General features: G+C 38.3%; 1 long non-coding RNA gene across 1 annotated transcript; it reads left to right on the top strand.

Annotated features, from left to right (window-relative positions):
* Window positions 1–35732: 35732 nt before the first annotated feature.
* Window positions 35733–56763, top strand: LOC133275217 (uncharacterized). The gene is made up of 5 exons (XR_009745444.1): window positions 35733–36777; window positions 38539–39915; window positions 49474–49618; window positions 53993–54101; window positions 56557–56763. It is a non-coding gene; the product is annotated as an uncharacterized LOC133275217 (long non-coding RNA).
* Window positions 56764–72089: the final 15326 nt, after the last annotated feature.

Below are 72089 nucleotides of genomic sequence, written 5' to 3'. Positions count from 1 at the left end.
TCAGTATTTTTTAATATTAAGTATTGGAAAAGTTTTTTAAAAGTAATATGCATATTTGACTTTGACAATGCCTGTTTTGTAGCAGTAAATACCTTGATATATTTAGTTTATCAGAAGAAAGGAGGATTGGTCCTCATTAAGCATGCAGTAGAATGTTGGGAGAAAATACATGATGGTTCATGCTGTAAGCACCCATTAGAGAAATACATTACAAGATTCAGAGGCTAGAAGCAAAAGCAAGATAAATGAAAATGAGCAGCATGATCCAGTGTTTAACAAGTCAAGTAATGAATTCAGTATCAGTCACTTTTCCAATCAAAATGTTTATTTTTCTTGCTGTATATCCTGTAGCTCAAACAGGAACCATAATTGTCTTCTAGCTCAGAAAGTCAGCCACAGTATTTAGAATTAATCCTTCAAAATATGAATGTAAATATATGGAACTAGCGGAATATGTATATACTCTATAATAGATTAATTACCCATCTAAGTCAGGAGACTGGTGGAAACAGCAGTGAATCTGCAAGAATGCCTGACTCTTGGGAATGTGTAATTGTACTCCTCAAATATGTAATTTTTCACTTTTCTACACTGTATTTAGACACAATATTACTTCTTTAGTATTTAACATTTATCCAGGTTAATACAAAAGTTATTTCTGTTACAATCATAGCAGAAGTTCTATTGTGCTGAGAGCGCTGTTTTTGCCACAGTGTAAATACCATTAGTTAGGATGGCCTGATATCCTTTACCTTTCAGATATAGGAAGCCGTAACAGTTTGAAATTATTCCTGGTTGGAGTCTGCTTTGAGGCTAACATTTTTTTAAACAGCAGAAAAACTAATAAAATTCAGCTGTTTTCTTGAAAAAAAAAAAAGGAAAAATATGTTTTTTTCACTGCATATTTGTTTGCTTAACTGCTGCTTTGCTGAGAAATCCTGTTGCCTTAATGTTTTCAAACAGCACTTTGCAATTTTCAGAGGTTTTACTCTATGTGAATCTGTTCAGGATTGGTGACATTTCACTTGGTGCATGGGAATGTAGAATTTAAACAAATATGTCTTTGATTGAGTCTTATGATCAGGTCCGAAGGGAGTGGTCTGAGACTAAAGTATATGCACACCTAAAAAAGCAGATTGAAACAGCTGCATCATTCAGTTGTGGGTTTTTTTGTCCTGACCTGTAGTTTGAATATCTGTGTAGTAACTTTGTTTTTCATTTATTCTGATAATGCAGAATAGAAAACCTGTTTCTTTATAAGCAGAACCAAATGGTAGTATTTTGAGGCAAGTGACTTGTAAATAGTTATTTTGGTTTTCCTTTTCATCTTTGAACAGCAGATAGATTCCTCTACTAGTCTACATGTTGTAACTAGTAACACTGACAGATACCATGTCAGAACTGCTGTATGTTCCTCAGGACAAACCCAAAACAAGTATAAACTTCATTACGTATTGCACTCTGTACACAGTTTTACATAGTTTTTCCACAGGGTAGATAGACATTTCCAAATGAGTTTTTTGAGATGGTTCACCCTTGAATTGCATGACGCCAACCTCGAAAATCGACAGGAAGCAATTATTCAGATTCTTCTAAATTTTTAATTTTTAAAGCACATTATTATGTATTTTTCCACTAGGTAGGGTAAAACGTCTTCCTGGCAATACTGGAATGCCCTGAGGATCCCCAAAAGCCTTTTAAAGAATATTTTATTTACTGTGAGGACTTGAGATAACCCTTTTAGGTATCTGCAAGGTTTATAATGTATTGTAAGAACAGATTGGCAGTGGATGCTTTCATCTCAGACTTTACTGCAAAAGGTTTACTGTGTATGGTTTCAGGCTACTTGCAATACTTTGAGCACTAAGAGTGCCATTGTAACATCAGTGTTGATGACAGGGGAGCTAGTGAGCATGGCTGAGGCTGAGTCCTGTGGATGCTGATCCACACAAACCTCAGAAGTAAGTTCCTTCCTTCCTTCCTTCCTTCCTTCCTTCCTTCCTTCCTTCCTTCCTTCCTTCCTTCCTTCCTTCCTTCCTTCCTTCCTTCCTTCCTTCCTTCCTTCCTTCCTTCCTTCCTTCCTTCCTTCCTTCCTTCCTTCCTTCCTTCCTTCCTTCCTCCCTTCCTTCCTTCCTTCCTTCCGCCCTCCCTTCCTTCTCTATGGTTCCCAACAATTGTGCTTTTCATACGAAGTCCAAAGAAAGATGTACTGTGCTGCTACTGGTTTGAAGAGGTGCCATTGATATAGTTTGTTTTCATCTTTTTGATATTTCATGGGACAAACAGAGCTTGTGGCAAAGCACTTTTTGTTCATTTGCAAACAAAGGTAAACTTGCTCTCATTTTATATCAAGAAGGAAATTTTCTTATGAGCATCCAACCCTTTGTAGCAGGTAGATCTCTCCGAGGAAGAGCATGTCAAAAGAGCTACCTGAGATTGCACAAGAAATGGGATTGAATCTGGGTGTGCATACCACTGGAAATGAAAAGGTTTTTAAGAGGAGTGAGTTCTGGAGCAACCTCTGTAAAATATTAATGGAGAGAGCAAACTGGGTTGGTTTAAAGAAGACATTTCACAGTTCGTGAACAGAACAGGAATACAGGCCTCAGCTGCCTCCAGCAGCAGGAGTCTGACATGAGTTGTGAGTGACGTAGGAAGACACTTTTGAGATTCCTATGTTAACAGTTATTATAGTTCTAATTCTGCCTTAAATGTTTTATTCCAAATCTTCTGTTTTGGGGACCCCAGTTCAGCTGAGCTAACTAAATGGTTCACTCACAACATTTGTGATCCCTACTAAATACATTTTCACAAATGAACAAGTTCTGCACAGCAGGATCAAAGCAATTTCCTCAGGTCTGTCAGCACTGAGCAGGTTTCTTTCTCTGCTTAATATGAAAACTCATAATAAAGGTGGTAGGCTGCAGTTTAAGAATTATTTGGCCAGGCAACAAAAACATAGTAATTTTGTTTAAATGGTATTCAGAACCATCAGTGATGCTTTTGCTTCTGGAATTTGAAGAAAGGTTTTATAAAAATTATGGGGTTTAAGTAACAATTTAACACTGATCTCCAGAATGAGTTATGAAGTCAGAAGTTGATTCTGCCTAATTGAAGTATGGATTCATTCAGTTTAATCACAGGATGATATAAATGCTCTTTGAAAGGAACCTATGGAGGTCGCCTAGTCCAGCCTCCTGGTTCAAGTGGGATGATTTTCAATGCTACAGCAGGTCAGCTGTACTGTTGTGAAGTCTTAAAAACATCCAGGGACTCAGATGTGCAGCTTCTTTCAGTAACCTGTTCCAGAGCTACACTGCTCTGCTAGTAAAGTCTTTCCTAAGATCTGTCGTTAGCATTTTAAATAACACATGCATAAGTACAAGTTAAGACTGAGAAAATATCCTCTTAGGCTTTTTGTTTCTATCTGATTGCTTTAAAAAGTAAGAAGGAGTAATTTCCTTTGTGAAAATAGTCACTTGGCCTTAAAACATAAATTGTCACTAACAGGTAAGTTACCTACCAATGAAAAGGAGAAAATTTAAATTGCTTTGTATTCAACATATTTAATCTATGCAACATAATGCTAAATGAAATTTAATGGTGCAATGTAACTGATTAGATTTTAAAAAACTTAGTTGCATCCATTTATGCTTATTCTGTCAGGATATAAATTAACTTCACCCATATTATGTTCTTCTCAGTACACAAGGAGGAGATATAAATCCCTTCTATAAATCTCTTACTTTGCTCTCAGCCTAAGCAAAAATCAGGTTGTTTTTTTTTAATTATAACTTTTAAATAAGCTTTAGGGAATAGCAATAGCCAGCTGAATAAAGCATTCCTCTTTAGCTGCAGCATTTTCTCTCAGCTGGCTTACATGTACCATATGAGTCAGATTTAACAGAAAAAAATGGATGTGCAAGTTCTTTGACTCAGGCTGTACAGCATATGATTGAAGTAAAGAACATCATCTGCTTTGTTCACCAGGGGTTTTTATTATTATTATTTCTTTCTGGTCTTCTACTTTTCTGCTCCTCAAATAAGGCTAATTACAAAGGAAAAAAGTTGAAACTGGTGGAGAGAGATCCTTTAAAGCCATTCCTTTTGCAGAATGGAACAAAAGAAAGTACCAAGGGCATGGATAGGCCTTGATAAAAAGAAAAGAGAAAAACCATCTAATGAGGATGTTGAGATAAGTGCTTGTGAAGAAAACTGGCAAAAAAGGGCTTTTAGTCTAAAATCCATAAATAAGTGGGCATTAGGTGGGTACTAGAACATTTTTAACAAGAGAGGCCACCAAACCATCCTATGCAAGAGCTACAACCCTAAAAACTGTTCATCTTAACAAGATAAGGGTTTTTCTCTTTGAAATATTAATTTGAAAAAGAAATACTTGAAATTTAAGGAGTATTATTCATGTCTGTGAATCCATTATAGAGGAAGACACCATCAGAGCTGCTTTAGATATAATTATGAACGCTGTAGACTTTCTAAAGGTCAAAGATCTTAAACAGTATGAAGAAATTGTTCGCAATATGTGATGGTTCAGACAGGATTTGACCTCCAATCTCTCTTTGGGTCTTCTAGGCTGTGCTAAAGAAGCAGCATGTACAGCGTCAACTAGAGTTTAAGAAGCAGATCATTTGCCCATCCTCCAAACCTATTTCTTAATACTCCTGAGTAATTGGACACTCAGACGTGCTTGGTATCCATAGATGTGCAGGTCAGGTGTTTGAGACTCAATCTAATTACCAGAGAATGACTGCCAGCTAAGCATTGTCCATTTCAGCTCCCGGTACTGCTCTTGTAACACACAAAGGAGAAAAACAAATCTGAAAGGGAGAGAAGATAAAAGGACAGAGAAAAATAAACTATAGGACCTGCTCCAAAGACTGTAGAAGTTAATGGAAAGTTCCATTAGCTTCAGTGAAGTTTAGACTAATCTCTCTTTTTAACAAGGCTGGCAGTTCTTCATCCCATCATGCATTAGATCTCCTTTTACCCAGGTGTACCAGGAAGTTTGCATTTAGTACCAGTGATCTGATTTTTTTAACATGTTCTGACAGTTTTATGAATCTGGTAATTATTTATTTTGGGTTTTTTTTCAGAAGGTTTTTGTCATGAGAAATTTTACGGGCTTGGAGAAAAGATTGCAGTACAGCAGCAGTAGTTGCCAATATATAATAATAATTTCCTGTAAACTCCTCAGGCCATAACTGAAGATGTGATGCTTTCGTTGCCCATTTTTGGGGAAATTTGCATTTTGATTGTGAATAATAAAACACAGTCCCGATTTATGAACTGTTTCCTAAACATACGATACACTTTACACTGCTTCTTTCTTACTTGCTTTTAGTGAAACTTCTGGCACATGTTCTGTGCCACAGATGGGCTAGCAAAATACACATGTATCTAGTGATCAGGTGTTTGAACTTGATTGCCAGCTAGCAGCTTTTGGTGCCATAGAGGATTCACCCACAGTGTCCTACACACAGGAGAGTAATCTTTTGGCACTAACTTTTCCCAGCAGGCTACCTGTGTGGCTGATAGGCATTGGCCCTTTTACGTCACTTGGCGCAGCATTCCCCAGATTCTGTGTCAATGCTAAACAAATATAGCAGGATAACGCCAAATAGTTTGATATCTCTCCTGCAATGATGCAGGTTTATTTATTATAGTTTACACTTTGATTTACTGAATAGCGAAGCTGAATTAATAAGAATGTTGAGTGGGTTTCTTTTCATCTATGATTTCCTTGTATCAGGTTTTGTCCTGAACCATCACTCATAAAACTGACGGATTTTGAGTTTTTCATAGCACAGATATTATGATAGTATCTTCTGCATAAAGATTAACAAACTGTTACAACTGCAGAAGAGACAGTATGAGTAGTTTTGTGCTAGATTCAAGCTAGAGAGATTAATAATCTTTACTTGTGAGACAGTCTTTTATTTTACTTTATATGGCACTCTCAGTATCAGTAAAACATCAGAAGTAATTCCATAATTAAATTCTGCTGATACTTGCTTAGAAAGCAAAATTATAATCCTTTTGTTTCACACATGAAAGATTGAGTTCAGTTCCTGAATAATGCAGTAACTCTTCAGAGGACACTTGAATTTTCTTTGTCACATTATAAGACAAATATTTACTGACTGTAGCAGAGGAAATTTGTGTAAATGCTCTCTTTGCACATTTTTCTCATTTATCATTGAGTTCATTTACCTAAATAACCACAATTCCTACAAATCACAAACTTCATAGACTCAAATAGTCTCTTAAACTTATTTTCTGTATGCTCAGGTGAGATGGTCTTTCAGTCTCTAGTTGAGGAAAACCAGTGCCAAATCGCCTCAGACTCTAAAATTAGTAGAAGCAATTTCAGCAGAAAATACTGTCAAGCTTATTCACGTTTGATGACTTTTTCCTAAAGGCCAGCTCAGTAAAATATATCACTTATCCGGAAACTGAATATGGCAGATATGTACACAGTGAATGCACTGGATATCACAATATAGTGAGCTAAAGGGTGCATAAGGGAGATCTGAAGAAAAAATAGCCACTAACATAGTCTGTTCTGTAACTAACATTCAAATATTAAAATAATTATTCTCAGCTCTGAACTTTTCGAAGTGAAAAGATCTGCTTGTGTTTCCAGTTGGATTACTGGAATACATCTTAGTGACAGCATGATCCTACCCATTGCACATGATGTTTAGAAAACAGATTTTGCTGGTTAGTGTACCCAAAGTCCAGTATTTTGCCATAATATGCACTTTGCTGTATCTTCCTGCTTGCTGAAGACAAACATTCCTGCAATGATTGCAAAGCTCTCTATTAATTCTTGTTTTCACACATTTAGTATTGAAAAGGTGAAGACCAGAAAGCCTAATAAAAAGATACATTGAATTGGCTTTAAAGAAATATTTGGCTAGATGCAGTAATAAATATATAGATAGAACATGGTGGCAGCAATGAGTGCATCTGTATGCTTGTCACACAGAGAAATTTCAAGCTTGTGAAACAGACCTCTATTCTCCCCTATATCTAAATGGCAGCTGGAGTTGGTGCAGAATGCTAGTGCCTAGCATACACAGCCTTTTGTTCAGGTTTCCACCAGGAGGAAAAGCAAGGTCTGTAAAAGCTCCTGCTCCATAAAAGAGCCCGGTTCCTGTGCTGCCTTATTATCACACCTGCCCCTGTCAGGAGTGCTGGACCCTCTCTGATATCTTTCTCTACTTACACTAAATATGGGGCAGCCGGTTCAGGAGGCACCAGGGGATGTTCCCTACCACAGAGGGAATTTTGTGCTTTATACTGATTATGTGGCACAAAGTGGCCTTCTGTTATTAGGCAATCCAGACAGAAGATGTATTAGAGAGTAAAAAATCTTATTATGAGATGGGAAGGAAAATTTTCATTTTTATTAACCATTCATATAAGCAAACTGAAATTTTGTATCATCATCTTTACCCAGGTCAAAACCAGAACGAGTTTATCAATTTAAAAGCAGAAAAATGGCTTTCTTTTTTAATTAAAATGCCAAGTAATTTGTTCTATAATTGGAAATGGACTCCTAAACACACAGAAAAACTTGTCAGATGTGTGTATGCAGTGAAGACATTGGTCAAAGGAAATGAATAACTTCCAAAAATACTTCACTTCTGGAAACTGGTACATCATCATCTCTGTCACATTGTTTGTGCAGGGGATTCAGTCCTGACTGAGCCAATCGAGAACTGACAGCCAGAGAGATGCTCACAGGGTGTTCTAGGAGACCATAAGGCATGTGAGTGCACAAGAATCACTGCTGGAAAGGCCTCTCATTGCAGGGTGCAAAAGCAGATGAACCCAAGAAGCCTGTTAAAGTGAGTTGAATGCAACAGTTATCAGTTGTGAATGAATGTGAGATGACATCGTGGACACAACTGGCTTTGGGAGCTTGAACCTAGCAACCAAGAGCACATGGGCATGCCCATAAAATGCTCCAAAAAGTGTGAGATTAGTAGCCACCTTTTTCCTTCTGGTGATTTACAATGGTACACTGGAACAGAGTAATTTTATCCAGCCATAAGGAATATCTAAGTATATTGTGTGTTACAATAAAATTGTATTCAGAGATTAATCTGCTTCATTCCACTTTTTCTTACTAAAATGATATAAATTTTACAGACACCTGCAGGTTTATTGACCATCCTTATCTAACATAAGCAGAATTTTTAGACATGAGTTTTGCATTTTAGTTGGTGTTGAAGGAATTCAATAAATACTGCTTCAAATTATACCTTCAGCATAAACCTGCGTTCCGATTGATGGCTAAAATAGAAATAGGAATGCAAAAATGAAGGAGCAAAACTAAAACTGAGAATGGCAAAGTGAAACAAAGAGGAAATCTGTGCAGCTTTCTTTCCACTGCTACTGCAGGGTTTTAATCATCATTGTGGTTCTGTGCCTCTGGAAAAAGTTGATTGTGATGAGGTACTCAGACCTGGGACTGCTTTAATTCTTTTAAATGACTGTGCTGCTAAATCAGCAAATAATTATGTGAGTAAACATCATTTGTGGAAACAAACTGTATCCATGTACACATGCTGTTGGAACAAAGCTATTGCAGAGATAGCTATCCAGCATTTGTGGTAAGTGAAACAGAAAAACAAGGGGCACAAAAACTGTTTTCTGAATGGCATTTGGCTTGAAGATTCCAGGAGACATAGATATTATGTATAGCACTACATAATGAAAATGAATCTTTTAAGTACATAATGGTGTATTTGACTACAGATACGAAAGATATTTACAAAATATATGGGCTATTTTTATTGCTTAGTGCACAAGTTTACACACATTATAGGGACAAAATACGTGTACATTTATATACTATATGTTGCATTTGCAGTCAGTGAATCACCACGTAAACTAGGCCACCATATTTAGCTGAACTTTAATGGTTTTGTTTGCACAACCAGAGGTTTGAGAATTTCATCCTCTTAGCATAGGAGATTTTCACTGGCCATCCAAATATGGCTACTTTGAATACAGAATGATTTGCATCAGTTATGCAATATTGTAGCACAGAAAGTGAAAGAAATGGCCTGTTCAGTGGGTCTGAAGGACTTTCTCTTTTAAAATTTACCATGTATTAATTATGTATGACATTTCAGGGAGTGAGAGTTGTCTGTAGCCTGTGGCAATGAGTTAGTGAAATGAGACATCCCTGAAACAGGAAATACAAATATGTCAGCATATCAAATTACATAGATATTGGTATCCTAGGTGTATTTGCTGGTTTGGAAAGCTATGTTTGATATTGTGAAATTAAATCTCTGCATGCTGGTTTTAGATAGCAGTACCACATCTCTTAAAAAAATAACAATACTGAACTAGTTAGGTGAAAAAAATACGGAATTCTCATCTTGCAGCATCACTACAAAGAGAAACAATAAATAAAGTATCTTCTTTTAACCTATTCTGCAGCTAATAAAGATGATGATAGAACTACTGAAGTGCATTTCAAAAGTAGAAAAAGCTTAACAACTTCCTTCTCATTCAACAAAATAAGGAAAAACTTATTGAGGATTTATATGCTGTCTATAAATATTTGTTTTTTCCCCTTCTTTGAGAGAATACCTTTCTCTAGTAGTGCATCTAGATACAAAATTCAAAAGAAAATTCATCCTTCACATAGGGGAAGGAAAGATTCCCAACTTTCTTGGGAGTAGTTACTGTTTTAACTTAACAATGCTTCATTTTACAGTTCGTTGTTACGTACTGCATTAGCTATATTTTTACAGTATGTTTGGCTGTTCTTTTTTATATCTTTTGATCTCGTTGAAAGTGAAGCTGTCTTGCTCACAGCCAAAGACAGGCTGTTGAAATGGCTGCCAGCAGAACTGTGGTGTTAAAAAAACCCACCCAAACACACGCACACAACTCCCTCCCCCAAATAAAAACCAAACCCAAAATAAACCCAAACCAACAACCATCTTGCAAGCTGGAAATAGTATAGCCAGTGGGAAGTCCTTTAACATGCCTCTTACCCTTCCCACTTGGGTGCCTGCCTCCCTCCCCCTCAAGTGTGAGCTTTGTGAGTGTTGAAGCAGACACTTTACCAATAGTATCTGAAGACGATTTCCTTCTAGCACCTCTGACATTTTCAGGACATAATATTTCCCGTCCTTTATTTGCTATGATCTCCATTGTTTTCTTTAGTGTAGGGGTATTTGGACAGGAATTTCTCAGTCTCAGGACTTACTGCTGCACAGTATCCTGGTCTGCATCAAAAGGAGCATAACCAGCAGGTCAAAGGAGGTGATCCTGCCCCTCTACTCTGCTCTCATGAGACCTCACCTGGAGTATTGTGTGCAGTTCTGGTGTCCTTAACATAAAAAGGACATGGAACTGTTGGAACAAGTCCAGAGGAGGGCTATGAGGGTGATCGGGGGCTGGAGCACCTCCCGTACAAAGACAGGCTGAGGAAGTTGGGGCTGTTCAGCCTGGAGAAGAGAAGGCTGCATGGAGACCTCATAGCAGCCTTCCAGTATCCGAAGGGGGCCTATAGGGATGCTGGGGAGGGACTCTTCATTAGAGACTGTAGTGACAGGACAAGGGGTAATGGGTTAAAACTTAAACAGGGGAAGTTTAGATTGGATATAAGAAAGAAATTCTTTACTGTAAGGGTGGTGAGGCACTGGAATGGGTTGCCCAGGGAAGTTGTGAATGCTCCATTGCTGGCAGTTCAAGTCCAGGTTGGACAGAGCCTTGGGTGACATGGTTTAGTGTGAGGTATCCCTGCCCATGGCAGGGGGGCTGGAACTAGATGATCTTAAGGTCCTTTCCACCCTAAATATTCTATGATTCTATGATTCTATGACCCATCCTAAGCCTGTGTAAACCTCCACATCTGTGCTGATATGCATTGTTGCTAAGGGTTTGTAGTCCTGCAGCCCATCTCAAGATTAAATCACTTAGTACATGTGATGCTCAGTGGACTTAACATTCCAGTTTATCAAAATTTAAAAGAAACAACCTTAACAGGCAAAAATGTAAAGTGGGAATAGCAGTTCCTACAGTATGTGCAAACTGTGGCTATCAGCTAGAACATCAGTGTCCATCTGCTTTCCTTACAGTGCTGCCCCTGTTCAAGTTCTCTGGTTTCTGCTATCCATATTTAGTACTGCCAGAGCTTCCATATTGACTGTTTTACAGGAGGCTTTGAAACGTGTAGGAAGACACTAACAAATTGTGTCCTTACTGACTTCTTATTTTTTTAGATTTTGTACCATATTCTAGCTCATAGTTCTCTTTTTTTTTTAATGTAACTTAAAAGAAAAAAAAAAAAGAGTGTTTGCTGCAATTTTTAATTATTTTAACAGTTTCCAAAGTAATTTACATTTGTTTTGCAAAAGTAGGGTATATTGTACTGTGGTATTTATAATGATTTGCTACTGAGACCACATGCTTTACATAAACAATGAGTGCTTTTAATATCAATGACCAATAGTACTTTACACACAGCTAACCTTTGCAGAGAGAGCTTTCTCTGTTCTTTCTCTTTTCTCTCCTTCATAGCTTTTACCATTGATTCCATGTGCCTTCCACCACTGTGTAAAGCAGTGTACAGATGACTGACGTCTGTCATGTTTGTTCTTGGACTTTAGAGATGCAACACTGTTTGGTAAATAGGCTTTATTTTGAAAAGGTTGTATCAGGAAGCTCTGAAGTATTTACTCTTAACTTGAATAGGCAGACATGAGGTTTCTGATGATCTGTAGTTTCTCAATAAGTGGCGAACTGAACAAATACTCCAAAATCTGCAACTTGCTTGCAGACAAGATTTTCCTGATTGTTGAAAGCTTTACTGAGCCAAGCATTATATTGTTGTCAATCATCATCTTATCTGTGTGTATTAGGCCGTCTTTCATATTGATACTCTGTGTCAGCAGCTGAGGGCCTCAAATTTTGATATTCAATGGCAAATCAGAACAAGAGGTGGCAGACAGGTTTGATGCACCTGGGATGCAGTTCCTAAGAGTATGCATGGCAGTGTTTTGTATCAGTTATGTCATGGTTTATAGTATTACTGTAGCAATCAAACAACCACATGACAGTGGTTGCAGAGGTGCAGTTTTGGAGGGCAGATCATGGTTTAGTGGGATGGAGAAGTTATCTAGCCAACTGAAGATATTGCTCAAAACACTGCTGTGAGGAAAGTCAGTGTTAGCTTGCGAAACTTCATACCAAGTTTGTCAACTGTAGAATGCAAGTCATGAATTATATGGTGGTACAGATAGTGGTTTCTTTATGATAGAAATACTTACAAAATATGTCTCTAAAAAATCAATGTACTACAGATGTATTCCACTTCATCCTTAACTGAATGCCCCAGCTGAATGAGAGGACCTGTGGTAATGGAGAAAGTACTAGTAAGACCAGCAAATGCTGTAAAGGCCATAAAACCTTAATAAAAGGATATTTTTTTTGAGATAATTTAGGCACATGCTGAAATTAACTGACAGCAAGTGGAATTTAGTAAAGTTATTTTTCTTAAAAGTGAAAATCGTGGTAAAACATGCTGGTGATTCTTTAAAACAACAGCAAAAATCTCTCTCCCATCTTTAGCCAATATAAAACAAAAGCACATTTGAATAAAATGTGGACGGAAAAGTAATTATACTTCAGGTATTTATACTGCATTCATCTCTATCACATAGAACTGTGACTGTGTTCTCTATTACATGTAATAAAAAAATGGATCCTGGTTTTGACAAAAACTAGAAAACTATCTGTGCAGATTGTTTCTTGACAGTGAAAAAGGTCAAATGGCTCTTGCTTACCTAATCTTCCTAGTCCTTTATGTCTATAAGGACGTGCATTATTTCACTCTTGTCATCTTCCTCTTCAGTCCCTGTTAATGTCTTCTTCTGGTCTTATCCTGCTGTGACTGAGCATTGCAAAGTTTTTCACGCCTCCATGCGCAAGTCCATCAACCAATTAGTTCTCAGAGCATGATACATACAGATGGCATGGCAATGGGTTCAGACCTAGGTCAGCATACTCCAAGCTTTCAGTCAATATGAAAAACGTATAGGTCTACATTATCAGTTGTATCAATTTAGTGAGCTTTTCATTGTTGTTTCTTTTTCAAAGTTATTTCCAACTGTGATTACTGTTGTTACTCTGATTTTTGCCTTGATATTCGGCAAAGAATATCTCACCATCACAAACATAGATTTTAAACAAGCACCTGAAGTGTATCAAAGTATAGGTCTCATATTGACTCTTTATGTTTTCACTGCATATCTTGCATACCTATCTTTTAGAACATTTTTACATTTAATCAGCTTCTGTTTTCTCGTGAAAAAGTTTGAAGGACTTGTTGGTGAGGACTTCTGTCATAAGTCTGACACAAAAATACATCTTTCATGTAAGCTAATATAGAACACAATGGGTAATGTATATTAATTAAAGTGTCAGGATGTCAAAGCCAAAATTGAAATAATCACGGATTAATTATTATTGATAGCATTTAATGAAGATGCAAACAAAGGTAACTAAAACAGTGAGACATCCTAAATTAGAATGAACCCACCTTGGCATTTTGATGAAAGCAATGAATAATTGTACAAATATACTGAAGATTTGGGATCAAGCATCTCTCTGCAGAAAAAAAGGGAAAAGGCTTTTCTGAAAAATATGGTGTGTATTTTTTCCTCCATTGCTATCTGCAACTTTAAGAGTTAAGAAAAAACTCTTCAGTTGGTTGCTTTGTCTTTGATTTTATAGGAAAGAAAGAGATTGTACCTCCATAATCTCTTTAATTTTATTTAGTATGTTGACACATAAATCTGTTTGGTTGTGATCTACCTCATCTTGTATTAACTTGATATTTCTTTCTTGTATAATTTCTGGTTTGTCATTGTAACTAAAATGAGAAGTAGACCTAGTAGTTCAAAGCAAATACAGCTTTATATTACTGTAAAGTTTGAGGCTGGAAAATGAGATGGTACTAACTATTGTTAAAGGAACACAAAACTGGAAGCAGCTCCAGCTGCAGTCTGAATGGACATGAAGAGGTTTGTCTGCAATTAGAATGTACTACTTAGCTGGGAACTACTGTTGCTTTGTTCTCTTTCCTTTCAATTCTCCTTTCTCCATTCTTCTGCTCTGAGGTAAATGAGATTACAAGCTCCCCTGTAACTGGAATATACTGGTATCAAAGCTACCCAAAACATTTATATTGTTGCTCTATTTTTATCCATATAATAATGAGTCTCTAATGGTGAAATCCATGCCCTACCATCATTCATTAATTTTAGTGGGGTCAGAAGTTTATCTTAGATATAGAAACTTTTTGAAAATCTTCTTCCTATTCTCAATTGCATGTCTTTTTGTACAATCAATCTTTGGAATTATGTATGATGAGTATTCTTGTGCTGTGACACACTTCCTCTGAAGTTAAATCAAAGACTACAAGGATCTCCTTGCAGATGCTACATAGCTGAATGGGTTATATATGTATGTTTAAAGGGTTACATCTTTTGTTGTTGTTTTTCATAAGAAAAATGGTAGCAAAAATGCGAAGCTCACTGCGACATGTAACTTTGAGTTCAGATTACGATATATATGAAATCATCAGAGCCTTTCCTTATTCAGAGGATTTAAAAAATAACTGTCTAGTCCACACATAGATTTGATCCAAGAAGGAAGGTGAAGGTGCTGCTATGGTTCATGAGATTCTCTTGATAAATCTGAATTTTAAACAAATGAAAGATAATTAGGCTCCTACAGATCATTTCAAAATATCCTCAAGCCTCCAATGCATCCATATTTCTACAACAGCTGTGCTAAAGATGTCTGTACTGGAAGAAGCAAAACAAAACCCACAGCCCTTCTACCTCTAGGTGTGGAGAGTGACATATCATAACAAAGACTGCTTGCCCACATGAAACTAAAAGTGAGCATCCACAATCAGATGCACAGCCAGCAACTCAAAATACTTCTGGAAAGCCTTTTCAACTTTAATCACATTACCTTTATTACATATTGAACTGCTACTCTATGAGAGCTTCAGGTCAAAGAGATAAAAGCTTGAAAACAATTTAAACTCTAAATGAATAATTAGTTCATACCAGGTTCAAACCTCAGTTCATGCCAGGTACACACCATGAGTTAAAAGAGGAGGCTTACCAGGAATAATGAAAAAAAATCATCCCAAAAATTTTCACATCTCAAAAATCAAACTGTCAAGATCAGCAGATTTCCATCTTTTCTAGACAAAAAGCCTCTGCTGCTTCTACTTTCTTTGATGGAGGTTGAGCTACTATAACTCCCTATAATACACTCAACAAGTTCATTGTGTACAAAACACTTTTAAAAATAGTTCTGATACTATTAAAAATAATGTTTTAGATATATTTTTCTACAGGAATGTTGGTTATCAATGACTGCAATAGAATGAGGTTGGTAAAATACATGGGTTTTTTTCTGCAAATTAAAAAACAGAAGGCTACCCAAGGTAAAATTCTCAATCATATTTAGGCATCCATAAATTATTTGGCATTGTAGAAGTAATGATTACTTTGTTCAAGGTGTATGGAAGCTGCTGGGTAATGAGCAGTATTGATTATGAGCCTGCCAGACTGAGTAGTTCAGTATAAAATACAGGTCTATAACTTTAGACATGAATCAAACCTAAAAATAAAAGGTTTTGCATTTCTTCCTTCATTGTCAACTGTGTCCTGCTTTGCCATATTTCCCAAATTCACCTAACTGGATAGCTGTTACCAGTCATCTCAAATCTGTGTAAATACAGACAATTCTTTTTTTGACAAAAAGACCTGAATTTTGCCCAGGTATCTACAAAAGAAAGTACGGAATCCTGAGCTAGATAAGGTACCATTGTGGGAAAGATTGTCTAGAGCCAATTGCTAAAGCCTTATTTCTTTTCCTGTTTACTTTCTTTGAACTATTGATCTTGCAAAAATACTCAGCTTTCTGTGAGTTTTGGGTTTTTTTTGGAGTGGCTTTTGGTGCCTGAGCCTTGAAACATGTATGACCAGCCCCAGTTTATGCTGGGTTTTCTAACTCACTGTGCTGGAAAACACACCAACTTTGGGAAATCAAGCTAATGTTTCTCAGCTGTGCAGAAAAAGTGTGAACAGCTCTGTCAAATAAGCTACCCCCATCTCCTTTTTTTCAGGCAGCATCTTATACTCGAGCAGTCACTTCACATTTGCCATTTGAGCAGTTGTGATATAACTGCTGTTTTATTGCCTATAGGAGACTTTCTGTGAGGAATCAGAAGCTGGTCTTTCAGCAACCCTGGCCAAAATAGGTTTTTGTCACAGGACTGTATTACTGGTGAATGAGTAAGGAGTCCTGACAGGATTACAAGTGAATATGAACACATAGCTCTGGCCTAAAGGTTGCTAATTGACCAAGCAGTAATACGAGGGGAAGTATTTTCCAGCCTTGGACCTCTTTACCCCCAGATAAGTATATTAAATGCTATCAGTTAACCCCTTGAGTGCAATGACCCAGTGCTGCCAGGGACATGCCTGGTATGACAGACCCTCAGGCTTCCTAATCAGTGGTGATATATAATGTACAGCCATAGGTCCAGATGAGTTAAAGGTCTGTTCCTTTGTTGGATGAAAAGATGTCTCCGGGGATTTAATGTTAAACACCAAATTTTAAGTGCACAGCTATGGTGGCTTAAAAACACATGCAAAGTGAAAATAAAACCCCTCAGGAATTTTGCTTTGGAATTTAGTTGGTGCTTATTCTTTGTTTGGTTTTGCTTTGGTTTGGTTTTGGTTTATTGGATTTTTACTGTTTTCTCCAGATAGTTTTCTGAAGAGTAAATGTGCTGAGTTATCCCTAGGTTAATTCCTTCCCATACTTATTCTCACATCATGTATATTGCTAAATTTCACTGAAAAATATCAAAGCTATTATGTGAAGTGGGGATAAATTTATTAATAATAAGCTAGAATTAATAAAAAAGCTTAGTTCTGTAAGAAATATTCTCTATTTTTCTGTGGCATCTTTAATTTAATTTCCAGGCAGAGGCAGAATATTTCTCTCACCAAGATATTGTCTTCCAAATCAATGTTTTTCTGTGGTAAAAAGATATAAAGATCTGTATCAAGTTATGTGTGCAGAAGAAATCATTTAAGACTTCACTCTTGTTGTCTTAAAAGTTTAAAGTCAAAATTGTCTGTTCTGGGAGGTAAGTTAAGACTGGAATCTTCTTTGTTCTTACATTGCACAGGATTTCACCTCTTGTCTAATTTCACTGAAATTACTGGGGTTGGTTACTCATGTATTATGGTACCAGTCAGAAGATATATAAGTGGCAGACTCAGCCATGTGGAAGCTGTAGTTATTTAACAAAGGTTTTGTCTTCACTGTCATAGAGGTATTTATGTATATTTTACAGTGTAATGGCTACTACTGTTGTTTTTGATGGGTATCCTACAAATAACATCTATTTGTCCACCAGAAACTATCTCAGTTGCCTTGAGGCACCTCACATTGTTGCTTTAATGGATGAAAAATTACATCTGCCATTTCATAATTTGCTTCAGGTTTTTTCTTAGTTTGGCATCAAGTCTGATAAACTTAGAAAGCGGTAACTCATCAGCTATGCTGTTGGCTCTTGGATATGAGATGTGTCACACAGGCTTAATCAAAACCAACAGTCCCCATTGGAACTATTAACAGAGCCAAGTGGTTCTTCAGGCCAGTCCAGAAAGCAGAGCTAGAAGGGGAAAGTTCTCCTTAGGTATGCAGTCATTAGATACTGTAGGCTTTGCATGTGGCCTTTAAGCATGAGCTGGTATAATAATAGATGTAAATTGGCATTCAAAGAGGAGCAGTGAAAACTGTAGGGAAGAAAAGAGAGATACTCAAGCTGTGTGTTATACAGCAGTGCACACCAGCAGTTCTATAGTATGGGAGTTTTTTTAACTTCTCGTTTAAAAAATCCTTCTTTCAAAGCACAATTCAGTTCTCATTTGACCACACGGCGCTGTATTAACCAAGGTTAGAACAGCCTGCTTCTCAGCCTGATTCTGTGCACCCACATTGTTTCCAGCATCCACTCTGTAAACTGCAACCTGAGCTGAAGCTTCCTACAAATACTAGCTGCCAATCTGGCAGGTGATATTCTAGAAGAGGTCTCTCTGTCATGTGCCACCTGTATACACTTCAGACTTATATATGCTTGGACACAAACTAAACAGTAGCATGAACTTGAAATTTTCTCTGTGTGGCCAATTGAAAAATTTGCACTTACCCAAACCCTGGAGGAGCTATCCTGCCCAGTTTCCTGCCTGTGATGTCTCTGGTTTCTTATAGCTCCATAAGAAGTTTTAGCCTGCCTAGAAACAACTGAGGAATCCACACTTGAGTACTTGCCAGCTGCAGGTCAGTTGCCACACTGTGTAGATGTGTGCCCATCAAAATGCAGCACAAGTACCAAATAAAAACTGGGTATCCCAGTATCCCACCTACAGGTGAATAATTGTGGTTGTGTTTCACTGTCTGTTTTGCTTATAAGATCCTGCTTTACAAGTGCAAGTTGATGAGATACATGGTTCCCTGCCATATGTCTGTTTGAAGTCATTGGCTTGGAGACATACTGACAATGCAACTGAATGATACCATAATATTAATATCCATATTAAACATAACCTCAAACATGTGCATCTTGTCTTCAGACTGATAACAATATGCGTATTAGTGCTGCATTTAAATTTATTTTTTTTTTATTAGGAAGAAGTCACCATTTTAAATGTAATTGGTAGTGTGGGTATTTTCTGGGAGGAATGAAAATATTCTCCTTTTGAAATCTCAGACTCTAAGCAGAAGCAGTCCTAGGTTTGCCTCCCATACTCTGAGCTCCAGCGCTGCATTCTGCCTTCTCCAGTGTACATGTACGCGCAAGGTCCCTTTCTTCTATAAGGCATCAGAGCAGGCCAGTCGGAAGTCATACTTTTTATACTGGTTTTAATTTGTTTTGGTTTCTGCATTATAATAAATTTAATCAGATTGTGGCCACTTGACCCCCAGGGCTCAACTCTAATTTGCTCCTAATGCCTGATCATTGGTTACTAGATCTAGACATGAACCATTCCTGGCAGGGTTCTCTACACATTAGTTTAAGAAGCTATCATTTTTGTGTTCATCACCTTTGCCTTCATTCAATCACACCTTTAAAGTTTCCCAGTTATACAAGAGGTAGATATTCCCTACGTCAAATTGCCCTTTGCTGTGTATGCCATCTTTATCCCATCACGTAATACACATCATTCTGAACTCCCTCATTTCTCCTGCTGGTAGTGAGGTTTGTGCCATTCCATGGGCCAGCAGAATTTGTGTCCGTGTACTGTACCTTGCTCTGACTATAGAGGAATTTGTCCATCACTCCTATGAAATTTATTAAAACAAATTCACAACTGTACATCAAGAAATGCAATAAACATAAAATTGATAAATATTCAGATCTGAATTTTACATAAGTTTTAGTTTCATTTTCTGAGGAAACAAGACTTCCACAATTTCCCATGGAATATGTATATATATACACATATATACAGGAACCCTGAACCTATTGAACAGCTTCAACCAAATCTGACAGAGATGTCTCAAACTGTAAAGTTCATCAAGTTGCCTGAAACAAAGCATGAGAGCAGTGTGATAGAGCATGATCCACAAGACAAAAATTGCAGCGTAAATTCAACAAAGATTAGATCCTAGAGAATACACACAGGGGAAGCTATTTAGTAAGACCTGTCACAGAAGGAGCTTTAGTTACTGATAAAATACAAACCCAAGACAAACCAAGAGACATCAGTTCTACTTTCCATGAATTACCCATTACTTTTTTTGTATAAGTAACATACCTTACTATTCTAAATAAAGCTGTGTGGGTGATCAGTAAAGTGTTATCCCCAGCTCTACTGTAGACTTCATTATAAAAAGTAGCTTAAAAGATGACCTAAAATGTGAAAGAGTATTTTATTTCATCTTCTTTTTTATCTTTCCTTGTCAAGAACATTGTATTAGAAGAAAATATTTGACTACTGGGTCCAGACCCTGCTAACCATGGAGATCACACTATGTTATCCTTTTAAGCAACTGGCCAATCTCCACATACAAAATAACTGTTTCTTGTCATGCATCTTGCTTTACTCTGGGCACACTTGATGAATTACAAGGTCTAGCTGATGCAGTGAAAAAAACACCATTTAGGAAGGCATGAAACTGGTTCATATTTACTGCTAATACCTGCCTTACCCAAACAATTAAAAGGGAAGTTTGCTGTGTAATGCTTTCCACATTTCATCTCTTCGTTTCAGGGCTAAAACTCAGCCACAGGAAATTATTAGCAAAGCTGGAGTTACAGGAATACTTCCACAGCAAAAAAAAATAAGAACTGTATATATAAAGGTAATGTGGAAAAATGGAAAATACAGCGGAGATTGCAAGAAGAAGGGGGGGAGAAAAATATTCACAGTTGCTGAAAACATAATATGATCAATCTACATTGTTCACTTGTTCCTAAATCCCTATATACATTATCAGAAGCCCAAATTTTTTCAACTATTTCTTACTTCCATCTATTGTATGCTTGTGTCTCACAAGACACGTTTAATTTTTCTGGTATATTTATTGCTTCCCACACCAAATGTAATTAGCAAGCATGAAGTGCTTCCTTCTTTTGTTTTCTCATTGAGTTGAAGAAAAAAAATCCTGTTTCTCCTAGAACAGGCTGAGTTTGTTGACTTAGTGTTATTACTAATTTATGAGTGTTAATGTGTTTATTTTCTGATATAGTTTATAATAGGCCTTAACTCAGTAATTTCCACCCACTGTAATTAATATGTCTGATTATGTTGTAAGAAGATACCTTTGCAACTCTTCCACTTCAGTCACTGGGAAACCTTTCTTACTGTTCTCTTTTTCTCTTTTCAGATGTCACCCCTCGCTAACTATAAATCTGTTAGAATCTTCGGTTTTATTATCTCTCCCATCTGGCTGTTCTCCATTTCTCTGATATTTTTTTTACCAATTTTTCATCATTTTCCAGATTTCAGTAAGCACATTTTCAGGCATACACAACTGAAAGATGTGAAGCATTATACTCTGGTTAGCTTGTATAGTTATGAGATTGCAGAAGTTATCTGTTCCCTAGAACACAAAATAAATCAAATTCTCACAACAAAAATTCAAGTGATTCCAGAATCACTAGTTGTAGGTAGAAGGATAAAATAGCCCACATGAGAATATATAAAATAGAGTGAAACACTAAAATCTTGCCTAAAAGCTTTCAGAAGGCTTCTTAGTGGGTTTCATAACATATAATAGAAACCAAAAGAAACCTGTGGGTTTTTTTTCCCCTCCTTGCCCTGTACAGAATGCAGAAGGGATTTCAAAATAATATGAATTCTGAAGATTAGACAGCTTCAAACATGAAATGTGATTGTTGTAACCACCATGCCCCTCTAGATTATGAGCACAAAATCCAAAACTGAAGATGGGAATAGGTTTGAGAAAGATATTTTTGTTCTATCACTGGTACCTGTCCAGTTCATTGTGAGTTTGTTCAGATCTAAACAGCAGAATGGCGGAGGGGAGAACACAGAGAGAGCTGGTTTAAGTTTCTTAAGTATTAATATAAACAATACTATTCATATATATATATAATTCCCCCACCATGTGGGGAAGTGTTCAGAAGATACCAATATCCTACCAAGCTTGAGGAACTCTACAGTTGCTTTGGACTGCTATTGAAGAATGTTTAAAAAAGTTATGAGTGCTATTCCAAAACTCCACTTCAAACTTTAATTTTCAGATAAAAACTATTAATTTGTGCAGTGAAATTGGTCTTAGCTCTACAAAGAAGTTCTGACAATCTACCACTCTTAGGCCTGCTCATTCATTCATTACTCCATTCAAAGCCAAACAAGAACAAAAAGTAAACTCCAGGGAAAATCTTGAGGAGATGAATTATTTATATCACAAGGCCCAGTCTCTCAACCCCTTTCACATATTTTGATTCTTAAACATGCAAGTACACCTAAAGGACTATCATTTGCAGGATTCACCAAATAACAGCATTTGTGTAATAACATCTTTTCCATGACTCTCAATTATCTGCAAAATGAATAAAAGTACATCAGCTGTATTAGCAATGCATTTCTTTCTCTTCCTTGAGCTTTATCAAGAGTTGTCATGCATTATAGTTTGGTGACAGTGCTAGCAAAAAGTGAAGACAGAACTGACCTGTCATAGCATTTTTGTGACCATGGGGCTCACACAAGCAGCTTGGCATCTGCCGGCACATCTTTAGCAAGTTGGCAGCCCCGGCGCCCTTTGCAGGTTGCAATCAAACCTGCCTTCTACAGCAGCCTCTTTCTGGCTGATTAAGTTTAATGTAATTTTAATTAAAAACCACAGTGTCAAAGGGTTTAGCTGCTCGAGAAATGAGCACAGATTGTGGCACAGTGGCAGCAGTCACTTGGAAAATGGAAATGCATCCTGACAATATTGTGTAGGGGCCAGATAAACAAAGCTGCAGCTACTGTACCTTGCAAAAAGTGGGGAGACCATCATTGCAAGGAACCGTATTCAAAAATAAAGTATAGAGCAGCTCTGGTTCTTGTCTTTTAGCAATCTTAAAGTGAATCTCAGCAACTGAGTAATAATTGCTAAGAATGACTCTCAGCGTCCCCATTTTTACATTTATTCAGCGGGATGTTTAAATGTAAATTTCAGATTTCAGTCAGCGAAAGATTTGCTTCCCGCAATAGACTAATATAACCTTTCTCCTTAGGCTATAAAGAAAAAAATCACTAAAGATTTTACCAGTGCTGAAAGCAGGTTACATTTTAGTGAGGGTTGTTTTGCTTTTATCTGCTTCCAGCTTTTCCTGTCCCTTGAAGCAGATCACAAGAAGATTTTAATACTTTACATACTGCAGATACTGAGCAACATTTGGAGAATGACCAAAAAAATCACTTCACTGACAGGAGGTTGCATCACATCTACAAGATTTAATTTCACTATGTCCCAGTATATACAGAGTTATTGTTAGTAATGGTTTCCCAAAGAAGTTTCTCTGTAATATTTTATTTTCTCTGTTGCCAGATTTTTTCTTTTAGTAAAGAGAATTACTTCGGAGTTATTAAACACCCTTGTCTTGGCAGAAGTTGCTGTCTTTTAAAGCTGTTCTTTGAACGCACGTATTTGTGAAATGAAGGGTTGATCCAAAATCCACTGAGATGAGTGGAAAATCCCCAGTGACTTAGGCTTTGGATCAGATCCTGAGAAGTATACACACAAATAGGTAGGTATTGTGGTAATATTGTTTGCAGGAATTCCTTTCAGCAAGAAGCCTTTTTATTGTTCGTAAATGCTACTGATGCTCCGGGGCCAGAACCCCAGGAGAATTCCACCTAGTGACGTCAATTCTGTAGAGGAGAACTTCCTCTGTCCCCTTTTAGGTTTGTGGGACATTTTTGAACAGATGGAGCCTATATAGGTGGGATGGGTTCCATCTGAACAGAAGGGTCACAAATGCACCGACTGAGAGGATAGACAGAGCTATGGGGGAGAGTTTAAAGGAGCGGACGGGGGATGGGAAGTCTGCACAGAATCCAGCAGAGAGGAAGAAGCAGCTAAAATAAGCAGATGGGTAGACAAGGGGAAATAATATTAAGGATTGAATATGTAACACACCTACAGAAAACGTTAAGAGAGAAAAATCAGAAGATAGAACTTGTGTCGCAATCCAGTTAGGAGTAATAGAAAAGGCATGATAACCAACACACGTAAGAGATCTGACAAAGTCCATTTTTAAAAGCAGTAATATTCCAAGAGTGGGGCTGTCCTGAGCATTGTGGTGGATGCAGGTACTAGAATGTATTTACAGGCATGGAAATTGCTTTGCTACATAGGGACAAGCATGATAGAAAACTCAATGAAGACTTGAATTAAGGCTCTAAACTAGAATTTGAAAGGTAAAGCACCTTGTACATGAATACATGAAAGTAGCCTGGAGTTTCTGCCTCTGAAGAGAATAGAAGCAGTGAGGGAGAAAAAACAAACATAAGGAAACCAAAATAACATCCCATCACAAAGTCTGAAATGCAGACCACCCTGGAAGAAATAACAAGCCAGGGGATGGACAGAAAGAGATGACTGAATATAACCAAATTACATAGGAGACATCCTGCAAAGTTACAAATAAATAAAATACAATTGAACTTCAGCAAAACAAAGAAATGTATCACTCCCACTTACAGTGAACCTGGATCTAGATGGAAAATATTTGAATGTGTCTCCATTAACCAATGGGTTTAGATACTAATTTAAAAAGGACTTTCTCCCACCCTTAGCCTACCATCACTATTATCTAAATATTATCTAAATGAAAATTTAGATAAACATAAACCAGCTTTTTATTTAGCAATGATTATGATGTGATGATAAGATCAACTTGTTAGTATAATTTCACCAAGTGCAGCATTTCTTCCATAAAGCAGCTATGAAATCACAAGCTGTTTCAAATTAGGAATTGTTACTATCCATTACACCTACTATTACTGTTAGTTTATGAATAAATATGAAGTATTTTGTTTCTAAACAAAAGCTTTTAGCCCAAAACATTTATAACTTATAATTACAGATGATTCTGAATTGTGGAAATGTCAAACAAGTCCAAAATTAATACCTGGTTTTATAACAGAGTGGAGTAAAACCCCAGAGCAGAGCACTGCCAAACAATCAAGACTAGTAAGATATCTCACATTATTTGTAATGCACTGCTATGTACACAAGAACCTTCTCCTCATGGTTATCATCTCAGAAATCCTTAGGGTGCCAGAACCACTCAGCTTTGCTTCTCAGTTCTCTCTGTGTTTGTGAACAAGGTTCTAAGGATATTCCATATAAAAACATGCAAGTGGTGCTTTTACGATCAACAATGGAAGATGTTTCCCTGAAGCCTTTATATGTTTTCAGGACAAGTCTGAGCAGCTGCCTGGAGCCCATTTGAATCATATATGCAGTTCACTTCTACAACAAAACCTGACTGTGAATATAAAGGAAAATGCCCTGAGGAGGATACACGCAGCATATCACTGCTTTAATGCATGCATTAATCCTTTTATTTATGAATCAAGACTTAGATGTTGGTCTGTAATAGTACAAATAGCTAGTTAGATGTGATGAAGAAATGAACTAATTAATACTTTTGTAATAATAGGTATTTTAGAACTTATGAAGTGTTAAAAAAATTGATTTTCAAAGCATGCTGGAAAAAAAAAAAAAAAGCTTCTATTACCTTGATAAGAATTCTGGGATTAAAAAAAAAAAAAAAAGAAAGCAACCAATACCCTTCCTTTTCTGGATGTGATGGCAAAAATAATAGGAAGACCAGGGGAACTATAGTCTCATTTCAGTGCTGTCGTGGGTTCAGCAGTAGCAGTCATTTTTCTCCTTCTTAGTAGCTTGTGCACCCACCCTCCCTATGATCTTATTGATAGCCTTCTAGAACATATGCTTCTTTAATCATCTTTCTGGTTCTTTACTGGATTTGCTCCTGCATGTCACAGAATCACAGCATGGCTGAGGTTGCAAGTGACTTCTAAAGATCACCTGATTCAACACTTCTGCTCAAGCAGGGTGTCCTGGGTTCAGCAGTAGCAGTCATTTTTCTCCTTAGTAGCCGGTGCAGTGCTGTGGTTTTGACTTTCAGCCTGGGAACAGCGCTGATAACACCGATGTTTTTAGTTGTTGCTAAGTCATGTTTACACTGACCAAGGACTTTCTGAGTCTCATGCTCTGCCAGGGAGGAGGGGAAGTCACAAGGAAGCGGAGACAGGACACCTCACCCAAGCTAGCCAAAGAGGTATTCCATACCACAGCACATGATGCCCAGTATATAAACTGCAGGCAATTACCCAGAAGGGCTAAATCTCTGCTGGGGTCAGGCTGGGTATCAGCCAGCAGGTAGTGAGTGGTTGTATTCTCTTCCATTGTTCTTTCCCTTATCATTATTATTATTGGTGGCAGCAGCAGTGATTTGTGTTATACCTTAGTTACCAGACTGCTCTTATCTCAACCCGCAGGAATTCCATTCTTTCGATTCTCCTCCCCATCCCTCCGGGAGGGCAGCAGAGGAAGGGGTGGGGAATGAGCGAGCGGCTGAGTGGTTCTGGGTTGCTGGCTGGGCTTAAACCATGACACAGGGCCACCTAGAGCTGTCTATGATAGGGTTACAGCCCAATTGGTGGGTCAAGAAAAAGTGACTGACATTTTATACTGGGAGTTCTGCAAGGTATTTGACACTTTCCTGTATGACATCTTTGTCTCTGAACTAGAGAGACATAGATTTGATGGATGGACAGCTCAGTGGATAAGGAATTGGCTGGATGGTCTCACTCTTTAAGGTATCTTCCAACCCAAAACTTTATATGAATCTGTGATTCTAAGAGCAGGCTTGATGATAATGGGTTTTTTGCTTACATAAGAGATGTGTGAGTGAATTACCTTTTATGACCAGTATAGCAGTTTTCTCTATTATGCTGTTTGCAAGTTGACATTGTGTAACTCTGCTCCTATTTCAATTATTTGAGAGGCTTTTTTTAATTAGTTACACAGCTTTTTTTCCATCTTCTACAACCATAACAAAAAGTTGGTAGATCTGAAAAGTGTGGACTGTATACTATTTTTTTCAGCCCTTCTAAATTAAATTAAGTCCACTCAACATAGCAAAAGAGCCCTCAAGCATAATTCTACATACTACTTATTTGCAGTATTAAATATTCAGTATTTTTCCTTTTAAAAGCATATTATTTACAATTGTAATAAATTTCCATGCTAAATCGTTATTTGGGGTTGCGTTTAACCTTGTTTTTTTTTCCAGGTTGTCAAAACTAAGCTTTTCATACTCATCAATCTTGTTGGTATATAAAACAACTGAGCTGATACGGAAGAAAATTAAGTAACCTTTTCCATCTATATTGAGCTTACATGCAAGTGTTCTTTTTATATGATATAGAAGAATGAATAAATGGGTATGTTAGTCCAAGCAGTTGCATTAGTCCATTATACTCGTGAACATTCATTATTCTAAGGCACTGACTGAGTCAGAATCGTAACACTAGGACACTACAGAAGCAGCACAGTATTGATTCCCAATTTTGAGTCATATTTTCCCTTTATTTATGTACATAGTTGCCAATTTCAGTGAGGATATTACTCATCAGGTTGGAAATTTTTCTTCTGATTTCCCCTAATTATCTCTCAGATGTCATACTAGTGGCACTTTTAGGAGCATTCAGTAGCATGCCAATTATCTTTGAAACAAAAGACTGCTAAACAAGGCTATAACTTGGTCATAATTCCACTTATATTTGTTGCAGAATACAACATGTTGCAATACAATGTTGGAGAATTACACTATCCAGTTAGAATGAGAAATTACGTTTTGCAGGGATATAGGCAATTTATTTTGAAGGTTTAATGTTTATCAGAGTAATTTAAGGATACAGAATAATGTTCCCAGTTAACTCCCAAATTATCTCATTGCCATATTTCATTTCCCAAATTCAAAGTGTATGAATAGAAGCCTTCAATGAAGCTTTAACACTGGAGTGGCTACTTATTTTCTGCTCTTAGAATTTAAGAAATCCTGCCACGGATCCAATGAATCAAAAATTCTATTAGAATAACTAAATACTCATTAATCTGATTGCGGATCTACAACTCTGATGATATCAAGTTCCAGTTGTCAGGTTACACCTGTGGCCAGGGCACTGCAGGCCAGCAAAGCAAGGGCTTCATCAGCCAAGGGCATATCCTAGAGCTGTCTGCAATGGAGCAGGGCAGATCCATAAATGATGTCCAGGTCCAACTAAGAGTTGAGACTGCCAGACAAGCTGATGTTGAGAAGGCAGGTCTGAGGTCAAGCTCAAGCAACAAGTGAAGGCCCCAGGATGAACTTAAAGAGGGCTCCTGGGCCACAGGTTAGAATGGAGGTCCCACCTGAGGGAAATCAGGTCCATTAAGTCCTACTAGTGCCCTGACATGGTAAAGTGCACCTATGCACATATGTCACTATGAAGCTTCCCGTTTCAGATGAGCTGAAAGCTAACTAGATACAGGAGGCAGGTTCTCCTAAGCCCTTAGTCAGCCATATCTGTCTGTTGAGCAAGACTGCATTTGCTGCTCAGGCCTCTCACCTATTTATCTTGTTGTATCTACCCTGATAACTACACCATCAGGGTAGAGGAGTGCTTGTCCTGTCTTGTTGCTGCTGCTTACAAAGCCGGAGATTTATTAGGGAGCAGTGGCTGGTGAAGACCATACAGTTTTGAAGATAGCTGGAGAGCAACAATGGAAGCCTGAAGTGAGCAGGGGTGAGTGATGCATTATTGGAGTCTGGAATCTGTAAGGGACAGGCATGATGTCCAGTAAATGGGTAAGTTCCAGGATACAGTAAATGAAAATAGATGTTTCTGATCAAACATCAGCCTAAGCAGGAAATTTATAGCGCTGTTACAAGAGACTGAAGTAGACTAAGGGCAGGGAAATTACCCTTAGATCATAAGAAATGGGAAAGCAGTGCTGCTTAATAAAAACACTGGCATACAGATGCAACCCCATGTGATGTTTTAATAAAATAATAATAATAATAAAGATAAACAGAGACTTTAATGTCTTTGTAAATATATAAAGCCAAACCCTCATTGACAAGTTCATACTCATTTCAACATCCTGACCACAAAGATGTAGAGAGAATCAATTGCTCTGTTGTTTTTATTTGGTGAATGGCTTTTGGCCAAGTTCTCCTTGTAAATTAAAATAGCAACATTTGGAAGTGGAATACTCTTTATGAGTATAATTTTATTATAGTAGCAAGCAATATCAATACTGTATAAAATAAAGATGAACCTCTCTCTCCAAAGATATTATATTAGAATTTCAGTCTGTAGTCTTACGCTATCTACTTCAATTTGTCCATCTCCTGCCATGATCTTGATGTGCTCTGAAACTGCATCAAAGTATAACTGGTTACAAATTTCACACTTACCACTTTAGACAAGGGAAAGGTCAAGGGCTTACAACAATAAAGTAGCTTCTTATCAGTACCACAAAGCACAGACAAGCATGGAAGTGACTGCAGGCCAGATCAGCTGTAATTTATACTAACTGTGTAAGTCCATCCAGATCCATCTCACTACCCCCTGACAGCAGAATATGTATGCTTGAGCACTGCTTGCTTCTCTTGCTTCCCATCTGCTCTGTGCAACACTGGAACAATATACATGCACATTTACAGTTAGTGCCATCCTTTTATTTACAGAATAAACAAACATTAAGTAGCTCCTTCAGTGAAAAACCTTTACCTAGGGACTAGTTTAAGTTCTAAGACAGAATTAAGACTTTAAAATAGCCAACTAACCAAAGGAAAAACAGGAGATGGAACGAGAAGTGATCTAGCTTCTTGTTGAGAACCCTCCTAGAGGGAAAACATGTAATGACATTCAGTACATTCTAAATTCTGAAAAATAAGCATTGCTTTTAGTCTACTATGAGAAATGATACTCAGTGTTGTTGCGAATATTATAGAATCATAAAATAGTTAGGGTTGGAAAGGACCTTAAGATCATCTAGTTCCAACCCCCCTGCCATGGGCAGGGACACCTCACACTAAACCATCTCACCCAAGGCTTCGTCCAACCTGGCCTTGAACATTGCCAGGGATGGAGCATTCACAGCCTCCCTGGGCAACCCATTCCAGTGCCTCAACACACTTACCCTTACAGTAAAGAATTTCTTCCTTATATCCAATCTAAACTTCCCCTGTTTAAGTTTCAGTGTGTGCTGCAGCCCAGAAAGCCAACCATATCCTGGGCTGCATCAAAAGGAGCGTGACCAGCAGGTCGAAGGAGGTGATCCTGCCCCTCTACTCTGCTCTCATGAGACCTCACTTGGAGTATTGTGTGCAGTTCTGGTGTCCTCAACATAAAAAGAACATGGAACTGTTGGAACAAGTCCAGAGGAGGGCCACGAGGATGATCAGGGGACTGGAGCACCTCCCGTATGAAGACAGGCTGAGCAAGTTGGGGCTGTTCATCCTGGAGAAGAGAAGGCTGCGTGGAGACCTCATAGCAGCCTTCCAGTATCTGAAGGGGCCCTATAGGGATGCTGGAGAGGGACTCTTCATTAGGGGCTGTAATGATAGGGCAAGCAGTAACAGGTTCAAACTTAAACAGGGGAAGTTTAGATTGCATATAATGGAGAAGTTCTTTCCTGTGAGGGTGGTGAGGCACTGGAATGGGTTGCCCAAGGAAGTTGTGAATGCTCCATCGCTGGCAGTGTTCAAGTCCAGGTTGGACAGAGCCTTGGGTGACATGGTTTAGTGTGAGGTGTCCCTGCCCATGGCAGTGATTCTATGATTCTATGATGTCTCCCAGAGAAGAGGAAAAAGAAAAGTTAACACTAATGACTTAGCTCTCATTACTGAAGTAAATATAGTGACTGAAGCTAAAACAAAAAAGAAAAAAAAATGAATTTAATGTGACTTCTGGTGTGTAGCTAGTTTACAATTTGGATTTGTCCTACAAAGGCCTCAGTTACAGATTCACAACAAGTCCCAGCCACAAAGGAATGAAGTACCCCTTTGTCCTGCAAATATCTAATTAATTCCTTTAAAAACAAAACCAAAAAACCTGTGTTTGTTAATGTTCCAATTGTGAAGTCATTTCTTTTCTGAACTGTCATTTTTAAAAGGAATTTAGAGATACTATGGTCACAATTTAAAAAAAAATCCCTTTTGGGGTATACCCACCTTGTTTTCTAAATTTGACGCTCAGTTCAAACAACTGGATTTCTGTATCTGATTAACAGAATCTGGTTTGCGGATGTATAATATTTGACTTCGACTATTCTGATTTCACTATTGGTGACCTAATAGGATTGTATTATACACTATTATTCTAGCATAGATTATTCTTTTTGTGCAACCAGTTCTGTAGTTATTTTAATCTGACACTATAAAATATGAAAATTTCTTTGGAATAGCTTTTAATTATATGGTATCCCAAAAAGCTAATTTTTATATAAGCTGTGCAAAAAGTACTTCAATTATTTATTACATCAGGATGAATTGATTCCCCATATCCAAATTATCTCTGAGTACAGATGATGATACCTTAAACTGTCAATGCCAAGATCTGGTAAAAAAGGGGTTTGGATTGAGTTGGACTTGTTGGCTTAGTATGCACTACATCCAGTCTGTCCATTACATAATAGAATAGTTAGGGTTGGAAAGAACCTTAAGATCATCTAGTTCCAACCCCCCTGCCATGGGCAGGGACACCTCACACCAAACCATCTCACCCAAGGCTTCGTCCAACCTGGCCTTGAACATTGCCAGGGATGGAGCATTCACAGCCTCCCTGGGCCACCCATTCCAGTGCCTCACCACCCTCACACGAAAGAATTTCCTCCTTATACCCAATCTAAACTTCTCCTGTTTAAGTTTTAACCCATTACCCCTTGTCCTGTCACTACAGTCCCTAATGAAGAGTCCCTCTCCAGCATCCCTACAGGCCTCCTTCAGATACTGGAAGGCTGCTATGAGGTCTTCACGCAGCCTTCTCTTCTCCAGGCTGAACAGCCCCAACTTCCTCAGCCTATCTTCATACAGGAGGTGCTCCAGTCCCTTGATGACCCTCGTGGCCCTTCTCTGGACTTGTTCCAACAGTTCCATGTCCTTTTTATGCTGAGGACACCAGAACTGCACACAATACTCCAAGTGAGGTCTCATGAGAGCAGAGTAGAGGGGCAGGATCACCTCCTTCGACCTGCTGGTCACACTCCTATTGCTTCAACATTCTTTTCAACCAGAATATGTATAACTTCCTCTAGGACAAGAAAATCATTGAGATTTCTTCAAGCATGATGTTTGCATAGGCTATATCATATTTCTTTGGACTATTGCAATACAAATCAATAATAATGAATCTTGGCCTTTTATGTCATCCAAGCTATCTGATGGAATATGGAAGATAATTACAATGTATTACATACATAACTGGAATAGCTGCTGTAAATAGTCATCCACAGAAGAAAAGCAGAAGCCATAACCAAAAGTAAATCACAATCAGCTCTCATATGACATTGGTCTTTGAAATTCAAGAACTGCATCTTTTCAGTATAACTGCCCATCTTTCACATTAAAATGGTGGCATAAATAAATGTAGGAAAATTTGTCCCAAGAGAAAAAAAGCAAGGATTTGCCTCAGGTTGTTGCTCCACTGAAAGTGAGCTTAACTAGAATTCATATTGTGAAATAATGTGATAGAAATTAAAAGTTTATTCTTTATCTCCCAGTGCATGTAGTAACTTCCAGCCAAACACCAACAAACAAATTGGCAGCTGGCATTTTGTCTTGTGAGGCCTTAGCCATCTGGTCCCACAAAATAAAACATTTATTTGCTTTGTCTTAAGAATCTAAGTTAAGAGATTACCAAGACATGAACGCATTAAGATTTTGCTTTCAGAATGTTGGGACATCTTTGCCTTGGAATTTCATAAGGAGTACGCATGCTCATTCTTATGTATTTGCCTCTGCTAAGACAGAAGTTCAGAGTAAAAGTTGCCTTCAGGAATTCCCGTATGGTTTTAGATAACGGCTGCTATAGCAGAAGCCAAGCAGCACACTCACCTTTGTATAACACTACCTACATTGTGCTTTCTGTTACAGGGTTCCTTTCACTCCCTTCTCTACAAGTACATTGGTTCCATCAGTTAGAATACCCAAAGGAATTTCTTTTTTTCCACACAACTGCATTGCTGATGGTTTCTGCACTACTCCTGATGTCTCATAATAAAAGATTATTTAGAAAGTTTACTGTTGCCAATTTTGGCTTCAGCAACAAAATGGTTTGAAGATAGCACTGCTGTATCTATCCTTCACATGACACTGAAATGGTTGAATACCAACCTAATATTGACAAGATATCTGAAATCTACCAAGAGCATTTAATATTTCTCTGTCCTGAACACACCATTTGCCTCAGAATATTTCACCACTAGATGATAAGTGATAAAGCTAAATCAAATTACCTAAAGTGAGACTTAAACCTGCAGCAAATTCTTCTCTGGTAAGATTTAGCGGTGCTCTGTTTTGGTGCATCTTGCTCAGAGTGTTGGGTATGCACAGGCAGACATCAGTGGTAGCATTTCTTTCTAATGCCAAAGGCATTACCACAAAGCAAAGCAAGGGCTTTTTACAGTGCCTTTTCAGAGATTGTTGAAGTTAAAGGCTTAGCTGCTCGGGTCCATTCACATTATGCCCACAGACCCTGAAAAGTATTCAGAGACACTGCTGTTCTCTGAGGCTCTTATGCTTATTTGTGTGAAGTTATCCAATCCTAGCCAGGAAATTTTCTGCTAATGTGGATTATCAATTAATAAAAGCTTCCCATGGATTTTACTGATGCAGAAGAATAATATAGGAGTTTAAGCGTACTTACTAGTGAGCAACAGAACTGTGTATCTTTCCAAATGTTGAGGTGAGGAATCTAAAGAGTAAATCCAAACTTCAGTAGTTTTACAAATAAGCTCCATGTAATTTACAGCTGTAGACTCCCAAAACCTTAATCTAATAGTTATCCCAAAACATACTGCAAGGCAGGGTTGAGATTGTAGGTTGCATAAGCTGTTTGGTTTTGGTTTTTTACCTTATGCTAAACCTGGAGTTCTTTCAAATGAACTGCAGGTATGGAAGGGGCATGCACCATGTTTGGTCTTTGCTGTTTAGAGGTTATAAGACACTGTGCTTGCTCTCGGCTCCCCATCGTGCTCACTGGGGAGACAGGATGCAGAACAAATCTAACTACTGTCTCTTTCTGTTGCCAGCACAGAAGTGCCACAAAACAGGAATGATGATGGATTGTAATTTACTCTACAAAATGCCTTTTCCAGGTTAAGTGAGCTATTAACATTTTCCACAAAAACCACAATGCATCCCTTTCCAAGGGGGAAACCCATCAAGTCTGCCAATATTCAAGTTCTTCAATTGGAAGACTATCACTTAACACAACAACATTGCAGAATAGAATAGGGCACTGCAGGGAGGGTGTAAGGCAAGAAAGCTAGCTCTTAAATAGGAGCTTTCTAAAGTAATAGATCAGCACACATTGAAGTTAGTCAGCAGTCTAGAACAGTAGGGAAAAACTTGAATGGGAAACAGGTGATGTTTTCTAAAAATCTGTTTAGCAGCAAAATTCAAAGTGCTGCCTCTGCTGTATTCATAGTACTTCAAGTACATGCTTAACTCCCAGTACCATGCATTAACCGTTTTCAGTTTTCATCAGGGTGTAGCAAGGGCCAAAGGATCCCTAAGGCACATGAAGCCAAGGGGAATAACCTAAGAGCTTCATTGGCAGGGGGCCACCCCACAGTACCTTGAGCAGGGCAGGTTCAGAGATAGTAGCCACATCTAACCAGGAGCTAAAATCACTTTGCAAGTTCATGGTGATGAAGCAGGTCTGGGGTCAAGCTAGAAAGTCAGTCTGCAGGTCAGAACCAGCTCCAGCAATTACCAGGCAGACCACAGGTCAAGCTGGGAAGGCAGTCCATAAGAGACCAGGGTCAACTGGACACATTGCCAGGCAAATGCATAGCACCACAGCTGAGCTGCAAGCCACTACTTCTCTAGAATAATTTAGTCAAGAAGGGAAGGTGCAGGGCTGAGCTTAAGTAAAGCTCCATCTGTGGGTATGGGTGGAGACCCCAGCTGAGGCAGGTTGAGCCATTAAGGCCTATTAGTGCACTCTGACTATTAGTGCACCCTGACTAAGGGCTGTGTGCTGCCTAAAATTTTACTACCTGCTGTTTTTTTCACATCTGCAAATACCGCTGACCCTTGTGTTAGGGTGGGAATATTTTAGCTGGCTTTGTTAGGTTTGTGCTGTAGCTTGAGTGCTTCTTAGATTCTGTTGGATGATAATTTAAAGAAGTTAGTTTCTTTCACACAGGAAAGCTTTTCCTCAAAAAAAACCCCTAAAATCTGTATCTAAAATACTTTTTTTCTGTGCACTTAGAAAGAACACCTAGGAATATAATGGTCTATTTCTTTGTTTGAATCATAGAATCATAGAATAGTTAGGGTTGGAAAGGACCTTAAGATCATCCAGTTCCAGCCCCCTTGCCATGAGCAGAGACACCTCACACTAAACCATGTCACCCAAGGCTCTGTCCAACCTGGTCTTGAACACCACCAGGGATGGCGCATTCATGATCAATAAAATGGTACAGATTGAAAGGATGGGATGAGAAATAGACATGACCAGACAGACACAGTTTTAAGCCTTGGACTCAGACAGTAAGGGCGGGTTTTAACTGTCTAAATGTAGGTACTTTCCATTTGAGGTGCCCTAGAGTATCCAAGATATCCACACATATGATCTTTGCCAACAGGCTTTAAACCAGGTACGTCAGCCGATGGTGATGACAGCTTGCAGATAAGTGAGGGAACAGAAATAGGGGCAGTAAATACATGGGACAGGGTGACAGGAGCATGAGAGCCCTCGGGAAGGATAAGACAAGTTAAAAAAAGGGTTGCCATAAATATACAGAGTCTGGGAAGCAAAGAGGAGGAGCATCATGCGTGGGTGCAGAGCTAAGACATCATAAGGACAACTGAGATGTGGCAGGAGCTCTGTGTTGTAAAGAGTCTAAAGGCTCTTTAGGAAGAACAGGAAGGGAATTCAAGGAAGCTGGGTGCTATGTGAAGAAGCAGCCTCAATGTATGGAACTCTTTTGGAACAGAAGATAGGGTGACTGAGGGCTTGTGGGTCATGATCAGAGAAGAGGCTGGTAAGAGCAGTGTTGTGGTGGCAATCTACTACAAATCATGCGGTCAATATTAGGAAATGGATGAAGTCTTCTTTAAGCAACTCAAGGAAGTAATCAGATCACTGACCTTGGTTCTTATGGATTACCACCCTAGCACTCGAAGATTCTGCTGAAAAGTTTCTGAAGATCTTGGTGGGCAGTAGACTGAGCATACTGGAGTTATAAGCAGGAGTGCAGCTCATAGATCAAAGGGTGATAACTCCCCTGTGTTTGCCACTTGTGAGACTGCATCTGTAATACTGCCTTCAGTTTTGAGTTCCCCAGTACAAGGAAGATGCTGGTAAAATTGAGAAAGTCTAGCAGAGAGCTACCAGGATGGTCAGAAGACTTGAACACATGCCGCATCAGGAGAACCTGAAGGAACTGTGCTTCTTTAGAGAGCAAGGTTATTTAGAGGAAGTGTGGGGAACCTAGTAGCAGCTTTCTGATGCCTAAGAGAAGGTTTCTAGGAAGATAGAGACAGTTTCTTTACTAAGGAGCACAGTGGAAGAACGAGAGCCATAAATTGAAACAGGGTAGGTTATAGCTGCAAATAAGGGGGAAAATGTTCCACTGTAAGGATAATTAAACATGAGAACCGGGGTCCGAAGAAAATACAGAATCTATCCTTGAAGGTTTTCATGACTCAGTTAGACAAAGCCTAGAGCAACCTCAACTGATTGTGATGTTGACCCTCCTTTGAGCAGGGTGTTGGACTGGAGGCCTCTTGAGGTTACTTCCAGCTGGAATGATATGAAATTCTACTGCATGTGGGACATACATGGTGTAGAAACCACAAGAGACTCTAGGTCTTCTGGACTGATGGATATGGACTGCAAGAAAAACACAAGGGTATGTCATATGGTTTTAAGGGCTTGTGTTAATGCAAATGAAAGCCTGCTTAACTTTGCAAAGTGGCCAGGTGACACACTGATCCTCTTATCACAAGTGAAGTATATGCAGAGGGGTATATGCCTACCTCTTCTTTTCCCATCTCTTTTTAGCTGTTTAATCATTTAAAATTAATTTCAGGGGCATTTATCATTATGGTCTTTTGACCAGATGGAAACACTTTTCTGGTAACTCCTAACAAGTAAAATTCTCTTTCCAAAATGCCATTCAAACTAGGGACCGTATTTCAAGGTTGGATCATCACATTCTTGATGAATTTCAAGTCCATGCTATAACAGACACCACTGAGGCTAAAAATAGGGACAGGAGTAAAACAGACTTTAAAATGTTCAATCAAATAAGTAATAATCCATTGAAAACCAGTCTGACTGATGAAATTATTGTGGACAGCTCACAACAAAATCTTTATTCTGCTATAATTTAAATGCTGATGGGCTTCTGTCGTATCTCGCTATATTAAGGATGTGTCTGATACGGTTGCCCTGCCACAGGTCTTGTCAAGGTTGTGCTTTCGTGTTCACATACCAATATATACTAGTGAGATGGGTTATTACTTCCAACTGATTTTTGTTATTTCTGAATATATAAGGTAAATAAAACGCAAAGAAGTGATTTTCTAACTTCAGCATCTTAATGCAGCTCACAGCAGATTCAAGTTTTGTTTTCAATACCTGTATATATCATGGTGTAATGTTGCCTATTAATTAGAAGCTGAGCAGAAGAAAAGGACAAATTTGCATAACCATTTCTATTCAAGTTATGGACTTTTAAATCATGCTGCTTGTGTCTATAGACTAATGAGTACACCATTATGGAAGAGGCTTAGTAAGTCACTGCACTTGGGATGTCCAGGTTTTTGCTCAGCATATAATATTTTGAGAGCCATTTTTTTCAAGCATAGCGTAATAGGCTTTAACTTTGCTAAGCTTTTCTGCCAGGCCTCCAGTGCCCTGCTGTTCTATTATATTGAACTTGTAAGCAGGACGCTCTGCCAGGCTCACCCAGATTACTGCTGCAATAAGGGCCCTGCTGAGTGACTAGTGTCATGATAAGTGCTAGGGAGGGAGTTCACCATCTTGGCATACTGTTCTCATCTTATTAAATTCAGCTTTGTGGAAGCAGGGAGTCTGCCTCTCAGCCTCACTGGCTCTGGCTCAGTCCAACTGCTACTGTCAGACAAAATGAAAATAGGAACCACCACAGCTAATGGCAGGTGCTGCACCACCACAGCTGAGGAAAAAAAGAGGGATGATTTTTTTACTTCTCTTTTCTTTTCCTTTTCTTTTTTTCTTTTTTTTTTAATAAGCATGTGACTGTATTGATTTGAAAATATTTAGTTTTTTAATGTTATTATAGCTCTCATATCCACAGACACTTGCTAAGCCACTGTTCTTTTTGAACATATTTATTCTGTCCACCTTATGTAGCCTTCTTTGTTCCTTTTTACTTACATTCAGGAAATATAATGCAGCAAACAAGCCTTGGAACAGGTCTGATACCATCCAGATTTGATAAAGGATGATATTGTAAAGATCCAGTCCTGTCACGCATGTTGAGGCAAAACTCCCTACTGGGTGGTGCCCAATGAGAATCTCCCAAATTCCAGTCTTGTGTTTGTACTGGGGGTGAAGCGAGTTGGCTGTTCAAGTGCCCCTGAACTCAGCGCACCTGCTTAACTAATTCTCATCTTTTTTTTTAAAGTCTAACCTTCAGTTTTGGGTGAAGGATCCAAAACCTTCCAAGAGCCCTAAAATGACCAGCTATTATCTGAGTGGAAGCTATACTGCTGAATGCAGCAGGAAAAGTGCAACATTTACAGAGAGGAGGGAGTGAACACGGTGGGGTGTGTTTGGGAGCCATCCTGACGGAGAGGAATTAAATAAACTCACTCATTTTGTGGTATGAATTTCCACAGTAGGAAAGTATGGCTTACTTCTGAATATCAGTTTCTGAAAGAAAGGGCTTGTGGAAGGATAGATGTATTGCTTCTACACTTGCTGGTGTCTGAGCATGTGTGGAGTCTTCCTTGACATCAGCAAATAAAATTGTTTCTCGCTGTTCAACAATAAATGTTCAAGTAACCCCATTATTGCCACTTCAGTGTTCTGTAAATTGGACACGATCAACACATGCAGTGTAACCTTTCTGAAAGAAATATCGATGTGGTCCAGCTACAGAAGACATTGTATAGCAAAACCAAATTGGGATCAATAGAAAATCCAGATTTTCAAACGCATTTATGTCAGGAGTTGCTAAGCCTGGCAGGTTGCAGATCAGCAGCACACTTGTTGGCCACATCAGTCTTCATAAGAGTGACAGGTTTGACTAGATTCTTAGAGACAGGCTGATTCAGAAATTCAGTCAAAATAAGATCTTTCTGCCAATTTGCAATATCACATTCACAATCCATTCCAGACTCATCAAAGGTAACGAAAAAAGGACTTAATATTTTAATCCCCTCTGAGAAAATGAATAAGGAAATGATGTCTGCAAAAAGTGTCATATTTTTTCTTGAAAAACAAGAGTGGAGAACTATTAGTGAAGCTGACTACCATGAATATTGTGTGTCAGACCTTTCAAATCCCAGGCAATTGGCATGCAAGGGAATTACTGTCAAAATTCAAGGGCAAGTGAAAGGATAAAACAAATCTATTTGGTAAAGTTTCTGGTTTAGACAAGTCCAATTTGTTTATACTTGTTCTTCACTTCTGTATCACATTCATAAAGTTGTCATTTGTAAAGGTTTTTAAATGTTCCTTCAAAGACACACTTTTTTCTTTCTTTCTTTCTTTTTCCTTGTCTTCCTTAAGTCTTTCTTGTTATCCTGATTCATTGTGATGCTATTGGGGGTCAGAGGAATGGGAATTTTGCTCTGGTCACTGCGCAGTCCACACCAAGCAAATTGCCAAGGAAACCATGGTTAATTTATAAGAGGTTTTAATGATAACTTTTCTCTGCTTTTCCACCTCTTTCAGTATAGACTTGAAAAGTTTACTTGAAATTCAGAATGCTGCAGCTAAGGAATGAATTACAGTGGAATGGTTGCTGGAAGTTGTCCAGGAGAAGTATAACCAAAATGTAAGGAGAGAAAGCTAACACTCTCAAGAGAAGGGTTTTGATTGTATGAAATTGCTTTTGTTTTGTTTTACTTTGAGAAAACACAAAGATCTCAGGCTTAGATTTTTGCCACTGAATCCAGCCTTGGAATCAATAAAAGTGTGGCGGGCTAAATTTAGATTAGATTGTGGAATGATTCAGAAAATGCTTTATGAACAATGCATAGAATCTACTCCAGTTTACAGATGACACTTATCTCCAACTGTTGTGCCTGCAAACATGTAATGAAGAAGGTGTCTGTTAATGCTAATCAGACATATTTGGTTTTCATACTGTAATTTAAGTGATTCCATAGGGAATTTCTCCTTGGTCAAATTCTGAGAGATTAAATGGCCTTGGGATGTGACCTTTCTTTGTGAGGGGGAACATCAACTCTGGATGTTTCAGATTTTCCTTCATTTCAACATGGAAAAAGAATGCCCCTGAGATATTCCAACTGAGCAGCAAAATTATAGCAGGATAGCAAAGCTGGAACCACTCTGTACCATGGCAAATCTGGATCTTGAAACTTAGCTCCATCTTCAGTGATTTTGCAGCTGAAGAGTCTAGTGCTTTTAAATTGGAACAATCGGGTGATCAAGACATTCTGAATGAAGGTGGTCCTACAGAAACATATTCACACTTGTCTTCTATTCATCACATAAGAATAACAGAATGTATTACCAAAGACAAGCGTACCCTACTATCACACTTCAGGCATCCTTTGTCCTGGTTAGCTGACAACTCTTTTTGCAAAAGGCTTTTGTCAAGTATGACAGGAAGATACATAAGCTATATAAGCCCAGGTATGCCTGTGGTATGTTGGGAGAAGGAGTCAACATTAAAAAACTGAAACAATGGATCAAACATAGTTATTTTAATAAAGTCAAGATATTTGTGTTTGGTTTTATATGTATGTTTTTCTAACTATATGAAACCAGCATGTTTGGAATATGACAGCCTGGAGATAAATATGCCCTTGCATTGTTCATAGCAGAAACACTGAATCATTATGGTAGTCTATGAGAGTGAAAGAGAAAACCAAACAGATCTACTTTCACTGAACATGTTGAATGAAATGTGAAAAATAAACAAACAGCACAGATGGTGAAACAGTTTAATTTTTAATACTCCTCCAGTGATAATCATTTCCAATATTTATAACAGCGTGATAGCAACATATATTAAAACATGTTATTTTAGTCTTAAAAAAAACAAACAAAAAAAAGCAGCTGAGCAATTCACAATTTTCAGCAAAGTCATATTTAAAAAAAGTGGTTTTGGAATACGATCAGTTTAAATATTCCTGCATGAATATTAAACAATCTATTCAAATGCTAAATCTTTGGCAGGGTCTTATTTCTGGCTACTGTGGATAACATGTCTGGAAACTTACAGTTCTGTATGCTCATTTCTCCTTCTTTCTGAATTTGCTAAGTCCAGCAATGCAAGTGTAGACCAGCAAAACTAGAATTCTCAGTAACTCTCTTCACTGTTTTTCAGTATTCTCAGGAACAGAACACAAATTTTGGAGAGAATCCCATATGGCAGGTGCTGACATTAAGTAGAGACAAGAACAGACTTCTTGTTAACATATTATCTACTCCTCACCTACCCCTGGTCTGTTACAAAACTCATTGACAATGAAAGCTAAATGAACTAACTGAAAACTAATTCAGTACTGTTACAAATATTTCAAACAGCTGCATAAACCTTTCTACAGGCTTAAATGCAAACCAAGCAAAGAACCTCTGAAGTCTTCTCTATGCCTAGCCACATTGAATATCATCCAAGCAACTATATTTTCTTTCCAGAGCAAATTTAAAGCATTCTTTTCAAAAGGTGGTGTCCTGTAGAGATGAACTGGGTAAACAGAAAGACAGATGGAGGAAATTAAATGAATCAGGTACTGCTGCTTGCAGAAGGAAGTGAATGAGGAGGATAAGTAGTTGATATGACCTGAGAAGATCCGTATTGCTGTATGACAGACCCATTAATAAATTATATGATAGAGTATTCTATACATTAACAGTTGATCTAAATAGTCTCATCCCAAGACACAAAAGACTCCATCTCCTTAACCATGATCTCTGATTTCTTTCTTGCATCTCCTTGAGGGGTACTGTGACTCCTAACTTGTTAAAGAGAGTGAAGATTGGAAGGAATATGTTATTTATCCAGTGTAGTAGTGTATGTAATGATATTTTAATGCTTCTTCAAGTTACTTTGATACCAAAATGACAGATACTGAGAAGCTATCATTTAGGTCCCTAATTAAGAGAAAAATATAGCTCTCACAGACATTGTTCTTGTGTTCAGTAATTTCCTTCAGATTTGGAGAAACAAGCACACTTCCAGGTGTTGTGAAATACTGTCCTAATGCCCTATGATTCTAAAGATGACTGTGACTACTTGGTGGTATTGACAAGTTTATCAGGAATGTCATGGAGCCAGTTCTGTGAAGGTGAAGTTCTCTTGTCAGAAAAAAATGGAATGGTTGATTGTGTCCCCATTAAGTGAATATAATTTATTGAGAGAATAGACAATCTAAACTCGTCAAAGAATTTGAGGAGGGAATGAGTAGAAATTTCTCACGAAATGTAAATATTTTAATTTTTTACCCCCAGAAAAATAAACGTAGAAATTCTTTTTGCAGTGCGATTTTTGATTTATCATTTCCTCATTCACATTCCTTTTTTCCTCCTTTCTTTCCCACTGGAAACGAAGAGAAGGAAGGAAAAAAGCGAAACTGGAATCCAGAAGCCCAAAGAAATGAGAAAAGAGAAAAGCACTGTCAGTTTCCTACAACTCCATAAACCTCCTTTTCAATTGTTTTTCCCTTTTTCCAATCAAATCCCAGTGTGCCTCTTGTTCTCCTAGTCTGAAAAGCTGAAGAGCTCTTTTGCACAAGATCAGAGACAGATACGTGGGCAATGACTGTGAAGAATATTTAAAGGTCCCCACAAAGCATCATTCTGATAAAGTTACTGACGATGCTGTTAGTTCATAGAGCTTTCTTTTTCATCTTCTCCTTTAACTTGAGGATGGAACTTCCACATTACCTAGCTGGATAGTCATGTTGAGTTCATCCTAATTCTGTAGCATTCTGCTATTACAGAAGTGCTATGCCTCCTTGATATGCCTTAGCTTTCTTCTGAGGAAGCTAACATCCAACTTTTCCATACTCCTTTTGGAAACTGTAACACTGTGTTAGACGCTGTCAGCCTTTTAAGTTTTGTTGGGTAGATATGAAACTGTAGTCTTAGCTTGATTCTAGGCAACTGGTACAGGGAGGAGGATGCTTAGTGTATGCTTAGTGTATACCCCTTTAATGGGTAGGTACATGTTGCACTCCAAGGTTTTCCAAACTGGTTAGTGGCTGAAGGGGTTTTGGCTGACTGGCGCCCCAGCTGAGAGACCTTATAATGAGCCTCTCATATTTTTGGAAAATAGCCTTTGAAACCAGGCCTTCAACAAGAAGCACTAGTTACTCTCAGATGCTTGACAATATGCTGCCTTGTTTTCCTCCTTGATTTTTTCAGCCCTTACTGTGGACCATCTCCAGTGACTATCACAAAGCCTGTCTATATTAAAAAATGATCTATCTGGTACCTGTGATAGAGTCACATCCTTTACATACCAGCCACAAGAGGGAGATGTGGAATACTCACTGAATAATAGGTTTTAGTCCACTGTTTTGCCAGTGCTATTGATAGCTTCTGTGATTTTTGCCATCCGGCCACTTTTAGCACCAGCCTTTTTTCCTGGAGATCATGGCTTGCAACAGTCTGGTTTTAGATAGAGGCAACCTTTAGATGCCTCAGACGGAAATATTCTGTCACCTAAATTTGCCCCCCTTTTACTCTTTAATAGAGCAGTTACAGTTGTTTAACACTTTCAGAGAACAATGTGGCTATCTCAGCACACGAAAAAGAATTGATGGTACTACATGATTTTTTTCCCAATAAATGAATTGTAATTGGTACTTAGATTCTAATCATAGGAAACCTGTTTTATAGCAACAGTGCTGTTGTGGGCTATTTTAGGGGCAGAGTGGTGCATACTGGAGAAAATTTGTACATGAGAGCAAGAGGAACAGACAATTGCTTTTGGGGACTGTGTAGATTAGTACATCATTGCATACTAACAAAGTGCTAATTGCTCCTTTTGACCACAGGCCCAGTTTATTGCGCTTTAGCACAAATGTGCCCTGTGCACTAAATTGCAAAGCTAACACTGCATTATTTCTCGGTACAGCTTGCAAATTCTTGTAGGGCAGTATGCATTAGCCTTAATTGGATGCAAAGAAAAAGGATGGCATAGAGGTACTCACTTGCAATTTAGAAAGAACAGCCCTGGTGCTAATTACCCAGGTAGCAAATGTTACATTCATTTTGTGATGACAGTGGTAAAATCAAACTGTATACATATATTTATATAATTTTAGTATAATATTTTAATATTGCATATAATAACTGTATATAATAATAATGTATAATAATTTATCTCTGCTTGGTTCGTTAGGTAAAAAAAACAGCTGTGAACTACCCTGAACAGGTTGTTGGTACTGATTATAGAGACATTTCTGCTGATTTTAGAGAAATAGTAGCTGTTTAGGAGGTTTGTCAGTTAGTAAATGACCATTTCGTAATAACCATATAGAGTAATGTCTCTTATTTATCTTGGTTAGAATTGTACTCAGAAAGGTAGTTTTAGAGTGGAAAGGAAGTTTAGGATGTTTTATTGTGGGTAGCACCTCATCTTTCTGCTCCTTTTCTAAAAGTCCAGAATTATTTGCTCACAGACCCTTTCCACCCCTCAAAGAAGATAGAAAGAAGCATCACAACTGGATACGTAAAAAGTCAGTAAGAGATTTCACTTGTTTGGAAAGACATAAATCTACAGGTGTTATTCCCATTCTGCTACACATCATGTAAACCTTTCTTGAACCAGCCTCTTGATTTTGTTGTTCTGCTAATAGGCAAATTTGAAGATCAGACTTCTTTTATATGTTTCCTTGGTCCCTTCTTTCTTTTTCTACAGGGATTCTTCTGGGTTTGACATTTTCTTTAGATAGGCAGCCTGGCACTGAATTAATTTAATTTCTACTATAATTTAGAACTAGCTCTTCAAATTCTTCATTTGGGATTTGAAGACAGTGGTACTAGAAGCCCAACCTGAGACTTCAGGCATGCATTGTAGTATTTGACAGTAGGTCATGTTTTACAGTATTTTAATCAGGAAAATGTATATGTAAAGGGAGAAGAAAAGAGGCTATAGGGAATAATCCAGTGTTGTGAAAAGAACAGACTAAAATATTTTGTAGGCTTTCCTTTCGCACTTTATTAAAACAATATGAATACAGAATAACACAAATTCCACTCTCTAGTCTATCTTTTGAAATAAATGAGTTGAGAAAAGAAAGTATAAAAAGCAGCTGAAAAGGACAAGTATGTGTCACCATAAGGGCACTCTGTGTCACAAAGCAAGTATGCCTTAGTGCCAGCCAAAACAACCACCCACTCAAGGTACCGAAGGGTAGGCATGCTGTTATGACCCAGATTCAAATGGTGAGAGTAGGAGTGAGAAAGTGAAAGTGTTAATAATACTTCAAGCACAGAGCTAACGGGAGGGGAATTTCTGGGATTCCCCTTTCATTCCTATTCTCTCTCAAAAGAAAACTACAGAGTTCTCTCTGAAAGAAAAAATCTCTTTGGCTTATCACCAAATGTTGAATTTTTAGACTGAATGATGTACAGCAGAACTGTATACCTGTCCTGACTGGAATACCTGTGTAGTAGTGAAGAGGGATAGATAAATTCAGAGGTTTAGAAATTCTCAGATGACTAAACTTTGACTAGTGCGGAACCAATTTTTGAGAATGGGAAAAAGATGGGTAATTTTAAATACTGACATACTTCTTTGTTTTGCTGCAGCTGACATAAATTTGAAGGACAATAAATCTGTTAGAGCTATCAACACCAAGTCCAGCAGCCTGCCCAACCACATAGATTGCAAAATGGCTTTTTGGAGAGGATAGAGCATATGCTTACTATACTGCTGCAAAACCTCCTTTTTCATACTCCTTCATGTGCCTAACTCAGTTCATTCTTACTAGAACAATCATTTTTATGTTGCTGAAGTTTTTAATGTTCCATATTTTACAGAAGGATTAGGAAGCCTTCCAACTCTTTGTATCATATTAACACTGAATGGTGTTAAAACAAGAATTAACATTAGGAAATTCAGCCATTTTACAGTGGCTGCTTTTTTAGTGATAAAGTTTAATAATTAAGAAATTACAGCTTGATCTACTCTAGCAGCTCCTCTGTTTAACAATGCTCACAGACACAAATTACTTGACCCATTGCAAGTAGGTAACTCATGTGGGTAGATTCTGTATTACAGACATAAGGATTGCATTATCTCAAGCTGTCTGAAAATTTCTATGGCTCAGGAAGTCCTGTATTCAATGCATTTTCACATACTAAGTGTAGGGCAGTAAAGATAATTGCATGGTAGTTCTCCCTTTAACTTGTTAAACTTGAAGTGGGTTGCTGGCCTAGCATTATGCCTTTCTGTTCATGTTTTCTTTCTTTGCTGTAGGCAACTTTTCAGTAAAAAAAAAAGTGAGAATCACAGAATCATTGAATAATTTAGGTTGGAAAAGACCTTTAAGATCACTGAGTCCAACCATTGACCTAACGCTGACAAGTCCACCCCTAAACCACATCCGTAAATGCCACAAGTCTTTCAAATACCTTCAGGAATGGTGACTCAACCACTTTCCTAAGCAGCCTGTTACAACATTTGACAACCCTTCTGATGAAGAAGTATTTCCTAATATCCAATTTAAATCTCCCCTGGCACAACTTGAGGCCATTACCTCTTGTTCTGTCACTCATTACGTAGGAAAAGAGACCATCACCCACCTCACTGTGGCTTCCTTTCAGGTAGTTGCAAAAAGCAACAAGGTCTCCCTTGAGCCTCCTTCTCTCCAGGCTAAACAATACGACTTCCCTCAGCTGTTTTTCATAAGACTTGCTCTCTAGACCCTTCAACAGGTTTGTTGCACTTCTTTGGGCATGCTCCAGCACCCCTATGTCTTTCTTGTAGTGAAGGCCCAGAACTAAACACAGTATTTGAGGTGTGGCCTCAAATACTTCATCCCCACAAATACAGCAGGATTATTCCTTCCATAGTCCTTCCCACACTATTCCTGACACAGGCTATGATGCTATTGGCCCTCTTGGCCACCTGAGCACAAGCTAATTCATGTTCAGCCGGATGTCTACCAACATCTCCAGGTCCTTTTCCACCGAGCAGCTTTCCAGCCACTCTTCCCCAAGCCTGTAGTGTTGCATGGGGTTGTTGTGACCTAAGTGCAGGACCCTTGTTGAACCTCATCCTATTGGCCTTGGCCCATCGATCCAGCCTGTCCAGGTCACTCTTAGAGACTTCCTATCCTCCAGCAGATACACACTCTCACCCAACTTGGTGTCATCTGCAAGCTTACTGAGGGTGCCCATGATCCCCTCATCCAAATCACCGATAAAGGTATTAAACAGAACTGGCCCCATACATGACTTGTGTCTGGCTGCCAACTGGATTTAACACCATTTGGGCCCAGCCATCAAATCATTTTTTTTTTACCCAGTGAAGGTTATGCCCATCCAAGCCATGAGCAGCCATTTTCTCCAGAAGAATGATGTGGGAAGCAACGTCAAAGGCTTTACTACACTCCAGGTAAACAACATCTGCAGACTTTCTCTCATCCAATAAGTCAGTCACTTTCTCAAAGAAGGAGATCAGACTAGTCAAGCAGGACCTGCCTTTCTTAAAACCATGCTGACTAGATCTGGTTGTCCTGTATGTGCCATGTGATGACACTCAAGATTATCTGCTCCATAAGCTTCCCCAGCACAGGCTGACAGGCTTGTAGTTCCCTGGATACACCTTTTAGCCCTTCTTGTAGATGGGCATCACATTTGCCAACTTCCAGTCCACTGGGACCTCACAGATTAGCCAGGAGTACTGATAAATGTTGGAAAGTGGCTCAGAATCATTGGACTGTTTATGTTGGAAAAGACCTTTAAGATCACTGAGTCCAACCATTAACCTAACACTGACAAGTCCACCACTAAATCACGTCCCTAAGTGCTACATCTACATGTCCTTTAAATACAACTAGTTTCCTAAATAGGCTGAAGTGTGCTCTCTGGAAGTCCAAAGTAGCAGTTCTGATAAACCCCCTCCTTACTCCTCTGAGAATTGAAAACTCTTACCATTTCTTGATGGCTATGCCCAAGACAGCCTCCACCCATCACGTCACCCACAAGCTGGTCCCTGGTCACCAAACAAGAAATGTCAGTATGTGGTTGCTTGCTTACAATATTTAGAATTACTTCAAAAAATATGACTTTTTTTCAAAAGAGAAATTATTTATTTACATTATCAGTTGTGCTTTCAAAGAGACTCCCTTAAGGCAGAGCATAATGAATTGGAAGTGGGGCTCAGCGGTGACCCATTAGCCTGCCTTCCTCTGAAACTTTCTGGCATTTGCAGGAGAGGGTGATGGAAGGTAGAGGAAGAAGAGATTATATCCTTTTGTGATGGCTCTTGTGAGGGCTTTTTCTCCTAGTGACTGAGTGCAGATATTGAAAGTCTTTTCTATCTCCCAAATGTCTGATGTCAACGTCAGATGTCATCTTTAGCAGCAGCAGCAGCAGCCGCTGTGACAGTAAAAAGCAAACAGTGGAAGACGTAGCCAAAATGTTGAAGTCCCTGCTTCCCTCCTCAGGGCTAACAAAGCACGCAGAGACCTACATTCTGAACTTGGGACACAGCTGTTAAAAGCACTTTAGTTTTCCAACCTGTGTGTCTGGAAAACTTTGTGATTGCAAGTGATTCAGACAAGTCTGGCTTTTGAAGCAAAGCAAAAGCTGGATTCTGAAAGTTTTAAAGTGTAACAACTGAGTCAGAATGGCAGAATTTCACACCTCTTATTTCAGATTTTCAAAAGAGGCAAAATAATGTGCCTGGTATTTTAACTCAGCTTTGTTTTTAATAAAATAGAATATATGACAATATAAAACTATATGGATGGAATTAAATGAGCTATACAATATACCCCAGAAACTATAACAAATAGCATCTTCATAGAAATCTTCATTCTAAAGGGCAGTTTGAAAGTATTCACTTCACATAAAAGCTGTTTATTAGTCTCATCACATTTCCTGGTACAATGAAACTGTTAGTAAAATATGATGGTATTGGAAAACACTGTATGACTGTAAAATGACTGAAAATGACTGCATCTGAGGACTGGAGTGAATTGCCTTACAGTAGGTTGTCATGCTGTTTCTTTTTCTTCTTTTTTTTTCAACTGCCATCTGTGCTCCAGAATTCAGGTTTTCATTAAAGCAAAAATCAGCTGTAAGGATTTCATTCTCATTCACATTAAAACCCCTTGGAATAACTGAGAAGCTGATTGCATAGTTACAAAGAAAAAATCTGAAATTCCGTCCCCTTCTCTTCCAGCTCGTATGTAATCCTCATCAGTTTAAAATTTGTGCAGTTCTAGAGCTGTGTAGAGTCACATGGAGACACAAACAGTAACCAAATACCAAGTGTTGTAATGAAGATCCTTTACCTTTCTGCAAGCTTGCAATTGCATCTTTGAGAGGTCAGAAGTATCCCATTAATCTCAGTGCAGCATCAGATTGGAGAGCTAACGCCAGTAACTTGACTATCAACTTCATTAACCATTTCATTTTTGATCAAAGTGTATGACATAAGGTTTATGAAGATTGGCATAGGTTGTTCTATGCAGTACACTTGAGCAACTGGAGAGATAAATTATCAGCAATCTGAGTTGCTAATTAAGACAAAATCTGAGAATTCCTGTGATAGCTTTTAAAAGATGTTTATTTTATATCCATTGATTTGGGTTTGTAGGTGGATTTTTAGGAGCAGCACTGCATTTTTCCCATCTTGTGTTTGCATCGTTTTCAATTGCAGAAGAACTCAGGTGTAAAACAAAATTCACTGATAATTAATGTTACTGTTTCCATTGATAACACCATTCAATATGTAGGGGGAAATCAGTACTGGGTCAGATGCTGGGTTTGTACTTCACATGAAAGAGACCGCCTGGTGGTGCTGGTATCAGGGTATCTCCAACTTGATCATAGCATTCAGGAAGTGATGCCATCATGAATTGTTACAAGAATAACTATAGATTGAAAACCAAAACAATCAGTGAAGGATATTGTCTTCCCCCCTCTCCATGTTGGCATTTTTTGGGGGTGGCTCTTTTTCATGTGTTTTCATCAATATCATTTGTGTTTTTTTTGTTAATGTTTGTCATCGGTTTTCCATACAAAAACATGGTTTTCTTACTGTTTCGGGAAGCCTTTAAAAATGTTATTGACAAAAACAGGCTCGGTATAACTCCATGAAACTGAAACTCTTTTTAATCTTCTGAAAATTCACATTCTGAAACTCTTTTCTCTTTCCGGATCACACCATCGATTGGATCTCTCAAACAGTTCCCTTCAGAAGGAGGGCAGGAGGGAATGTCTCCATCCAGAGTACTAACCAGGCATGACCTTATTCAAGTTGTGAAAAGTGAGATTCATGAAACCTGAATTGATGTTTGCACAGCCCTTGAAAAATATACTGTGTAGTATAATTGCTGAGCACAACATAATTGTTAATTATTTTGATGTGGCTTTGGGCAGCATAAAACCAGCAGTGTGCAGTTCACACTCTGCATCTGCAGGAGACACCAAAAATCACACGATTAAACAAAAATACTCTATTGTATAGGCTAGTAAAAAGGCAAAACACAGTGTGGGGAAGAAATCTTGGCATTCTTAAACACAACTCTGCTGAAACACCCATTTCAGGGGAGATATGTGATACATTAAAGTAAAATGTTTATCAGTAAACTTCATATTACCTGGCAAATGGGAAAAAACAGTTCTGCAAGCATTAGTTAAAGTGAAAGGATGCAAGGCAGGTTCATGGTTAGAAAATTGTTCAGAAGATTGTTTTTATTTTACTAATGCAACACAAAATGAGGCAACACTGGTAAAAGGAAAAAGAGCTTTGTGAGCAGAAGAGCCAGTGGCTTGACCGAGTGGTGGTGCAGTTTGTGCATTTCCCAGGCAAATTCCTCAGAAACCAGTATAATTGGTGAGTAATGTTTCACTGAATTGGTCTCTTTAGAGTGTCGGTGGAAGGGGGTGAGAAATTGCAGTGTGTGAGTGCCAGCTGCATGCTGCATCTGCAGTTCTTCATGAGGTTGGGTCTAACTTCTTGCTGAATGAAGTCTGGAGAGATGACAGAAGCTTAAAGCTCCTGATCATCCTTGCTGATCTGCAACAGTGATGTACTAGGGTGAAATGCTGATTCTCTGAAGTTGGTGCCAAAGCTCCAGCTGACTTCATCAGGAGCTAAATTTCACCGGGTTTGCCCTTCTAAAAGTATGCACTGGGACCGCATTTAGGCATCTTTGTGAGAATCATGGTTTGTTGTGGCTTTGGCTGGGGAACATTCAACCAATGCAGAACTGTGATTTTTACCTGGAATCCACACACATCTTGTGTCAGCTCCACGCGTAGTCTTTCAGTTTCCCCGCTGTGTGTCTGTGACAGAGCTCATGTGCTGTGAGAAAGTCACAGCTTGCTCTCCTGTAGGTCTCCTGTGTGGTTTGGTAATGGAAGGGGTTTGCAGACCATACTCACAACTGTGCCATGGGAAGGAGTTGCAGTCTCTGTGCATTGTGGACAGACACAGTTTTGTTACTGCAGTTGCTCCGGTCTCCAAAGGTTTTTTTTTAGGTTTCAGCTCATGAGTATGTGCAGGACAGAAAGAAGTGATATGAAATGATGCTCAGAAAAGATTTTTTGCACGCAAGAGCAAAATCAAATAGTAAAGAAAAACTATTTTCATATAGCTGGTATAACCGAAAAAGAGTACGATTTCACAGTACAAAATCACAGTGGAATTGCCAGGCCTTGTATTAATGTGGTTTATATCACACCACAGAGAAGTGCGTACCAGTAGAAAGTGAACAACTGAGTATTTTGAAAGGAATGGTAGATGTTACTTACTTACGGGATTCACGTTGGAGACATTTTTTCTGAAACTGGAGGTACTTTCATATGCAAAACTTCGCCCACAACAAATGACTTGGACTTAAGAAAGCAACCCCAGTGGGAAGACTGCTTGGTAAATGTTGAGGTGGCAGAGACATACTGATTTTAGAGACAAAGCAGTTTGAATACATCTCATGTGACTAATGGGATACACTATCACTCAGTCTCTCTACTAAGTATAGCACGTGTGCAATGTAAACCCATGTTATTTTGCAAAACTTTTATGCATCTGAGAGATACTTAGCAGCACATTTACAAAGCTGGTGGAAATCTCTTCAGCTAAATTACATTTGTTATCTTGTAGCTTGTCCCACTTTAAAGACTAACACAAATCCAACACAGTGGTACAGCATACGTGTATTCAGATGTTAATACGTAAGTTTACATTAGATCTGCTCATCCTTATACCGTTTAAGGAAGCTTTGTGAGGATCTTTTTCTTAGCCTCGGTACTTACAACTGTTCTATGTCATGTAATACCCTTTCAGGTTTCTGCATTTACTGGAGGAACCAAGGAGGAAAGTAGCTAGAACACTGAATTTCTGACAGATTTAACTAGGTGTGATATTCAGGGGAGTTTTAGATCATCTTCTCTCGTTTTTAATGAATGGTGGGGCTTAGAATGTTCAACCGTTACTCTAGGGATATTTATGTTTAAAACCCCCAACCTTAAATGTAACTGTATTTCATATGCAAAATGCTTAAATGTATGTGAACTCACAAATTATTCAGATCAAATAACTATACAGCTTTAAATAGTGCTGAGGTTATATATAGGATAAATGTGACCTGTATGCAACCTAATACTCAAGATAAGAAGATATAGAACAAAAATTACTGATTGACCAATCCCAATTTAAAGAAATGGGAATTTAAGTGAAGATTTAACAAGAAAACAAACAAAAATAAACTGTGCTTTAACTATGCTGATATGGAAACACTCTGGAAATTATATGAGAGAAAGAAAACTAAGTGCTACAAGAACAGACATTCTTTGATATTCTTTTGAGAAATATAAAAAGCAGAGGGTAATCAAACTCTTTCACAGATTTGGAATATGCATGTCAACTCTGGAAGATGTTCTGCGTTTCCAGAGACAAAGGTTTCTAATGTAGTGATTAGAAAAATCTTAAAGTTAATTCTAGGCTTAAGTGGCTGATATTATTAATATCAAATTTTCTCAGATATTTTAGAAATGTGATTAAAATAACCAAATCTCCATGCGGAGAAATCCATCAGCCATATCAATATAGCAATCACAAAACGACACTTTTAAATTAAAATAGAAAAAAAAAGGCCTATTTGTATAAAACCCAAAATGTGTTGAAATAATTAAAAATAGCAAATAGTTTAAAAGTCTTATTTAAACCATAAACTGTAGGTACTATTCTATAAAACCAAGTACCTAGGTGCTTTTAAAAGAAGTAGACTACAGTGCATATGTCAGTTCAGTTATTGCTTAAAACCTGAAGTTTAAGTTAATGTGTTAGTTAAGTTGATTGTTACTGTTAAGTTAAAATTAAAGAAACCGAGGTCCTGCTTCTCTGGTGGTTCCTTTTGGTTCTTTCCTATTGGATTCCTTTGGGATGTGATTGATACTATACCAGTCACATGGAACCAATACTAGAAATGGCACAGTTCTAAGACAGTTGAATTATAAGCCAAGAAAAAAAAAAAGATAATTGGGCAAACACAGCAATTATAACTTTACCAGTTTGTTAGTCATCATGTCTCTGTCACAAATGAAAGGAGCGTAAAAAATGTTTCTAGATCCTGACTATATTGAAATATTGCCCCCATATGATAATGTTGAAATGGTTCTCTCTGCTATGTGTGGTGGCATTTTCATTCGATTTTGTTCATATTTCATATTAGATTCATCATTTTGTGTTCCAGCTTTGATCACAGGGAACTTGCATCTAAGCATGCCTGTCTAGCACTTAGTTGTCCAGGCCATGTTACTCTACCTGATGTACAAAACTGTCACAGAAAATAGTGGCAGAATGTAAGCGATGTTTAATTATTTTACAGATGCTACTTCTATCCTTACTAAGAGATCTGTTACTTGTCATAAGTGGAAATTAGGTTGACCTGACCTGATTTAATCTTAATAAATATATTCTTGCTGTTGCTTTCCTCTTTATTAGATCCTGGGCTTAAAAATATCTTTAGTGATTATTTGTTAGTCTGAGTTAGGCTGGCCCGCTGCAGGGTATGGTTGTGTGGTTGTTTTACCAAAATAAGCTTGGACTGAGCTGTTTTCCTCCTTGCACATAATTTGCTTGTTCCTTTTTCTTGTGTGGCACTGGTGTCCATAAAGCCACACAACAAGTAAAATTAAGGATTTGATCCAGAAGAATTAACGCATCTGGGAGAGGGAAATAGGGAGAGATTTTGGTTCCTTGATCTGGCTCATTGCACAGCTGCAAAAGTGCCTGTGCTAACAGCAGGGAAATGACCAAATGTGTGGGACAAAGTATGACTGTCCTGCCCACTGGCTACCTACATATATGTGGGGTTAAAATTATTATCAGCTTCTCTTTCTCCCTGCTCAAACCAATATGGTGGTTACCTGTTTCCAGTCTTTTAGAACCTCTTATATACTTGAGGATGTAAAAAATACTTGCTAATGCCTTCAAATTACTTTATCCAGTTCCCTATGAGCTCTAGGCCATAGTAAATTTCATCAGGTTTGAAACCTAAATTTCATCAATTTATAAACCACTAACTTACCAAAGTAACCTCTAACTTGTTCTTTCCCTTTCCTAGCTTGAGTAAGAACTTTACCTCACTGTGTTAGTTCTCAGATGATCACTGGTAACCTTCTGAGGCTGCAGTTTCATGTTTGTTGATGAAACGGTATTCTAGTCCCAGTTGCCCTGGTGTTTGTCATGGGACATCACCTTCCAAGTTGTGCTGGTACAAGTGGCTGGGAGTCAGTTTTGTGGATTAAATCAGGGAATTGATCCAATTTGGAAAAGTCATGTTTTATTAATTGTCTTTTTAAATCCAAATCCTTGAGGGGACAGCACACCAGTAAAAACAAGACAGAGACAGGGAATATCTTAAACTACCGACCACTTTCTATTGTGAAAACAAGCCCCTGCAAAGACTTAAGCAAAACAACTTCAGATTTACATGATTGCAGCTGAGATTAAAATCTGGCCTTGATGCATCAACCATCTGTTTCCATTCCAAGAAAAGAGACTCAGCAGGACTATTTGTAATTCTGAGGACAGGATTCTGGTTTCAGTCCTGTAGAAATATATCACAAATAACTCTACTGATGGATTTGGAGTTATTTTCTTGTTTCTCCCAGTGTATAATGCTCAGGAACCTACCCTCCAGAAACTTACAGAATGAAAGGCATGCTTTGGGACAGACCTGGATTTCAGCCTCTTCAGGTTTACACCATTGTAACACCAGTGGTTCATACCAGTCTAGCTCAGAATATAGCCTTTTTTAAATAAGTATGGAATGCATATAATTTTGTCTCAACAGCTTCAGAGGAGTGTACCTCACCACTGATGTCTTGGTAGTCCTAATTAAATGTGTCATTTTTTCACTTCTTAAATTTTGACCATATTTGAAGTAACCTGAACTGGGACTGTATTAAATCTGTGAAGGAAACCCATGGATACCTCTATTTTTATTTTCTGCAAATCCAATTAAAAACATATAAAAAAAGAAATTAAAATGAATTTAGATTAATTTAAATTAAAACTTTCATCACCTGTGGATCTCATCTTGCTGACCATTTTTTGCTAGCAGTTACAGAAGAAGTTTTATTCTTAATAATATGGATAAGCATTTTGACTGGGTTGCTGAGTTTTCTGCTGTTCTTTTTTATCTGTTCCTATTACTTGTGTTTGGTACAGAGAGACATACATCGATTGATGTTACCACAGGTATAATGAAGTATGCACTTCGGTTTCTGGGTAAGAATTAAGAAAACTGAGAACCAGTGTTTATAACACATACTGGAAGGAAATGTTATGTACCTGTTGACTTTATAGCTAAAACAATATAGCAGAACATCAGAGATGATATGCCCTATTTTTTGTGTACATCTGTGGGCTTATGTTTGCACAAAAAGTGCCACACCATTTGGAATGTCCTAAAGAAAATGTTGTCTTCTTGCCTGATTTGCATAACTCTTCAAACTTGCACATAGCATAGGATATATTTGCTCAGTATATATTTTTTTTAGTAGTGTCTTTTTTGCCACACCATTCCCCCTTCCTGCCATGGTGCAGATTTACGTACAAAGCCAATTTAATGAATATGTCACAGAAAGAACATCGTTTTTTTGGCAGTCTCTGCTCTGAAACCCAAATATTGTGGATATTTGCAGATGTTCCTCTCTTTACATCTCCTCCTGCAGCATCAACAAGTCTTGCACCTTCTCCTTCTGCATGACCACACAGGAACCACACAGGAACCACCTGTTTTCCTTGCAGGCTTAGCTTCAGTCTCTCTGCTTCTGTGACTTCAGCAAGCTTATCCTTCTTCAGCTTGCAAATTAACAGGCCTGATTCTCCACTCAACCTGTAGCGGATTTCCTAAAAGGCACCATCAACAGAGCTGGCTTCTTCCTTCTTTATGGACCAAAGTACATTCTAAACTAACTCCCTGAATGTCACTCAAGGACTGATACTGATTGGATCTCATTCATGGAAGCACATGTAACATCACACAGTACTGAAATAAGATACCACTGGTTAGTCTGTTAATCCACAGCCAATTTGTGGTTGTGGGTTTTGTTGTTGTTAGGGTTTGTTTTGTTTTTCTCAAATACATCGTAGCACATTGTAAAGCACTACCGTTTTCAAGTTCTTTTTCCAGAATTTGTCGTGAGTCACAATTGTCACTTTTGCAGGTCATCCACCGCAATCATAAGAAGAGAAAAAATGCAGGTATTGTATTTGGCATTCATTGGCATGTGTGATGTATGTATATTCTGCATATGTACTAGTTCTTTCTGACAGCTCCAGGGAATTTCTCAGTAGGTGTTAGTGGACTAATAGGAAGATTTTGGTGTCATCACCATCTTATGAGTGTCTTTAGTGGCTATATATGTGTGTGTTCATATGACATTCTGGTCATTAACCATGAGTCAACAGTATGCTGTGAAGGCTAACCACATAACTGCATTAGTAAAACTGTGGACAGCAGGTTGAGGAAAATGATTGTTCCTTACTATTTAGTTCTGTGTGATAGTTTCTGGAAATCTATGTCCTATTTGAGGCACTGTGGTACAAGAAAAATATTGACATATGGCAGGGCTATATTTTGGTATGATATGCATCTTACCAATGCATATCGGGAATGTTACCAATGTATACAAGTACCTGAAGGGAAAGTGCAAAAATAATGGAACCAGGCTCTTTCCAGTGCTAGCCAGTGACAGGACAAGTGGCAATGGGCACCCATGGAAACACATGAGAGTCCCTCTGAACATTACTAATCATTATTTTTGCTGTGAGTATGACTGAGTGCTGATACAGGATATTCAGAGAGGTTGCAGTGTCTCCAGTCTTGCAGGTATTCAAACGTTATCTGGAGGTAGTCCTGGGCAACCAGCTCTAGGTGGCCTTGCGTCATGGTTTAAGGCCAGCTGGCAACCCAGAAACAGCCACTCACTCATTCCCCACCCCTTCCTCTGCTGCCCTCCCGAAGGGATGGGGAGGAGAATCGAAAGAATGTAATTCTCACAGGTTGAGATAAGAACAGTCCGGTAACTAAGGTATAACACAAATAACTGCTGCTGCCACCAATAATAATAATGCTAAGGGAAAGAACAATGGAAGAGAATACAACAGCTCACCACCCGCCAACTGATATCCAGTCCAACCCAAACAGAGATTTAGCCCTTCTGTGTAGTTGCCCCCAGTTTATATACTGGGCATGACATGCTATGGTATGGAATACCTCTTTGGCTAGCTTGGGTCAGGTGTCCTGTCTCTGCTTCCTCCCGGCTTCCCCTCCTCCCTGGCAGAGCATGAGCCTCAGAGTTCTTGGTCAGAGTAAACATTACTGAGCAACAACTAGAAACATCGGTGTTATCAGCGCTGTTCCCAGGCTGAAAGTCAAAACCACAGCACTGCACCAGCTACCAAGAAGGAGAAAAATGACTGCTACTGCTGAACCCAGGACACCCTGCTTGAGCAGAAGTGTTGAATCAGGTGATCTTCAGAAGTCACTTGCAACCTCAGCCATGCTGTGATTCTGTGACATGCAGGAGCAAATCCAGTAAAGAACCAGAAAGATGATTAAAGAAGCATATGTTCTAGAAGGCTATCAATAAGATCATAGGGAGGGTGGGAAACAGTGGAACAGGGGCTTAGACCAATTAAGAAATCTCCATCCTTAATATTTGACATTATATATAATTTTGCTTTGTGTAAAAAAAAGTTTCCAATTGCCACTTGGAAATTGCCACTAAATTTCAATTTCAGTGAATGCTCCCTTATTCTTGTACTGAGAACATGTTATTTGTTATTGTGATTTTTTTCTTGTGTCCCCATTTGCTTGCTTTCTGTCTAAGGCAAACAGAGGAGAGCCTTTCAGTGTGCTTCTACTAATTTTTATTTCAGTTTATTCTTCTATCCCTTTTTTGATAGTGGCACTTAAAATTGTGCAGTGTTGCAGATGACAAGTGGTCTATTAAATTAACTGAATTACAATGCATAGACATATATTAATGTATTTCTGTTCTGTTACCATTATGTTTTGTGCATAGCCCAGTAACTGCTTACTCTTTCTACCACCACCTCTTCATGAGTAATGGTCTTTTTGATCTATGTACAGTGTTTGTTGAGTCTTTGTCTGAGATACAGTCAGTTTAGGACCCAGGACAGTGAGCAGTTCCAGTGATTTCCTTTAAAGTGTGCTAAAGAAATTTGCCAGCATTTGGTTCCATCTGCCATCATATTTTCTATTCACTCAACTTGCTTAAGGCCTCCAAAGTTTTTCACAGTTTCTCTGGTCTTGATCAACTTAAATAATTTTGGAATGTCAGCAGAACACTTTCCAGATAGTTGATAAACAACAGATGCCCAAGGATGGAACCTTGTGGCACACCATGAATAACCTCATGCCATAGCAACCATTTTTCTTTCTTTTTGTTTCTTATTACTTCACCATTTTTGATCTGTGCAAATGCTTTGTCTCCTCCTCTTTGCTTACTTGGCTTCTTCAGTTACTCTTTATAAAGTGTTTGGACAAAGGAATTTTGAGACATCCCTAAATCATATCAGCCTTCACTGTTATCTACTATACTACTGACTGTCTCAAAGAATTTTAACAGATTAGCTCCTTTCAGACCTTATAGTGTATAGATCCCATTATGTTCTAAGTATTTTATAGTCACCAGTGCAAATAATTTACCTGCTATTGAATGGAAACTATTGGTCTGCAATTCACAGGATGACTGCATCTACTTTTACATAACTGCTTGTGCAAATACTGACCATCCTTCAGCCCTCAAGTATGACAGTGATTCTGCTCTCCCATTCGGGAAAGTGACATGTTGTTTGTATAAATGTACTGTCTTTCAGTACTGTACGTTCATATAAGCACACAGTACTACCACATTTAGTGCAATGAACACAGCAGACCACTGAGACATAAGGTTATGATGCTGTAATTGCGTGTGTTGTTACTAAACTTTTACTCTTTCCATTTGAATCTCAGTCTCCTCCCTTTCCTTCCATATTATCTTCATAACAACTTTAGACTCTTGCAAACTACCTGTACAAATGATAACAAGTCTTAAGTTATTCAAGGTAAGATTTTATACATACAAATTTGCAGCTGAGTCCAATACATTCATACACTTTGTTTTCCGAAATTCTTAACCCCAGACAAATCTGTCTGACCCGTTTCCTATTCTCTGTTCTTTCTGAGGTCCACATTTCCTGCTTGTCTCTTTCAGCTTGTTAGTGTTAGATTCTCTAGCATTGATAATGTAATGTCTAGTCTATCTTAAGTACAGGGACTAATCTGGCTCTAAGAGAGCTTGATATACTGTATACCAACCAGGCTGTACTGACTTCAGTGCTGTTAGATTAGTTAGTCTATAGCACCAGATGGCCTTCTGTCTTTTTGGCACTCTCACAAAATGGCCAGTCTTACTCTGCTGCTCCAGGAATGGTATTTGCACATGGAGAATGATGACTGCACTCAGAAACCTTTTCTTTTCTGCAAGGTCGGTTTGCATTTAGAACAGTGTCCTGGATGCTCAGGTAACGCACACTGATCCAATCTGCCTTTTTCAGATCAAGCAAGTATTCATCAGTATTAAGTGAAAGAATCTAACTTGACTTTTCTATTGCATCTGGAAATGAGGTTGTGATGTTTCCTATTCTGGGCACACCCCTAGATATACTGGAGTTCAGAATGAGCAAAGATGTCAGGAGCGTGCAGTAAGCAAAACAAGGTAGTAAAACTGGGAATACTTTGTTGCAGACATCTTGGGATTGGTCACCTTTGCTGTAAGCAGTTAGCACAAGTTACAGCTGCGTTAAGCCTCTCTATTCCAAAGAAAAAAGTTAACTTCACTTTGAAGAAGACACAGCAATTATATATACATAATAATTATGGGCAGTAATGGTGGCATGTTCCACCTACATCTCTCTAAGCACAACAACATATTCTTTTGCAAATTCTTGACATTTCTCCCTGTTCACCACACTAGGGAGAGATGATCTCCAGCAAGGAAGATAAACGGACTAAATAGGTGGAGATACAAGTCATGGCAAGGAATTTGTAAAAATGTAGAAGTCAGACTGCAAACTTTAGTTTTCCCAGGAGGCAAGATCCTGAACTCTTGCACCTTGCCTCCTCAATGACCCTTACCTCAGCAGTCCTTTTTCCAAAATGACCTCACACTCGTCTGGTCACCTTCTGCCGAACCAAAGTGAGAAAACAAGATGGCATTAGATCTATTAACACATTAGCTCAAGTGAAATGGAGAGATGAGGAGTCAAGGCCTTGTCATGTTCTGTGTTGAGCTGATGCAACAAGGTCTGCTGGGGCCCTACTGGAGCAGTACTTGGCTAGGAGCAGTTTATTGTCCCTACTTTTATGCACTGCAGCTAATATGGATCATTTTGTGCCTCCCACAGTATATGACAAGACAAATGACTTGCAGTGAGCTTCTCCTGTACAAGTGGTCAACACACATTTCATTACAGAGCCAGCAACAGGTATATCAAAAGTGAAGACCTGGTACTTCATTAATTCACTTTCCTTCATGCTTTTTCCATCTGTTCTTTTTTCAGTATTTAGTTAAATATTTAGTCAAAGAAATCTCATTGCTGACTTTGACTGGCAAAGGATTCTTGATTTGCTTGCGCAGTATATTAGCATGTGGCTCACCTTCATCTAAGTGTACAGTGTGTTAGTGGTTGACTGGTTGACTCTACTTGTAAGCTTCCCCTCTCCATTTCTGAAAGATCTTGAGGAGTTTATGCCAAAAAAGGCTTTCCTATCCTATCTTATAAGTTTCCCTCTTTAAGCTTTTGAGGAAAAAGACTTTAAAAGAAAATCACATTTTTAGAAGCATATGCTTTTCATATCATACAGGAAGCAGTGGTTCATTTCTCAGTTATTTGAGATAACTCAAATGCTTTTGGAAGCAAAACCCTTAATCCTGAGGACTGTCTAGGCAAATTTGTCCATCATCATTCCTGGGAATTTCAAAGTGCCCATAGGGTATTCAACACCCAAGTACTGTGAAGTAGCTGTTTAAATCACTCTTAAGACTTTCTTAAAAACTGTAGTCTAGATGCAGCCAATGTCATCAGAACACTTTTTCCTTGAGGGAAAGAGAAGGGAGACTTTGGTGTTCCAATGTTCTGAAAAGTTCACTGAGTTATTTTTCCTCTGCAGGGACAAAGGTGCTGAAATAGCTTTATTTTAGCAAGGGTTTCCTAGTTCATTTGAACATTATTCCATGGTGATTTTCTATAAATATTGCTGTTTGCCTGCTCTTTCTTTTTTTCTGGTGTATGTTTTGGGGTTTTTTTTGAATGTGTGATAGATGTAAATTCACTATAACCTGCAAATTCTTATCTTTCTAATGTACAAAAGCAGCTGTTTGACGCTCATGTACATGACCTCAGCTTTTGCAGTATTCCTGGAGAGCACACAAAAAGAATTTGGAACACTCTCCTGACTGCATGATCTTCAAAAATGGCCAAAACCCCCTTGAGCTATGAAGGAGAACATCCACAAATGGAACTCCAGGCTACACAGAAAGGTAATCTTTATTACCTTTAATATTACTGTATAATCCTTACCTGGATTATATGTTTTAACGTGGCTCTTTTTTCCAACTGTGTAGAAATAAAAAGAGTCTTAGCTACAACAATTTCAAAACAAAAAGAAAAACTTATCAAAAATATCTATCTTTTGCAAAGATTATTTTTCAGTTAGCACACTTCAGCATATGCTTCATCCCAAGTGTGGAAAGCAATTTACACGGTTGTAAGCAAGCAAGGATATTAGCATTTACTAGAGATTTTGATAGTGAGTGATAAGGGTTGGTACTATGAAGCAGGGGTATTTCATGAAACTTATGTCCTGCATTATAACCATGAAAATTTACTCCTAGCAGTTGGGGTACTACACAGTAAGTGACATAAAGACTTAGAAATAAAGACACTAAAAAGCTGTGAAATAAATAATTTATTCTTCTGACAGTCAAATTCTTCCTAGTACAGGCTCCTTTTGACTGGCTGAAAGGAAAAGAGATCATGATACCTTTGCCTTCAAATCCCTGTTGCTTAGCTAAAGCATAGCACTGAGTTGAGAGAACAATGTTTGCATGTTGAAAAATTATGGAAACCAGGTGCAATGGAAGAGTGGATGTTAACTGAGTGAGAGAGTAGATTCTGAACAATAAAGCACTGGTGTATGACAGTGAAAACACAACACTGAAGTGGTATCATATCACATGGGCTTCTCTAGACAGAAAGACATTATGGGTTAGATAAAGTCAAACAGGCAATGTTCTTTGATTGTCGTAGGCTCAGAGGGAGGCTGCTGGTAGAAGAGATTTTTCTGAAATACTGACAAGCTAAGTTATTGATTAATGCTATATATTCGCTTCCTCAGATAAACCCCCAGTTTTTCTTGCCTGGTAGTAAACAAAAAATTAAAAAAAAAAAAAAAGCCATTTTACTCAAATTTAGCTAAATAAATATTTTTAAAACTAAATTAACAGAGTTCCTATGCCAAGATTTCCTTTTTTTTTTAACATTATGGCCAGCCAAGGACCACCATCAATAATACAACTATCCCTATTTAGATCAATTGGCAAACATAAAACCCATCTGTGTGTTGCTTAACAGGTGACATTTTAGATCCATAGGGAGAAAAGCAAGCTTTGTACAGATGGACAATCGTTCATTGGACCCTTGCTAGCAGCAGAATATTTATTCAGCCACTGCCTGCCTACAGGCTCAATATTTGAAAGAGCCAGTGAAAAATGTTTCTGGTGGAATATTTTCATGAGAAGCAAGTAGGAAGAGGAAGCAGAGGAAATTCTGTTAAAAATTGCTGGCTTACATCCACTAACAGTCCCGTTTTGATCAAGAACTGCAAGTTCTGGCGAGTGTTCTGGGGAGTGACTTGTTGCTACCCAAAGATTTTAATTACTAAGAGAAATACTATTAAATTGTATACATTCATAGGAAGGAGGGGAGTTCCTTCTGCTGACAGCAGTTCTGTAAGTTGGAATGGAAACTGGCAACTCCCATCCACTATGCCAGGCAGTGAAGGTCCTTTTTCTCCACTTTGGTCATCACTTCCTTTATTTTTTGTTTTACAGATGACAGAGAACAGGGAGGAGGTTATATGAAAATTTTAATTTAGATAAATAATGAAAATTTATGGGAAAGATGCCAGCATTTCAAAATGTGCTTTGCGAGGTCTGGTGAAAAACAGTCAGCCAGGCTGACTTGGTAGAGAAGAGGATAAGGGGAATGTCTTTTGCTGTGGAAAACACCGCAGAAATTCTGTGAGTTACTGTGGGTATGCTGTCCACGTACTGAAGTGATCCTCTTGTCTGCAGGCTCACAGAAATTATTAAGTGACTAATGTAGTTTGCAGTAGCAGTTTGCTGATTTTTCCATAGTCTATGCAGGAACATGGGTATACATACATTTTACTCCTTGAGCTTAGTAAAGGCATCTCCATGTAAATGACAGTAAGTCTCCAATATGACAAGGCAGGCAGCATGTTCTTGGAGTGAGACAGCTGAAGCTGTGATTAGCACTACCTGCAGTTAGGTGAATAGTAATTCAGCCCTTGCTGTTTACATGTTAAATAGAATCATAGAATCACAGAATGGTTAGGGTTGGAAAGGACCTTAAGCTTCCTTGAACTTAAACACTGTATAAATTCACAAACCTAACATCATTTGTTGCAAGATACGCTTGCAGACCTGCCAACTCTCAAGCATTGTTATTGAGCTTCCTGACCATACCTGATACCTTTTCTCCTACCACTACGTTTAACCTACATGAAAAAAAGGAGTGAAAGATATAAGCACTATATATTTGATGTTAAAAAGTGGCTTATGACACCTTGGTCAGGTGCCAGGTCTTGCTGAACAGGGGACACATAAGATATTTATAATATCTATTACTGCTCTCAGAAGTGTAATAATTGCTTCAGGTTGCCCCTCAACACTTACAGGCTAAATTTTAAGATTAAAAAAACCTTTATGACAGCAGTTAAACTTCAACGAAAAGCCAATTGTGATGGACAAAATTGCCATTTCTATCACTACTATGATTAAAGTAAAAATATTACTGAATAAAATGACTTTTTATAAGATCTGAGGTAAAACAAAGAGACCAACCTTTGCCAATTTTGTATCATTTCCCTCGAATCATAGAATGGTTTGGGTTGGAAGAGACATTTAAAAATCATCTAGTCCAATCCCCCTGCCATGGGCAGGGACACTTTTCACTAGACCCAGTTGCTCAAAGCCCCGTCCAACCTGGCCTTGAACACTGCCAGGGATGGGGCAGCCACAGCTTCTCTGGGCAACCTGTGCCAGTGCCTCACCACCCTCATAAACCACTTCTTTCTTATGTCCAATCTTATCATACCCTCTTTCAGTTTAAAACCGTTGCCCCTTTTCCTACCACTACAGGTCTTGGTAAAAATTGTCTCACTGTCTAACACAGATGGGCAAACTTTGCATATGCTTATTCCAGGGTTTAAAAAAGGGTCATGATCAGAATTATAGCTACTTATATAGGTATGGCTGTAAAGAAAAGAATGTGAAGCAGATTTTCTTACAGGCCAGGAACTGAAATAGAGGTGGAAAATAAGGAGCAGCCAGAAACATTCATGTTACATTTTAGAAAAAGAATTGAGAGTATCTGTAAAGTATTTGACTGTGGTTGTCATGTTTCTGAAATTACCTACTGGGATTTTCTAAACCCTGTGCATTCATTGGTCAGATAGAGTGGGGGAAGTTGAAATCAGCACAAAATCAGCATCATACCTACAACAGCTCAGTTTTGATGGTGTTAGCCATTAGTTTTACTTATGTGCTGCTTTATGACATTCTGATCTGCCAAGGATCATACATACAATGCAGATAAAGATGAATATGCACAAAAGGATATTTTCATGTAGTTCTATCTTCCTTGTTACAAGGGAGACTGCTGCTTCAGATCTGCTTTAGGAAACACATGAACTCAAGAGGCTGCTGGTTAATCTGAGCAGGTCATTGCAAAATGCCCTTTGAGATCTTTGACATCAGCACCAGATACTTGGGCCTCCAGACAGCTCTGCTCTCATCTGCTCTTAGTGGCTGCCTCTCCTGCTCAGACCCCTTCTTTGTGTCCTGGTGAATGTCATTCAGCAGTCCTGTCTTCCTATTTCTTTGCTGTTTGACAGTCAGCCATATCCCACTATGCATGTGTTGCAGGAGGCCTTTCTCCTGCTCCCTGTTCCTGGCAGGTGTGAGAGAGCCTTGGTTTACTAAATGTTCCTCTTAACCACCCACTTCTGCTTTCTTTTCCTTTGGAGACCATATGAGGCTTTCTCAACATGCTCCATTGTATTTTATATCTAAGTTCACTTCTTATTTTGTATTATGAATTCATTTGTTTTCTTTGGGTTTGCTAAGTGCTTAGTCTGTGCATGGATCATTAAGCTACTTCTAAACAGCTACAGCCAAACCTCAGCCAGAAGCCCCCGTTGAAGAAGTGGTATTTTTCTTGTTTGCTCTCTCTGCTCAAGGAAAGCAGTCGTGTTCGTATAATTCATGTTTTAAGTTTATCCAGTAAAAAATTGGATTCTTCAACTGGGATTTTTTTTTTTTTTTTTTTTTGTGCTCCAAGTGTGAAAATTAGGTTTATCAGTTATTAACTTGTTTATTTTTTTTAATGTATCTAGCTTTCTGTCACTGTTGATTTCACTATTTGCAAACTGGCTTTGTCATTTTATTGATAGCACTTGAGTGGAGAACTCTCTGATAATATATGCAAACTCACAGCTCTCAACAAGCTTTACAGCTTCATTAATGAGGGGATTAACAAGAGCACTGCAATGTATTTAACCTGCGGCACTAGCTCTGTTTCAATAAGACTTCAACAGCCTATTAAATGGAGTGGGGGCTCAATTAACCCAGACAAAGGCCACTCTACAGAACATGGCAGGGAGGACCACAGTTAGCATCTGCCTAAGCAGCTTGTTCTGAGCTGGAAATAAAGAGGGTGACATGTTCTCCCCCTGAGCTATGATATAACTGAAATGGTGATTCTAGTTCATCTGGGCTGACTGAATAGGTGACGGCATTGAAACCCACCACTATCTCGCCATATGACAGTTTGTAAAATCAGAGTGCACTCAACGGTCACCCCAGAGCCTCCTGCCTGATAGGACAGAAGTATTGTTCTGAGGTTGCTTGGTGGGAGCTTTTCTTAGCACAAGGCTGCAGTGCCGGCGTGGTGTTATGTTTGGGCAGACAGGGAACATCGTGTCAGTAGATCTTTCAGGGAATGTTTCAACAATCTTCTGCTGAAGAGGGATTGGGTTTAGAGGTGTTACTGGTTTTAGTGTAATCTGGTGTTTCATTGGAGGTTAATATAGGAACTGAAAAATGACATGTAAGCAGGCTGGGAGAGGAGCAGGATTGTTTTAAAATGTGAATTGTGCAGGAGCAGTGCCTACATTTCTTACCAACTCCTTGGTTAAATTTCAAGAGTATGTTTTAGAAGGTGCTATTCATGCTTAAGGTTAAGCTTGTGCTGGAAATGCTTTGCTGAGTAAAGATCTAATTCTTCCCTTGTTTTTGGGATGAGAAGAAAGGATTTTGCTTTTCCTGGGAAGAACTATCTGCAAAAATTAGCTGGTTTCTGAATACTGGCTATTATTTTATTTGATAAGTCTAGCTTTAGGTTTCTCAGCAGATTTTGTTACAAACCACAGGTGTTTATGAAGAAATGTTCACTAATGAAAGAATGGCATTAAGGTATTATGGTGCCCTGGTGTAAGAATGTAGTGGCCATGTTGCGATTATTTGCAAGAGAATTGAAAACAATAGAAAATGACACTTTTTTCTATTAGAAAAAATAGAAAATAACAGCAATTTCTAGCTAACAACCAATTGAAACTACAACAAGCTTGTTAGTACTACAGACTATGCTAGAGAAAAAAACCATAGGGGACATCCATTTATTCCTGGGTTAAATGCAAATTCTATCAGAAAACACACATCTCTTTTTCTTTTTTAATCTGTAGCACTCCTATAGCACAACTCTGCTCCAAAGTGTGAGATGGTTTTCTTTCATTTCTTCCCTCCATTGAGGAATGCTGAGTGTTCATTAGAAATACACATGCACGTGAATGTACACCAAGCAGCAAGCCTTCTAGTGGCACATGCCATAATCTGGTGACAAAGGCCAATAAAAATACTTACATTATTAGCAGAATTAATTAAGGAGACAAGTCTACCAAAGTCAGTTGGAACAATTCTATGGGCTCTCTAGAGTGCATAGGTGAGTGGTAAGTCCATGGCTTACCTGAGGATAAATGTATATAAATGTAACTCACCCATTTCTAGGTTGAACAATCCAAAATGCATCTGTTGCTTGTAGATATCAAGCACGTGATATATATAGTGGTAAGCATGCATACCATTTTTTCCCATGACCATTTATTCGCTGCTCTGTATATTTAGTTTTATGTGAGATTCAGGGACAAAGAAACATAAGAATCCTCCCTTTTTCTGCAAGTCACTTCCATGTTTTTGACTCTTGTGAATTCTCAGGTCTCAAGTCTTCCAAGCAGAAGGCATCTGCATTTCTAATGCAGAAAACAAATAAAAGACAATTTTTGTATTTTTTTGTATCCCCTCCAGAGATAATTAAGAGACACAAAAGAACAGAGACCCAATTACTTTTGCTTTGAGGTCAACTTTAACTACTTCTGATTATCATAGTAAGGACATGCGCTGCTAATTTTATACTTTTACATAGAGGGTAATTTTCTTTCCTTGGATCTGTAGCCATAAGCTATTACAGTTTGCAGATAAAATAGGCGAATTATCATAGCAATGTATTGATTTCCAGCAGAGAAAAAAAAAGGGAAGTTATTAAACGAACACTGGTTTTCTGTTGTGATGTATTTGCTTTGCCTTTTTAAGTCTAACCTGAGATTAATAGGGCATTATCACCTCTAATCACATCTAACTAGACATTCCTTATTGGTAGAATGCGTAAATTATAAAAAGTTATAGATGTAATGTTCTTTTCTTTATCAAGAGTGGAGGAAATTGGAAAAAATTATGTTGTCAAATAATTACGAATTACATCATGCCTTCATCACGTTATGTAGCTTCTGCAGATCTGTGTGTACCTTCTTAATGTTGTTTTTTTTTTGATTACTTAAGTCTTTGGCACAGAGAGGTCCCTGTTATGCTGGGAATCATACAAGCATATAGAAATCAGGATATAGGATAAACACATAGGAGCGTATAGGACATGGTGATGGTGTTAGTGATGATCTAATACAACGTGGAAGTTTTTGGTCTCCTTTTTCTGTCAAAGATATTATTCCCAGTGACAGCAGACACAATTTGGGAACAGGATGCAACCCTAGCTACTGTCTGTGGTCCTTTCCTCTTGTATTTCCTCACCAACCACAACTGCTGGTTAAGGGATGACATCAAGGGCATCCCTGCCTATTTATTTTAATGTCTGCTTAAGGACCTGTTGTCCATAAATTTATCCAGTCCTCTCTGAACCTGTTGATACATTCTGCCTCTGAAATCTCCTCTGTCAATAGATTCCAGAAGCTCATTCCTGTTTAAAAACGAAGTAGTGCTTAAAATATCCTTCTTACATGGGTCTCTTTTTGTTGTGTGTTCCCTAGTTCAAATAGCCTGGGACTTGCTGAAAAAACGCTCACCTTGTCCATTGCCATCATGAGCTTCTAATCCTGACATTCAGTCCTCACCCATCTGCTGCCCAACCTCAGGAGTCACAGTCCACTCAGTCTCTCACAAATTTTAATTATTTTAAAGTTTGATTATTTTGCTATTCTCCATACTTTCTCTAACTTGGCTCTGCCTTTTATAGATATGGAACTGCAAGTAGTACTTAAGTTCCACTGCTACAACAAAATCTTGCCTATTGTGCATCCTTTTCTACTTAATTCTTGCCTTTTAAATCATGATCATTGAATGATAAAAATGATTTAGGCAAAGTGATTTAATCGGAAAAAAAAATGTTTAGTGCATATTGCTACTGCTAGTAATTTTTTTTTTCAGTCGGAAAAACATATGCAGTACATAAGTAGCGCATAGATCTTTGATCCCTGTCAGTGCCATACTAGATTGGCTGGCTTGCAGCCAGGCCAAGTTAACTAGAATTCAATTAGCATTGTTAACACTTTCAAGCAGTTATTTTCTCTACTTTTATTGGCAACTGATTCCCTGTGAGTTGAAGTGCACAAGAATGAAGATGTCTCTTAATTTTTCATCTTAATACATGGCTTTCAGGAGAGAACAAAAATCAGTGTGGTATTGCAGGTTGATGTGTGAACAGACAATGCATGAGTTTATGTATAACAAATGGTTGTATTTCAGAATGTCATTAACATACAAATTGAATAAAGTCTAAATCATAGGAACAGTCACTAGGAAATCCATCAGATTCACTACTAAGGAAAACACAGTCTTTAGCTTAAATTCTTACCAGGTGTCAGAGAAAAAGGACACATTGGAGTGCGGGCATTGGAATGAGAGGAAAAAACAGGATGAAAGGAAAATGGAGAACGGCAGTGGAAAGGGAGTACACAAAAAACAGTCTGTGAAGATACATCTCACAGCCAAATTATTCCCCAAATCAAGAACTATATTTTGTGGAATCAAAACAACATTCCCTTATTTCTGGCCCTTCAGGTGAAAATTGTTTCCTACAAAGGATCACCAAACCTGGTGAGAGGTTAGATTGTGCAGCTTTCGGCTGTCACACTAAACCAGGAGTTCAGGAAGAGATTGGAAAGCATCTGAGCAAAGAAAATGAACATCTTTCTGGGATGCTTGGACAGCTGCCAGCTCACACATTAAGCTCTGTTTTCCAAATCAATTGTTCTGTTGTTTCAAGTGTAAATAGTCTTCATCCTCTGCCTGGACTTCTAGTTTTTCACAAATGAAATTGTCAGCTTAAACGTGGTTTTTTTTCTGTAAGCTCCTGATATTTCAGCATTTACTGTGGTATATAACTCTGTCATGTAAGTCATGTAAATAGGAGAGAAAATTGATAAGTAAGCATTACAGAGATTCTCAAAGATACTCAGGAAATACTGTTTGATCACGGGTTTTGCTTCTCTTTTTTTCCCGTTTATTAAATGCTGTAGTTTACAATGATTATAACAGCTATTAAGTATTTGCTAACACTTAGAACACTGCAGTCTGTTTCAAGGCTAAATACTGCTAAATGTTGCTAGATCTACAGTGTTAATGTCTGTCCAGAATTAAAGTTATTAGCCAATATGAAATCTGTAATTATACCATTAATCATTCATATCCTGAAAAATACTTGCAACAAATGCCAAACGTGGTGTTAGGTGTATGCCAGTAAAGCCTGACTAATGGATGGTTTTCAAGTGCTGTAAATTACTTTATGACTATTGAAAGGATACACATATGAGAAAATGTGTGAATGAGCTTGAATCTTTCTGCCAAATACGAAATACAAAATTGCTTTACTAGAACAGACCTACAGTGAGAGCACAACATCCTGTGTCTGACACTGGATGACGCTAAGGTATCTCTTACCCCCATTTAAATAACTTAAAAATCATTTAAAGTTTTGGGGGACCAAGTTTAACATATCTTCAAGGTTTTTGAAATTGTGAAATTATGTATCTGTATTTTTTTGATATCTGTATAATAAAGTCCAATCCCCTATTGCACCTTCTTTTGTTCTTGCTTCTTTGGCTTCCTGTGACAAGGTCCAGCTGGACCTTGTGTGAAAAAAAAATTCCCTTGAGTATTCTTAATTTTTACTATTTTCCTATGTAAATGAGTGTTCTTCTTTTCCTTGCAGAGTGGAACTTTCCTGAAATGTGCATTTTTTAATTATATTTCCACTTTTATTTTTATCATTTCCTGGTATCTTCAGTCACAAGGACTTGAATGTCAAATAGATAATGTAAATAGATTACCTGTACTTCTGAATATTGTCTCTCTACAGGTAAAGAGGGTGAACAGATTAGGTGAGTGTGTCATGGTTGTTTCTGTGATTTAAACAGAGATTTAGGATTTTATCAATTAGCCTTGTAGTTACAGAGAGTTTGGGTCAATAGGAGTGAGAATGGTGATCACTGACCTTTGCTTTTGTGCTTTTATTTGAGTTGAAAGAACTGAGGTGGGAGAGGAACAAGAAATACGTTTTTTCTCTCAACCTGATTAAACTATTTACAACCTTTTGTCCTCATTGAGCCTCTATCCATTTTT

The sequence above is a fragment of the Pezoporus flaviventris genome, unplaced genomic scaffold (genome assembly GCF_033815535.1).
Source record: "Pezoporus flaviventris isolate CSIRO_AGI_PZ_B2104156 unplaced genomic scaffold, CSIRO_AGI_Pfla_v1 ptg000037l, whole genome shotgun sequence".
Taxonomy (NCBI): domain Eukaryota; kingdom Metazoa; phylum Chordata; class Aves; order Psittaciformes; family Psittacidae; genus Pezoporus; species Pezoporus flaviventris.
The sequence above is the reverse complement of the archived record's forward strand: the minus strand, read 5'-3'. Positions and strand labels throughout refer to the sequence as shown.